At 39.8% G+C, this 69,651-nt stretch overlaps 1 long non-coding RNA gene across 1 annotated transcript; it reads left to right on the top strand.

The window, feature by feature from the left end:
• The first annotated feature begins 29,733 nt into the window (after window positions 1-29,733).
• Window positions 29,734-57,984, top strand: LOC133653087 (uncharacterized). Its single transcript, XR_009826656.1, has 3 exons — window positions 29,734-29,801; window positions 30,957-31,049; window positions 57,708-57,984. It is a non-coding gene; the product is annotated as an uncharacterized LOC133653087 (long non-coding RNA).
• The last annotated feature ends 11,667 nt before the right edge of the window (window positions 57,985-69,651 follow it).

Below are 69,651 nucleotides of genomic sequence, written 5' to 3' on the forward strand. Positions count from 1 at the left end.
GGAAAGAGCATCATACGCAAATACAAATAGACGGAGTAGACATCGAAAGGGTAAAAGAAACCAGATTTTTGGGAGTATTAATATATGATAAAATGAACTGGAAATCTCATATACAAAACATACAACATAAGGTAGCAAAAAACATTTCAATAATGAATAAAACAAAACACGTCCTGGGCCAAAAATCACTTCATATTCTTTACTGCTCACTAGTGTTACCATATCTGACTTATTGTGCAGAAATATGGGGAAATAACTACAAATGTGCGCTACATTCGTTAACCATGTTACAAAAAAGATCAGTTAGAATAATACATAATGTGGGATATAGAGAACATACAAACCCTTTATTTATTAAGTCAAAAATATTAAAGTTTGGTGATTTGGTAAAATTGCAAACAGGTAAAATGATGTACAAAGCAATCTATAACCTGCTACCAAAGAATGTACAACATTTCTTCTCAACTAAAGAGGAGAAATATAACCTTAGAGGAAAACATAATTTAAAACATTTATATGCACGTACAACACTTAAAACTTTTAGCATAACAGTATGTGGAATTAAATTATGGAATGGATTAAGTAAAGAAGTTAAAAATTGTACTGACATGATCCAGTTTAAGAGGTTGTTTAAATTAATAGTGCTTACAAAGTACAAAGAAGAAGAATTATGAGAAAAACTTCCAACCTTATTGAAAATATTCTTCATCTCAGTATGTTAATAATGACTGAATTAATTAATTACATATTACAAACTGTTGTATATACTAATTCATAGATGTTATTTTATTATATAAAAAGGTCAGTAAATGATTTTATATAATTGTAAATGCTTTGAAGTGGGAAAGGGGTAGGATTAAATAAGCTTTGCTTCTTCCTACTCCTTTTCGGGCATGATGTAAATGAAATGATATGAAATTGTGTGATGTATTATGATGTAAATGTGTTCATGTTCGAAATAAAATAAAAGAAAGAAAGAAAGAAAGAAGCAATCGCTCGACATACATCGCGGACAATAACTGACAGTCTGGTTTGCCAGTCCAAATGCATTCGCTGTTTTCCGTAGTACTCCCTCGTCCATGGGAGCCCGCATTCTCGTTGTCTCCCCTTCGACAAATGGACAAAGTTTTTTGCTGAGTAGACTCACAGCTGACCTGGACATTCAAAAGTTCTCTTGCCGTTCCTGTGGCACAACACACTCGTTGACAAACATATCCCACCAGGCTGCCGGTCTTCCGGTCTTCCAGGCCTTATCCAAAACAGTCGCTCAACATTGCTATGTTGCCATCTGAGATGTGTTGTATCCGAAATAGCTGCAATCTGTCCACAATCTGTGGCACGTTTTTTCTGACGTCACTTCCTGTGTGGGGGCGCGGTCTTTGTGGCGTCACTTCTTCTCCAAACTCAGTTTGTAAACGATCGATGAATCCATACAAAGCTAAGAGCCGGAGATTCAAAAAATACACCGCGCACTTACCCGTGTAAAAAATTATCCAAGGAGGGGCACCTTAAACGATGATTTAGTGCGGCTGAAACGGGGCTTAGGCTAAATAATTTTTCGTTTAGGGATTTATCCGGCTTAATGTAGACAGGGCCTTAGTGGAGTGTTTATCAACCTTTTCTGAGCCAAAGCACATTTTTTTCATTGAAAAAATGTTGAGGAACATCACCAGCAGAAAATATAAAAACATTAAACTCAGCAGCTGATATTGACAATACAAAGTTGTTCTCGCAATTGTTGGATATGAATTCAAACCATAACCAACCATGCATCACTATAGCTCTTGTCTCAAAGTAGGTGTACTGTCACGACCTGTCACATCACACCATGACTTAATTGGAGTTTGTTGGTATTTTCCTGTGTGTAGTGTTTTAATTCTTGTCTTGCACTCCTATTTTGTTGTTGATTGTCATGTCCACTTTGTGGACGCCGTCTGCTGCTCCACACGCTGTAAGTCTTTGCTGTCGTCCAGCATTCTGTTTTTGTTTACTTTGCAGCCAGTTCAGTTTTAGCTTCGTTTAGCATAGCCATCCCTTTTTTTTTTTTTTTTTTTTTTTCTTTTTTTTTTCTTTTATTTTTATTTATTTTATTTTTTTTAAATGTCCTGCCCAGATTCTCAGGCAAATCATATAGCAGATGTAGATGCCCATATCGGCTGTTCAGATTTACTTTACAAAAGAGAAGTGTAGGATACTTCTCTTGTTGCCTTACTTGTATTTTGACTTTATTAAATGTATTTATATTATCATTTGGTGCAGCCGGGCCGGAGCAGGAGGGGATAGAAAGAGAGAAAAAGGAAGACAGAGGGGGTAATTGTGGGGACAAGAGGGGGATTAGACAGAGAGACAAAAACAACAACAGCAAACACAACAACAACAACAACAACAACAACAGAGCAACATCAGCAAATACGACATGTACAAATATGATGGTAAAAGTAATAGCAAATAAGCAGTTAGCGAAAATTTAAAAAATAAAAAATAAAAAAAAATACAGAAATGACAATGAGCATTATTACACTAAAAATGGAGCAATATGAATACCAATAGAAATAGTGCTATTGATAATACACAATACCAGTACTTTACCTTTATTATCAACAATACAATTGTTCAAATGCAACAATACATATACGTAATGATAACTTGAGATACGAAATAATGCAGAAAAATGGAGGGGAAGAAAGAGAAGCAACCTTAACCTTGTAGATTGTTATAGTAACAATAGGTTAAGCTTTGTCAGTGTGCCATGTGTTATACCCAGCATAGCCATCCCTAAGCTTCAATGCCTTTTCTTAGCGGCACTTGCCTTTTGTTTATTTTTGGTTTAAGCATTAGATACATTTTTACCTGCATGCTGTCGTCTGCATATTGTGATCACGACAAACCTTGTTTCCGACATCTACAAAGCAATTAGCTACCTGCTGCCACCTACTGATATGGAAGAGTATTACACGGTTACTCTGCCGAGCTCTAGACAGTACAGACAGTCAACAACGGCACATTTGCGGATTATGATTACTGGTTTGCAAAAAATAATTTTAACCCATCCTTCCATCCATCCATACATACATTTTCTACCTCTCAGCTGCATTCGGGCAGAAGGCGGGGTGCACCTTGGACAAGTCACCACCTCAATTAGGTGAAATTACATACTCTCCACGGCAAACAAGACAATATCTCACGGTACACTAGTATGCCGCGGCACAGTGGTTGAAAAACACTGCCTTAGTGCAGTGGTCCCCAACCACCGGGCCGCGGCCCAGTACCGGTCCGCGCAAGAAATTAAAAAAAATAAATAAAAAAAATAATTTTATTTTTATTTTTATTTTTTTCATTAAAACAACATAAAAACACAACATATACATATTGTGTATGTGTATGTCAATATAGATCAATACAGTCTGCAGGGATACAGTCCGTAAGCACACATGATTAAAATAAAAAATAAAAAATCCCCCCCGGTCCGTGGGACAAATTTTCAAGCGTTGACCGGTCCCCAGCGAAAAAAAGGTTGGGGACCACTGCCTTAGTGTATACATCCACTCCATCACATTCACATATTTTTTTGTGATATCTGGTTTGTATACAGTATTTGCTGCTAAAACTATTATCACATCTGCGCTGTTGAAGATAAATAAACAATAGCCATATTGAACAATTGCCTCCTATCTGAGAACCTGAAGAAAGGGGGACGGCCTTGAGGTCATGTGGTTGCAACCCAGCAATACGTCTCCTGTGCTGGACCAGCCCATGGTCTCCCACACCCTCCCCCAGTGTTATGGTTAAATAAACAGCCGGTGTCGGCCCTGCTATGGGAACATTTGGTGAGATGTCAGACTGTGTGAGTATTGCTCGGCACACACCTCTGCACGAATGTTGGTCACAGTGTCAGTGTCATGGTCTTGGAGCTGCATGTCTTCTTTGTGGGATGACCCACACAGACTGACAGAGTCAGAGGAGGAGACACGGTAGTGCCATTAACTGTTTGAGTCCCAGGTTCATATCTGAAACAGAAGTGTGTAAAGAGGTAAGCACTTCTTAGGGTTGACCAAACCTAAAACGGTTGAAAGAACTGTACACCCTGTTGAATGCTGCAAGTTCTTTATAACTTGGTAGTGTGGGAATAGTCCAGCATGTTTTACATGAGGCAGCATGCCTAGTTTTGACTGCAGCTCTTTGTCTCAACAAGTTTGTTCCGGTAATGATGATGATGTAAAATTTCTGGCCTACTAACAAAAGGTGGATTTACACTGCAGGTGTGTGTGCGCCCAAATCTGATTTAATACTTTTTTAGTAATTTCAAGTGACCTATATTTGATAATGAGCACCCAGAACAGCCTGCAAGCACACACGATGCAAGTTGCCACAGATGTCAAAAAATGCACCAAAAGTAACCTGCTACAAAGATATTTATTTTTCAGTTATTATGAACATTATGAACGAGATCTTTTAACATTTTCATAACATGTTTCTTGAGAACATGCAAAAACAACCTGTTCTTACTACTTAATAAAAGGCCTTGACAACATAAAGATGGGTGTTTTTTTTAAACATACTGTGGAAGTCGTGGAAGTAGTGGGCCTCATCCGTGACAACAATGACATGGACTACAGCAGGGGTGGGCAATTAATTTTTACCGGGGGCCGCATGAGCTACCCGAGCACTGCTGGAGGGCCACATCGACAATATTTCAATTAAATTTTGCTCAATATTATTTTTGATATATACCGTAAGATAAATAATAATAATAATAATAATAATAGTAATACTTCAACATAGTGTGTGTAACAGCATTCCATGACTAATATATATAAATTAACATTAATAATAAATGACAGTAAAATAAGCACACGTATGACTGAGGAGTCATAGTGTAACTTTGTGTGGTGTTTGAGTTGTCCGACTTTTTGTGTGGCCATAAACGCACCAGTGGTTTAGTGCTATGCGTGTTGGTGACAGATGACAAGTTGGTTTTGGCCTGGTTTGTACGGCAGAAAATGACTAGTTTTTCGAGATAGAAGTGTGAAAACTCATGTTTTTGGTGTGGTTATGTCCGAATATAAACAGTTTTGTTCAATAAAGTGATCGATATAATTCCTGTCCTCGAAGCATCTCGATAGACGTTACAATAATTGAACGGTGTTCAATTGAACGGTGTTGACAAACACCGTTAGGGCCGCTTGTTGTCACTGTCACTCAAAGTTGCATTGCAAAATTACATAGAATAAATATGTTTATTTTTTTTAGAATTCAGATGGGATTTGATTTGGTGCGCGGCATATATACTTGCTGCGCGCAGCAGACGCTTGAGCAGTGCGCAATTGCGCAGGCACGCACCTTAGAGGGGACGTTGCTTTGCAGTTCATGTGTTGTTGAAAACACGCCATTCTTCATCAACTTTTCTCTTTTTAGCGTCTCGGGTGTAAACCGTGCATCACTTGTCGCTGCATGTGCACCTTCACTCGCAGGTTACACACGGACACACGCCCATAAATAATACTTTTCAAAATAAAAGCAGCACAGTTGTATTGCGCGCACGACATAGATGTTTTTTCAACTTTATTTTGTAATTGCAGTTGTTCACATTCACTCACAATCACGCATACGTCCACACGGAAGTAATACAAATAACGATTTTCAAAACAAAAGCAGCACCGTTGTATTGCACACTCAACATAGATACTTTTTAAAATTTATTTTGTAATTTATAATTGGCCTCACGCGGGCCGGACAGGGACGCACAAAGGGCCGGATGCGGCCCGCGGGCCGCAGAATGCCCAGGTCTGGACTACAGGGAGGAGGTGAAACATCTGGTTGACTGGTGCAGAACCAACAACCTGGTCCTGAATGTCAACAAGACCAAGGAGATCATCGTTGACTTCAGGAAGCACCAGTCCAGCCACGCTCCACTCTACATCAACGGCACAGCGGTGGAGATAGTAAGCAGCACCAAGTTCCTGGGGGTGCAGATAACTGACAATATAACCTGGTCCCTACACACCGGAGCTCTTGTAAAAAGGGCTCAGCAGCGCATGCACTTTTTGCGTAAGATGAAAAGAGCACAGCTCCCTCCCCCCATTTTCACCACATTCTACAGAGGCACTATAGCGAGCCTGCTGACCAACAGCATCACTGTTTGGACTGGAGCCTGCAATGCCTCCGACTGGAAGTCTCTCCGGAGAGTGGTGAGGACGGCGGAAAAGATCATCAGGACTCCTCTTCCTCCTATCCAGGAGATCGCAAAAAGCCGCTGCCTGACCAGGGCTCAGAAAATCTGCAAAGACTCCTCCCACCCCCACCAATGACTGTTTTCACTGCTGGACTCTAGAAAGAGGTTCCACAGCCTCCGAAGCAGAACCTCCAGGTTCTGTAACAACTTCTTCCCTCAAGCCGTAAGACTCTTGAACGCATCATAATTAAATAATCATTCCCCCCCAAATGGATTAACTCGCTGGAATAAAAAAGACAATATAACATATATCCATAAACGTAGACGCATGTGAAAAAGTGCAATATAAATATCTGTACAGTAATCTATATATTTATTTATATATATTTATATATATTTATTTATTTTATATATATATTTATATATTATCTATATATATGTATTTATTTATATATGCACCTTATTGCTTTTTTATCCTGCACTACCATGAGCTTATGTAACGAAATTTCGTTCTTATCTGTGCTGTAAAGTTCAAATTTGAATGACAATATAAAAGGAAGTCTAAGTCTAAGTCTAAAGTTGCTGGCCACACCTCCCTCCACACATACTATAATTAATGAATTGTTATTATTTTATTATAATAGATAATTATTATTGTTATAAATAAATTATCATCATAATTATTATTAGTAGTTTTGTATATAACTGTGGCTTTGTCCACGCAACTTAAATATTTTTTTTAGATTCAAATGATGTTCTTAGTACCACAATTTCACCATTGGTGTGCCGTCAGGGCCAGCAAGGCCTTCTCTGCTGGCCTAAAAGAACCAGAAATCCTGATCATAATTAAAGATAACATTATTTTTTAATTTGCTTTCCCTAAATATCTAAAAGTATTAATTTCTCTTCATGTCATATGATGCTCCTTCCAGTGCTGTTGTTTTTAGTTTTAGTTTGTATCCAATCAGAATTCAGCTTGCTTATGTTGCCATGCTGTATGAAATCTGCCCGAGGCCTTCAAAATCAACAATGCGGGCGTCCGGGCACTGTAAGTGAACGGGGACATACAGTTGATATACAATTGCGATAGCCAATCAGATCACGCGTTGTTGTCAGTAAGGCCTTCTAGATGGCCTCACGTTGAACGTGACATTTACGCGTCCTGTGATTGGATACTCATCGGGACCGTTGGCGGATGAACTTGAGAACACATACAGTTGAGAGACAGTTGCGATAGCCAATCAGATCACAAGTTGTTGACAGCAGCCTATCCAAGTAGCCTGATGTTAACGAGACTGTGATTGTCATTCCAAAGTGAGTATCCATTCACAAGTTTCAATTTAGCAGGAAGCGGGAAGTGTTGCACCGTAGCCATACCAGGATAGCACAGAAGGAGAACGAAACGTTGATTAGGTGGCAGATATATATTTGCAAGGCCATTTTCAAGAAGGATATTTAAAGTGAAACTACATCTTGGGAGATGATGTCGGCCAACCCGGAAGCTAGCTCAGCTGTTCTGGCGATGAAATGCTCGCCATTTTCACTCTAATATGCCGACGACGAGGAGGCCCACTGGCTTATACTGCGACGAATAGGTCCTATTAATTGTGAGTTCAAATGTTTTATTTTTTCACTTTTAATGTGTTTTGCAATTTGAACTTTGACAGTACCACATAAGAAATGTTTTAATTGTTGATGCGTTTTTTATTTTTTTAATTGCAGCAGAAAATAACCTGTTTTGTACACTGTTGATGTGCTTAAATGAAACGTTGGGGTGTAAATGTGTTCCTGTATAGTATTTATCCAGCAATGGCCATGTGGGGACATAAATTATGGTATTTTGAGAGGTAATCATTGAAGTTGGACATCACTGAAGGCCTAGGTGGGAAACGCACGGCCCGCCACTGAATTTCACAATGATGTTTATTCGTTGACTTATTTACTGACCTTATGTCACACATACATTGTAAAAATGTTGAATTAGAATCAAAATCCATCAAATGTATGAAAAATACATTTGTTTTTTTCCGAAATAAATGGTTTGGAGGTGCTTTTCCTATGTTTGAAAAGTGCACCTTAGAGACTGTGAAAGTGGAAAGTGAGAGGATGGGGCAAGAGAGAGAAGTAGGCCATGAGTCTGAATGGTGGCAGTGTCATGTGTTTGATGTCTGTTGGTGGCCCTATCGCACACGCCTGATTGGTCAGTTACAAACAAACCAACGGTAACCCAGTTCGACATTTTGATCACGCAACGACAGAAAGACCAAAAAAAAAAAAACACATGCACACTTGCTGGGTTCTGTATTTACTTTCTCAGCTTTTAGCTTGAGGGAAGGCACAACACACTGTTGATCTATCTCTACACCATGCACATGCATTACTTGTACAGAAAAACAAACTGAATAAAAGTTCCTCCCGAGATTTCTTGCTCAAATGTGTGAAGACAAATACACACTCGCACACATACGCATGCAAACACACGCACACACTTAAAGACACACACGATGTAGGCCTCTTCAGGCATGATGTTTACAAATGTCCCCAGTGGCGGAGCGTGCTGGGCTAATAAACAGCTGTCCATGGGGATATCCCCCCAATACATACATATTTAAAATGCAGTGTGTGGGAATAAAAGAAGGGTGAAAAGAGAAAGTGAAAATTGAAGGTGTCCAATGAAGGTGTGAGTCCAGCACATCCAATTCAATACAACTCACCAGGTTTATGCAAGTCAATCAACGGGATGAACCATTTCCTTCCAAAGCAAATGTGTTGCTAATAATGTTTAATCTACTAATCAAAATACATCACTGACAGGAGAGGGCACTTGCAGGTGGTCAGTATATATAAAGGTGTGTACAATTTGATCCAAATGAATGCAGCCTGCACTCTATTGAATGCCATATTATACCAATAGGTTTCAATTTTCACATACAAAGGGTTGTTTTTTCGCTTGCTTCAGACTATTTGTATGGCACACTCATGCAGCATCCCCACACAACCACACCACCATGGTCGCCACAAGCAAAATTCGAGCATTAAGCAGAATGTTATCGGAGTCCCCACCCCGTCCCGCCGCTTCCCATTATAAAAAATGTTCACATATGTTTTTTATGTGAAATTATTTTTAGATTTTTTGTTAATCAAAATTAATTTAATAATATTGTACAATACTAATTAGAAAAAAAAAGCAAAACCCCCCAAAACATTTTAGAATTATTAAAATATACAATTATAGACCTTCAAAAATCATCTCCGACTGGGTGTCAAATTCAGCACCTCTGTCTATTAAGAAAAACAATATTGCTGTATGCCACACGAACCTATGTGAATGTGTGGGGTATGGTGCCATTTTATTACTCACAGCAACAAATCAGCAACAAATTTGGAAGCGTTTAGGTATACATTTGAGGTAACATTTAATTTAAGGCACCCTAATGATTTGTATGCCCTTCTTCACACAAAACGGGGGCCCCTGCAAATTGCTGGATCCTACTCACATCACGTTCTGCCTATAGGACGGCTGGACCCCGGCACACCACTACAAAACTCCTTATGTCAGTTTTAATACCTTTGCATCAAGACTAAGATGAGGATTATGACGATGGATGATCCATTTTGGATTTTTGTAAGATTATGTCAAATTGAACACATGTTTCTTTGGGGAAAAAAATGAAAGAACATCTATTCTTACATATTATGTTTCATGTCTTCTGTCCGCCACTTACTATATTACCTCCATTTTTCATGAGTGGATTAATATTGGCCTGTGGATTAACCGTTGGTAAAACGCGATCTTGACTCGTCGTGAGTAAGCTGCGTTCACTTCAAACTGACACAGCAAGCGTGACTTTGAGGAACTTTTTAGTAGGAAATATTGTTGTGTTAGAAACCTTTGTGTAGTGTTTCTCCCTTATTTGTCATTATTCAAAGCTGATTTTAATGTGTTGCATTCAATCAATCAATGTTTATTTATATAGCCCTAAATCACAAGTGTCTCAAAGGGCTGTACAAGCCACAACGACATCCTCGGTACAGAGCCCACATACGGGCAAGGAAAACTCACCCCAGTGGGACGTCATTGTGAATGACTATGAGAAACCTTGGAGAGGACCGCATATGTGGGTAACCCCCCCCCCCCCCTCTAGGGGAGACCGAAAGCAATGGATGTCGAGTGGGTCTGACATAATATTGTGAAAGTCCAACACATCAGCGAAAGTCCAGTCCATGGTGGGGCCAGCAGAACCCATCCCGAGTGGAGACGGGTCAGCAGCGTAGAGATGTCCCCATCCGATGAACAGGCTAGCGGTCCACCCCGGAGCAGAGTAGAAAAGAAAAGAAAAGAAACGGCAGAACAACTGGTCTAAAAAGGGAGTCTATTTAAAGGCTAGAGTATACAAATGGGTTTTAAGATGAGACTTAAATGCTTCTACTGAGGTAGCATCTCTAACTTTTACCGGAAGGGCATTCCATAATATTGGAGCCCGAATAGAAAACGCTCTATAGCCCGCAGACTTTTTTTGGGCTCTGGGAATCACTAATAAGCCGGAGTTCTTTGAACACAGATTTCTTGCCGGGACATATGGTACAATACAATCGGCAAGATAGGCAGGAGCTTGACCGTGTAGTATTTTATACGTAAGTAGTAAAACCTCAAAGTCGCATCTTAGGTGCACAGGAAGCCAGTGCAAGTGAGCCAGTATAGGCGTAATATGATCAAACTTTCTTGTTTTTGTCAAAAGTCTAGCAGCCGCATTTTGTACCAACTGTAATCTTTTAATGCTAGACATAGGGAGGCCCGAAAATAAAACGTTACAGTAATCGAGACGAGATGTAACGAACGCATGGATAATGATCTCAGCATCGCTTGTGGACAAAATGGAACGAATTTTAGCGATATTACGGAGATGAAAGAAGGCCGTTTTAGTAACACTCTTAATGTGTGACTCAAACGAGAGAGTTGGATCGAAGATAATACCCAGATTCTTTACCGAGTCGCCTTGTTTAATTGTTTGGTTGTCAAATGTTAAGGTGGTATTATTAAATAGATGTCGGTGTTGAGCAGGACCGATAATCAGCATTTCCGTTTTCTTAGCGTTGAGTTGCAAAAAGTTAGCGGACAACCATTGTTTAATTTCATTAAGACACGCCTCCAGCAGACTACAATCCGGCGTGTTGGTCAACTTTAGGGGCATGTAGAGTTGGGTGTCATCCGCATAACAGTGAAAGCTAACACCGTATTTGCGTATGATGTCACCTAGCGGCAGCATGTAAATACTAAGGAGTGCAGGGCCAAGAACCGAACCCTGGGGAACTCCGCACGTTACCTTAACATAGTCCGAGGTCACATTGTTATGGGAGACACACTGCATCCTGTCAGTAAGATAAGAGTTAAACCAAGACAAGGCTAAGTCTGACATCCCAATACGCGTTTTGATACGCTCTAATAAAATATTATGATCAACAGTATCGAAAGCGGCGCTAAGATCAAGAAGCAGCAACATAGATGAAGCATCAGAATCCATCGTTAGCAATAGATCATTAGTCATTTTTGCGAGGGCTGTTTCCGTAGAGTGATTTGCCCTGAAACCGGATTGAAAAGGTTCACAGAGATTGTTAGACGCTAAGTGTTCATTTAGCTGCTGTGCGACAATTTTTTCGAGAATTTTTGAGATAAACGGAAGGTGGGACACCGGCCGGTAGTTTACCAGGAGATCAGGATCGAGGTTAGGTCTTTTGAGTAGAGGATGAATAACCGCTTTTTTGAATGCTAGGGGAACAGTACCAGAGGAAAGTGATAAGTTTATAATATTTAACACTGATGGACCTAATAAAACAAAAAGCTCCTTGATAAGTTTCCCAGGAATTGGGTCAAGTAAACATGTTGTTTGTTTTGTCCCATTTACACATTTTAACAATTCCTCCAATGTTATTTCATCAAAGAGGGAGAAACTATTTTGGAGGGCAGTGTCCGTCGTATATACAGTCGTATCTGTGTTAATAGAACCCAGTTGTAGCTGAGATGCATTGTCTTTAATCTCTTTTCTAATGACTTCAATTTTCTTATTAAAGAAATTCATAAAGTCATCTGCTGAGTGGGTGGAGCTACTGGGAGAAGTCCCTTGTTGGGTTAGCGATGCTACTGTACTAAACAAAAATTTAGGATAATATTTGTTGAGGTGGATGAGATTTGAGTAATATTTAGCTTTAGCTGAGGTAAGCATGCGTTTATAAGTTATTAAACTATCACTCCATGCTTGATGGAAAACCTCAAGTTTAGTCGCACGCCATTTGCGTTCCAGCTTTCTACAATATAATTTCTGGGCTTTAGTTTCTTCTGTAAACCATGGGGTACGCCTTTTAGGGGCCCTTTTTAGCTTTAGCGGTGCTACACTATCAATGGTGTCGCGCAGGGCATCGTTAAAGCTGTTAGTGAGGTTATCAATAGAGCCCACATAATTTGGGAATGGTGCCATTACCGAAGGCAGTAGGTCAGTAAGAGTCGTCGTTGTGGCAGCATTAATGTTGCGGCTGCTATAGTAGTTATTATTATTATTATTAGTTTGTTGACAATGAGTCAGAACTTCGAATTTTATAAGGTAATGATCGGACATTACTTTAGTGTACGGGAGTATCGTAACTTTAGAGGTGGTGACACCCCTGACAAGCACTAGATCTATCGTATTACCGTTGCGATGCATGGGTTCATTTATTATTTGTGTAAGACCACAGCTATCAATTATAGTCTGGAGCGCCACGCATGGAGGGTCCGATGGGGTATTCATATGGATGTTAAAGTCTCCCATTATGATTATATTGCCGGCGTGCGTCACTAGATCAGCAACAAACTCTGAAAATTCATTGATAAAGTCCGAATAGGGCCCTGGGGGGGCGGTAGATGACAGCCAGTTGCAGAGGCAGCGGTGTGACAAACCTCACAGTAAGCACCTCAAACGAGTTATATTTATTATTTAGGTCCGAGGTAAGGCTAAAGTTTTTGTTGTATATTAGTGCAACACCCCCACCCCTTTTAATGGGACGGGCAATATGCGTTCCCGTATAGCCAGGAGGAGACGCCTCACCCACCGCAAAAAAATTGTCTGGTTTGAGCCAGGTCTCGGCTAGACCAACGACATCAAGATTGTTGTCTCTAATGACTTCATTAACTAATAACGTTTTGGAAGACAATGACCTTATGTTTAAAAAGCCCATATTATAGGTAGTGGGCTGTTTTGAGGAGTTTTTGTTGAAAGTATCCGTAGTAGCAATATTAATAATGTTACGTTTATTATGCGTAGTGCACTTTAAATAATTTCGACCATATCTAGGAATTGGTATGACAGGAATTTTTAGATTGTTTGCCACCTCAATAAAATGCATGTCCACCTCTGACGCAGAAAAAACATTATGTGAGTTGTATATTATTCTAAGAGAATTGCTATGTGTGCAGGGATTATCCAGCCTGGCGCTGGCTAGTTCTAGCTTAACAGACTCCTTATTAGCGCTTCTTTGTGGATTAGCATTTAGCTTTTTCGTTAGCCCCGCTAACAACAACGCATTTAGCTTTGTTGTTAGCCCCGCCCGACACCCCCGCTTCTGCTTCCGAGCGCATCACTTACGTCTCTTTCGTTGACGGTCTCCGCTGGTAGTGGACGCCGCTGCTTCAAAGGCCACTGCTGGATGTAGCTCGCAAAGAATTCCCAAGCTAGCGAGTAGGTCCACCGTACACGCATCTTTCAGCCCAAAATGGCCCGATCTCTCCACATCCAGAATCGTAAGTCGGTCGTAAGTGATCACGGAGTGAACACGCTGTGAGCCAGCCATGAAATTGACTGAATTGATGGGTGTTTTTGCCAAATCGGTCTACACTTCCAGGAGCGCTCGCAAGAAGCTGCTGCCTTGAAGCGCCGCCATCTTGGAATTGGCAGTTGAACTGAATGTGACAGCGTGTCATAATATTGTCGTCAGCTGTAATAAAAAAAAAAACAGACAGCACTATCGTTAGTCCAGAATCTTCACAGTCTTCATGGACCGACCTAATTAGGAACCGGTACTGGGGCTCGGTATACATCCCTATTGATGAGTGCTTCTGCGTGTGAATTTTTTGGCCGGCACATACACACATTTAAAGGTACTACCTTTACAGGTTGGAGGTCGACTTTAAAAAATACTATTGTGGAGGGTGCTTATGCAGCACAACACAGCACATTTTCTATGTCAGTGCTGTGGTGAACATGGGGTTTATGGACGGGTGTGGAACAACAAGGTGAGGCTCAGAACAACCATTGTTTGTTGTTTTATTGGCAGTCATAATGGCTCATAATTGCCCGCCCTCCTGTTAAGGATGCATGTAGGCAGACACGTGCACACACTTACAAGACCAACAAAAATATGTGCTAACACACGCATACACACACACACACACACACACACACACACACACACACACACACACACACACACACACACACACACACACACACACACACACACACACACACACACACACACACACACACACTCACACACACACACACACACACACACACTCACCCTCACACACGCACACACAGACACACACACACACGCAAAGGAACAGATCCTATAGTTAAATGAAAATATTCACATTTGTGCTTTTAGGGACATGCAACTGAAAGTGTGACCTGCTGTGAGACATGATGTGTGTTTTAGATATGTTGGATATGAGAGGATTTTCTCATTTGACCATCATGCATTTAATGACAAAGAATCAATTTTGTTCTCTCATTAGAGACAGTGGCCTGCTGTGGGTTGGGCCACCAGGTGTTTGAAACCTCTAACCCAGGGGTAGGGAACCTATGGCTCTAGAGCCAGATGTGGTTCTTTTGATGACTGCATCTGGCTCTCAGATAAATCTTAGCTGACATTGCTTAACACGATAAGTAATTAATAATTCCGCTGGTAATCACAGTGTTAAAAATAACGTTCAAATTATAACCATTCTCATACATTTTAATCCATCCATCTGTTTTCTATCGCACCTGTTCAAGAAGTCGAATTAATGGTAAGAAGTATTTTATTTATTATTATTCAGAATAACAATGTTATTAAAAAGAATAAAAGACTAAACAATTAGTTGTTTTCAGTGTTAAAAAATATTATATGGCTCTCACAGAAATACATTTTAAAATATTTGGCTTTCATGGCTCTCTCAGCCAAAAAGGTTCCCGACCCCTGCTCTAACCTGTGGGAAAGTAGGCCACGGCCGATAAACAATATTGTTGTCAGCAATATTTTGAGACCAAATTAAGCACTAGTGTAGCCTTATAATAATACTAATGCAAATAACTCTTTCAAAGGCTTTAAACGTGTATTTCTCATTACTGTAGTTCTGTTGTTTACCATTATAATTGGAAGGTCAACAACTTTTAATTATCTTACATAAGTAAACAAACTCTCATGTAGCAAAAAATCCACTTAAAAAAATACTGAACATCTTAAAGTGCAATTTTGTTCCCCAGTTAGAAAAACTGGATCGGTCGTTGTTGTTTGTTTTTTTTTTCTTTCATGGCATTACTTTGCAAGAAATTCGGCACACTGCCTTGTTCATACGCTCTTTTTTGATTATTCAACTTGAAGCTGAAATATTCCCACACATGGACATTTGGCTTTGCCAAAAAAAGCATACAATCAATATTTTGTTACTTTGCGGTGCCGCTCACTGGCAAGTTGTGACTAGCAAGGCTTTGTCCGTGCATGCTGTGTGTGTAAGATAGCGGTCCTGCCTCCGCCCACTGAGATAAATATTGTGCAGGGTTGACAAGAGGCTTTACTTCATTACTTTATTTTCCGTTATAGAATAAACCTGCTCAAGCGCTGTAAGCAATGCGCAGAGCGAACGCTCTTGCACCCTGCTTGCACCCCGTTTGAAAGCAACGGACGAACAAAACATGACAATTTATCGATGGCAGCAAAGTTATTGTGTTCATTTTCAAGCCTACAGTCTGGCATTCAGCTTTTAGACACTTTTTGGATACCATGCCTTAGGGTTGTTCAGTATACCGGTATTAGTATTGTACCGCGATACTAATGAATGATATTCGGTACGATACCGCCTCTGAAAAGGTCCCGCGCCGTCGTCACGTCGTGTCATTGCTGGTTTTACGAGCAGACGAGCATGTTCCGCAACGCACAATCACGGAGTACTTACAAGCAGACACAATGTGTAGACAGAAAAAAGAGAACGGATGCATTTTGGCTTAAAAACTAACGATAAAGGTGAAGTTATAACACTGAAACGCCCTCAGGAAGAGGTGCTTTAAGACATGGCTAGCTAGCTAGCGGCTCACGTCCATCCGCCATCGGCAGTGTTTTAGCTACTTCTAAATCACTAATCCTCGCCTCCATGGCGACAAATAAAGTACGTTTCTTAAAAGTATCATCCCTGCAGGACGAGGAATAGCTAAACATGCTTCACTACACACAAACGCCATTGGTGGATCGACACATGACATCCACTGTGATGATACCAAGTACAATAGCGTATCTAGTCGATACTACTATGATTTAGTCGATATTTTTTGGCATCACATCTTCTTTCGTATTTTTAAAATGTGTATTATGTTTATAAACTCCGGAAATATGTCCCTGGACACATGAGGACTTTGAATATGACCAATGTATGATCCTGTAACTACTTGGTATCAGATTGATACCCAAATTTGTGGTATCATCCAAAACTAATTTAAAGTATCCAAACAACAGACGAATAAGTGATTATTACATTTTAACAGAAGTGTAGATAGTTACAGTTAAAAAGTTAAAGTACCAATGATTGTCACACACACAATAGGTGTGGCGAAATTATTCTCTACATTTGACCCATCACCCTTGATCACCCCTTGGGAGGTGAGGGGAGCAGTGAGCAGCAGCGATGGCTGCGCCCGGGAATCATTTTTGGTGATTCAGCCCCCAATTCCAACCCTTGATGCTGAGTGCCAAGCAGGGAGGTAATGGGTACCATTTTTATAGTCTTTGGTATGACTCGGCCGGGGTTTGAACTCACAACCTACCGATCTCAAGGCGGACACTGAGTGGCCTAGTGGTTAAAATATGTTAAAAGAGAAACATGTTAAAAGCGAAAATAAGCAGATATTAACAGTAAATGAACAAGTAGATTAATAATTAAGGTTCTACCACTTGTCCTTAATCATTTTGACAACATAATAAAATGGAAAATGACAATAAGTTAATGCATACGTCAGGAGCTAAATGAGGAGCCTTTGTTTGCTTACTTACTAATAAAAGACAAGTTGTCTTGTATGTTCACTATTTTATTTAAAGACTAAATTGCAATAATAAACATATGTTTAATGTACCCTAAGATTTTTTTTTAAATAAAGCCAAAAATTATATTTTTTTGTGGTCCTCTTTATTTATTATTTATTTATTAAAAGTACCGAAAAGTATCGAAATAATTTTGGTACCGGTACCGGTACCAAAATCTTGCTATCGGGACAACACTACCATGCCTCAGGTTCATGTTTTAATAAAATTTAAGGTAAGCCAAAAATATCAGAGTTGCCAATAAACCTTAACTACTTTTATCATCTTACCAATACAGCAAACTCATTTTTTTCTTCATTCATACTTTTGTATCCAGCAAAACTGTGGACCAGTGAATAAGATACATATTAAAGGCCTACTGAAATGAATTGTTTTTATTTAAACGGGAATAGCAGATCCATTCTATGTGTCATACTTGATCATTTCGCGATATTGCCATATTTTTGCTGAAAGGATTTAGTAGAGAAAATCGACGATAAAGTTCGCAACTTTTGCTTGCTGATAAAAAAAGCTTTGCCTGTACCGGAAGTAGCGTGACGTCACAGGAGCTAGTATTCCTCACAATTCCCCATTGTTTACAATGGAGCGAGAGAGATTCGGACCGAGAAAGTGACGATTACCCCATTAATTTGAGCGAGGATGAAAGATTCGTAGATGAGGAACGTTACAGTGAAGGACTAGAGAGGCAGTGATGGACGTATCTTTTTTCGCTCTGACCGTAACTTAGGTACAAGCTGGCTCATGGGATTCCACACTCTCTCCTTTTTGTATTGTAGATCACAGATTTGTATTTTAAACCACCTCAGATACTATATCCTCTTGAAAATGAGAGTCGAGCACACGAAATGGACATTTAAAGTGACTTTTATCTCCAAGACAATACATCGGTGACACACTTAGCTACTGAGCTAACGTGCTAGCATCGTTCTCAAATGAAGATTGAAACAAAATAAATAAACCCCTGACTGGAAGGATAGACAGAAGAGCAAAAATACTATTAAACCATGTACATGTAAGTACACGGTTAAAAATTCTCAGTCTGGTAAGGCTTAACAATGCTGTTGCTAACGACACTAAGGCTAATTTAGCAACTTAGCAACCGGAACTCACAGAACTATGTACTCTCTCCTTTTTCTATTGTGTATCACGGATTTGTATTTTAAACCACCTCGGATACTATATCCTCTTGAAAATGAGAGTCGAGCACGCGAAATGGACATTTAAAGTGACTTTTATCTCCAAGACAATACATCGGTGACACACTTAGCTACTGAGCTAACGTGCTAGCATCGTTCTCAAATGAAGATTGAAACAAAATAAATAAACCCCTGACTGGAAGGATAGACAGAAGAGCAAAAATACTATTAAACCATGTACATGTAAGTACACGGTTAAAAATTCTCAGTCTGGTAAGGCTTAACAATGCTGTTGCTAACGACACTAAGGCTAATTTAGCAACTTAGCAACCGGAACTCACAGAACTATGTACTCTCTCCTTTTTCTATTGTGTATCACGGATTTGTATTTTAAACCACCTCGGATACTATATCCTCTTGAAAATGAGAGTCGAGCACGCGAAATGGACATTTAAAGTGACTTTTATCTCCAAGACAATACATCGGTGACACACTTAGCTACTGAGCTAACGTGCTAGCATCGTTCTCAAATGAAGATAGAAACAAAATAAATAAACCCCTGACTGGAAGGATAGACAGAAGAGCAAAAATACTATTAAACCATGTACATGTAACTACACGGTTAAACATTCTCAGCCTGGTAAGGCTTAACAATGTTGTTGCTAACGACGCTAAGGCTAATTTAGCAACTTAGCAACCGGAACTCACAGAACTATGATAAAACATTAGCGCTCCACCTACGCCAGCCAGCCCTCATCTTCCCATCAACAGCCGTGCTCACCTGCGTTCCAGCGATCAACGGCGCGACGAAGGACTTCATCCGTGGGTTTGGCTGCAAGCATCAGCTAGGCGTCTTCTATCAGGGTAAGTAGTCCTTGTTGTGTTGCTGTAAGTGTTGTACTTAGCCGCTAAGACACCGATCGATCCCACCTACAACGTTCTTCTTTGCAGCCTCCATTGTTCATTAAACAAATTGCAAAAGATTCACCAACACAGATGTCCAGAATACTGTGGAATTTTGTCGAAGAAAACAGAGCTTTGTGTATTGTGTCCAATAGGGCCCAAACACTTCCGTGCATTTTATGACGTCACGCGCATAAATCATATCCAGAGGAGATTTTCAACCGGAAGTGTGGCGGGAATTTTAAAATTGCACTTTATAAGTTAACCCGGCCATATTGGGATGTGTTTCAATGTTAAGATTTCATCATTGATATATAAACTATCAGACTGCGTGGTCGGTAGTAGTGGGTTTCAGTAGGCCTTTAAGTGGATCCATGCAAAATAGTTTCATAGTTTTACAGTCATTCTCCCAGTTGTCAGCACACAAACAAATGGTAGGAGGCAAAAGAAAAGACAGACAGGCTCCACAGCATAAGAGAACATGTAGCTGCACCACCACATGGAGTTGGCAGGCGACGGGGTAGAAGACTTAGCTCCAAGGGAAGAGTCTGGACGACAAGCAGGCCACACACTGACCCCATGCTGCCTCTCTGCCCTCAAGCTTTCAAGACACCTTTTACTTTCTATCTTCGAAACAAGACTTGTGACTGTATTTGCAACACTTATCAGTACTTTGTCTCAAAGAAGTATATTTTCCTTGGCCCTTTTCAGCCAAATGTGCTACTGTCTTGTCCTGTCTTGTTTTAGAAAGATTAAAGCAGTTTCAAGCAATAAACGCTTAACTTTCACTTCTGACACACACGCATATGAACCAGCATGCACACATGCCGTGGCTGCTATGCAAAAATAAATATGTACAGAATGTATTGGCATGCTTTTCCCTGTCAAGCTGTGGTCAGTAGGCAAGGAAAAAAGAGGGTAAATCTAATTTTGAATACAGTATTTAACCCGAAGAGCAAGTCAAACAGAATCAGGTTTATGCCGGAACACTCATGAGTGCAAGCATGGAGCAGCAAACAACACAAATCCTTGTTCTCTCAGGCCGTATGTTAATATGTGAAATATCTACATGTATATTTGTTCGATTTTGTGCAAGCGGCATGTTAGAGATGTATGGTGTGAGCATGTGTTATGCTAACACCCGCTTGGTATTTACACATCCTTTCCCCGTACAGTACGCTCTTTCACTGGCTCACTTTGAAGAGGCTTACCTAAACAAGCCTCTGTGGCATGGACCCAACTTAACCCCGGGCCTGACCACACTAGAGGGCTGAGGGCTGAGAGGGAAAGTGTGATTACTCAAATGTGAGCGCATGACGGTGACGTTTCTGCTTGTTTTCTGTTTTGCACAGAATCAGAGCAGGATGAAACCATATTGTCACATGTGGAAACTGCCTTTACAAAATGAAGAGATCATTTGCAAAAGCAGATATCTCTGTTTCTGTGAATTCTCAATAAATGAGTACTTCTATTACACATTTTAGGTAATATCTGTGAAACTACAGTTCAGTGGATTTCACTAAGTAGGAATGACTTGACAAAATAGAAGTTAAGTATTTAAAAAAATATAACTTTATTGAAAATAAATATTTTTTTCAATTACTTTTTTTGTTGTTGTTGACAAAAGCAGATATATCCAACTCGTGTTTTGGTGCAGAAACAGTTAACTCCACTTCATGTATTAAATACAATTTGTAACAGGCAATAACTCAAAGTGCTCAAATATTGTATTCAAAAATCCTTCAAAATTCATGTTAATAATCAAGAGAGTTCTAAACTGAAAAGAAAACATCACAATAAAATGTCCCACTGGAAAAACTCACAGATTAATCACATATCAATGCCAGCAGAAAAAAAATGACATGCCGTCGCTCATTGAAAACCTGGAAACATATGAACTATTTTAACATGAAATAGTTGAAATAGATCCTTGCCCGTATGTGGGCTCTGTACCGAGGATGTCGTTGTGGCTTGTACAGCCCTTTGAGACACTTGTGATTTAGGGCTATATAAATAAACATTGATTGATTGATTGATAGAGCACAGCTCCCTCCTCCCATTCTCACCACATTCTACAGAGGCACTATATAGAGCCTGCTGACCAACAGCATCTCTGTCTGGACTGGAGCCTGCAGTGCCTCAGACTGGAAGTCTCTGCAGAGAGTGGTGAGGACGGCGGAAAATATCATCAGGATTCCTCTTCTTCTATCCGGGAGATTGCAAAAACCCGCTGCCTGACCAGGGCTCAGAAAATCTGTAGAGACTCCTACCACCCGCACAAGGACTGTTTTCACTGCGGGACTCTAGAAATAGGTTCCGCAGCCTCCGTAGCAGAAACTCCAGGTTCTGTAACAGCTTCTTCCCTCAGGCCATAAGACTCTTGAATGCATCAAAATAATCCCCTAGATTCCCCCCAAAAACGGATTAACTCGCTGGAATATAAAGACAATATACATCCATGAATGTGGATGCATATGCAAAAGTGCAATATATTTATCCGTACAGCAAATCTATGTATTTATATCTGCACCTTATTGCTCTTTTATACTGCACTACAACGAGCTAATGCAAAGAAATGTCGTTCTTATCTGTACTTACCATGAATTGATTAATGTGGACCCCAACTTAAACAAGTTGAAAAACTTATTCGGGTGTTACCATTTAGTGGTCAAATTGTACGGAATATGTACTGTACTGTGCAATCTACTAATAAAAGTCTCAATCAATCAATCAATCAAACTGTAAAGTTCAAATTTGAATGACAATAACACGAAGTCTAAGTCTAAGTCTAAGTCTAACATTTCCCCCCAAATTGTAAGATTATTAACACACACGCACACACACACACACATTAATTTTTACAATATTACAAACAGTGTAATAAAGTTCATTGCAACAAGACAGAACAGCTTTACTATTCAAATTCTTCAAACATTCATACCCAATAATTTCTCAATACAACAGAAATTTAGATAATTACATTTTCACAATATTTAATATTGTATCAACTTCTGCAACCTGAAGTTGTAGTCCTTACATCCTCCCTTCTCTGATTGTTTCCATTGGTGTACAATTTCAGCCTCAGTCCTGCAAGACTGCATAATGAAGCCCAGACTGTAATTGGGCCAGCTGTGTTATTTCAGGGCTCCAGCGCGGAGTAATTACTGGGACTGTACAGAACTCATAGCATGAAGTGCATCTACTTTGGAAAGAAGTACAAACATGCATTAAACATTCATTACACCTGTAGTTAGGGGGAAATACTCATGGCCTCGACCCAGGGAGAGAAATAATACAGATTGAAGTACTGCATCTTATAATTTGTACTTTGGTTAAAAACGGGAAAAGGTCAGTGTAAAGGCAACAACGCTGTCTAGATGATTCACATGTTGTGCAAAAATTACATAGTAATATGCATGCCAAGCAAGTAGTTGGCAATTACCCTTTGCAAACCAACACATAACCGCTTGTTTCTCCGGGACATATCCAAATGATTATTTTTAATACCCATCATTGACGTATATCTGATCTACAAATAACCCAAATGACAAACGCTAAATAGCATGCACAACTATAAAATGGCATCCCTTATTAGTGGGTGTGCACTTGATCTACCCAGACTGTGTGTACAATTAATAACAAGTGGAAAAAGTGGCACAGACAGGGGTCCTATTATGAGAAGCAAACTTTTCTTACCTGTTTTTGTGTATTTGGGATGCCCATAATTTCAGAAAATTTGAAATCAACCCATGGAGAAATGGCGGAGATATTTATAAAACAATCTTGCCTTCTTACGAACTTCAACTCGTTTGGAATTCGAAACTTTAGTGACGTATTTTGCCTTAAAGTTAAAGTTAAAAAGTTAAAGTACCAATGATTGTCACACACACACTCGGTGTGGTGAGATTGTCATCTGCATTTGACCCATCACCCTCAACCCCTGGGAGGTGAGGGGAGCAGTGAGCAGCAGCGGTGGCCGCGCCCGGGAACCATTTTTGGTGATTCAGTTACTTAGGTCAGCGGATATCTTCATATATGGTAGCGGTTTACCCAAAGAGCTTTGCATGAGTCCACCATTTTAATTTAGTTGTAGTCCAAAGTTGTAGTCAATAAGTTCCTTATTTTTCTCCATCCTCTTGTTGTGGGACAGACTGGCTAGTCCACGCCCATGCATGCACTGTTACAATTTCTAATGAAAAGTAGCGTTCAGTTTTAAAAGACTCGATATGGAAGCACTAAAAACTACAACATTGTTGATGGAGTGGAGACGCAGTCGAAGGGGGCTTGGCCTGGAGGAGGGCTTTGGTAAATAAAGACTGCCTTGGAGAGGCAGTCAGAAAGTGGCTTGAAGATGGTCTGTGAAACAAAATCTATGCAAAATTTTGACCAAAAAAACATCATTACATGTTATGCAGACCACAACCAACGAACGAGATTTCTCTATAGAATCTCCTCTCTGGTCAACAAAAGCACCATGAGGATTCTAGCGGGAACACTCGTTCAACCCTTTTTCGATTACGCATGCACCTCCTGGTACCCTAGCACCTCCAAAACCCTCAAATCTAAACTCCAGACATCCCAGAACAAGCTAGTCAGATTACTTTTAGACCTCCACCCCAGATCATAGCCTCACTCCTAGCCACTTCTCCAAAGTGAATTGGCTCAGGGTGGAGGACAGAGTAAAACAACTTGCACTGAGCCTAGTCTATAAAATCTGCTACACCTCCCTGGTACCGAAGTACATGTAAAACTACTTCCTTAAAGGCCTACTGAAACCCACTACTACCGACCACGCAGTCTGATAGTTTATATATCAATGATGAAATCTTAACATTGCAAAACATGCCAATACGGCCGGGTTAACATATTAAGTGAAATTTTAAATTTCCCGCTAAACTTCCGGTTGAAAACGTCTATGTATGATGACGTATGCGCATGACGTCAATGGTTGAAACGGAAGTATTCGGACACCACTGTATCCAATACAAAAAGCTCTGTTTTCATCGCAAAATTCCACAGTATTCTGGACTTCTGTGTTGGTGAATCTTTTGCAATTTGTTTAATGAACAATGAAGACTGCAAAGAAGAAAGTTGTAGGTGAGATCGGTGTATTAGCGGCTGGCTACAGCAACACAACCAGGAGGACTTTGACTAGGATAGCAGACGCGCTATCCGACGCTAGCCGCCGACCGCATCGATGATCGGGTGAAGTCCTTCGTCGCTCCGCCGATCGCTGGAACGCAGGTGAGCATGGGTGTTGATGAGCAGATGAGGGCTGGCTGGCGAAAGGTGGATAGCTAATGTTTTTAGCATAGCTCTGTAAGGTCCCGTAGCTAAGTTAGCTTCAATGGCGTCGTTAGCAACAGCATTGTTAAGCTTCGCCAGGCTGGAAAGCATTAACCGTGTAGTTACAGGTCCATGGTTTAATAGTATTGTTGATTTTCTGTCTATCCTTCCAGTCAAGGGTTTATTTATTTTGTTTCTATCTGCATTTAAGCCCGATGCTATCACGTTAGCTCCGTAGCTAAAGTGCTTCGGCTATGTATTGTCGTGGAGATAAAAGTCACTGTGAATGTCCATTTCGCGTTCTCGACTCTCATTTTCAGGAGGATATAGTATCCGAGGTGGTTTAAAATACAAATCCGTGATCCACAATAGAAAAAGGAGAAAGTGTGGAATCCAATGAGCCCTTGTACCTAAGTTACGGTCAGAGCGAAAAAAAGATGCGTCCTGCACTGCACTCTAGTCCTTCACTCTCACGTTCCTCATCCACAAATATTTCATCCTCGCTCAAATTAATGGGGTAATCGTCGCTTTCTCGGTCCGAATCGCTCTCGCTGCTGGTGTAAACAATGGGGAAATGTGAGGAGCCTTTCGCTAAATGATCAAGTACGACACATAGAATGGATCTGCTATCCCCGTTTAAATAAAAACATTTAATTTCAGTAGGCCTTTAACGTAAATGACCGCCATAACCACAACACCAGGGGGAGCTCCACTAACCACGTTAAACCCAGTTTCCGATCTAACAAAGGTCTTAACTCATTCTCTTTCTATGCCACATCAATGTGGAATGCGCTCCCAACAGGTGCAAAAGAAAGGGCATCTCTATCCTCCTTCAAAACCGCAATAAAAGTACACCTCCAGGCAACTTCAACCCTAAACTAACACCCTCCCCGGATTGTAAATGATCAAATGTAAATAATCAAATGTAGATACTTTTTCTTATGCTTTCTGATCTCTCTCTCTCTATGTCCACTACTTGCTGTACATAACCTACCAAGTCAGACCTACACTCTTTCAATGTCCATTTCTCTGATGATGCAATATATATATATATATATATATATATATATATATATATATATATATATATATATATATATATATATATATATATATATATACACACACACATAAATACATATTACATACATACATGTGTTTATTTATAGGTACATGTGCGGGACTTAACAGCTAATTACTCCAAAGTAATTTATTGTTTGTCTCATGATTATAAAACTTTAAAGAGGAAGGTATCTACAGAATATGCATTTATGATAGATTTCTTCGAGAGCATTTTGATCATAGAGCAGAGATGAAAAACTGGCGGACCGCGGCCCGAATCCGGACCTACATGCGATCTTACACAAACCTGGATGTGTAGTCAATAAGTGATTAGACTATTCAAGTTTTTACAGAGCTCTTCTATTTTGACTGTCACAGATCTTATATAACTTACGGTAGTGCTTGATCAGACCAGGAAATCCCCCCCATGAGTAGCTTACAGGTTCAAAAAGCCTACAAAAGCGAAACTAATGTCTTTAGATAGATAGATAGATAGTACTTTATTGATTCCTTCAAGAGAGTTTACCACGTCTGCAGACCGCAAAAAGCCTAGTTGGTTTAGCGTTACTGCAGCTCAACATTGAAGACCTTACAACCGCTAAACTCAACGTCATCGAACAGATCGCCATTACCGAATGGCAAACAAGGTCTGATTGACCTGGACGATGACACGTTGACCTGGCTCGCCTCAAAAGAGCTGCAAGTCTAAAGACACACTACAGAAGAAAAAGAAGACCAGGAAATCCATAGACCAGGGGTCACCAACCTTTTTGAAACCAAGAGCTACTTCTTGGGTACTGATTAATGCGAAGGGCTACCAGTTTGATACACACTTAAATAAATTGCCAGAAATAGCCAATTTGCTCAATTTACCTTTAACTCTATGTTATTATTAATAATTAATGATATTTATCTTTGTGGAAACACTGATCATCTTAATGATTTCTCACAATAAATATATATAGAAACAGATAAATATCAATATGCAACACTTTATTTTTATATTTTCTCTAAGTGCACATTTTTCAAATTGAACATTTTCAAATGATCACTTCTAAGACAGTCTTGTGAAATCACAATATCCCATTTTAACTAGCTAGCCACTAACAGTTTTGAACAAATCATGAATTTCTTTGCACCATGTTTGTACAAATAACTTGTAAAATAAAAAGAATAATTTATGGAACATCATTAGTAATTTTTCCTGATTAAGATTAATTTTAGAATTTTGATGACATGTTTTAAATAGGTTAAAATCCAATCTGCACTTTGTTAGAATATATAACAAATTGGACCAAGCTATGTTTCTAACAAAGACAAATCATTATTTCTTCTAGATTTTCCAAAACAAAAATTTTAAAAGAAATTCAAAAGACTTTGAAATAAGATTTACATTTGATTCTACAGATTTTCTGGATTTGCCAGAATATTTTTTTTGAATTTTAATCATAATAAGTTTGAAGAAATATTTCACAAATATTCGTTGTCGAAAAAACAGAAGCTAAAATGAATAATTAAATTAAAATGTATTTATTATTCTTTACAATAAAACAAATTAATTTACTTGAACATTGATTTAAATTGTCAGGAAAGAAGAGGAAGGAATTTAAAAGGTAAAAAGGTATATGTGTTTAAAAATCCTAAAATCATTTTTAAGGTTGTATTTTTTCTCTAAAATTGTCTTTCTGAAAGTTATAAGAAGCAAAGTAAAAAAATTATGAATTTATTTAAACAAGTGAAGACAAAGTCTTTAAAATATTTTCTTGGATTTTCAAATTCTATTTGAGTTTTGTCTCTCTTAGAATTAAAAATGTCGAGCAAAGCGAGACCAGCTTGCTAGTTGTGGGGAGGCGGGGCCGGCGGACCGACGGCGCCCGCTCCAAGATGGCGGCGAGGAGGCGTGGACGAGCGAGCGGCAAGGCGGGGCGCGCTGGGAGCGACGCGGCAATCAGCATAAGGTGCGTGGAGCGTGCAGCTGTGGACAGTGCAATCACCCTCTCGGACCGTATAAAAGGGCGAGAGACGTGAACATCAAGGGAGGAGACGGAGAAAGACGGCGGACGGGAGGAAACCATCCTCTGCTGCCACGCAAATGACGGCGACGTGCTGCTGAAAACCAGACGGCGGACGGGAGGAAACCATTCGTGTGCTCACGTGAGAAAAAAGGCAGCTGCTGAAAAGCACGCAAAAGACTCTGTGATTGAAATAATAAAGAAGTCTAAACCGTCTCACGACAATGTCTTCCCTGGATGGTCCTGAGAACCCGCACGACAGTTAGGACTGTCACACTAGTAAATAAATACAATTTAAAAAATAGAGGCAGCTCACTGGTAAGTGCTGCTATTTGAGCTATTTTTAGAACAGGCCAGCGGGCGACTCATCTGTTCCTTACGGGCGACCTGGTGCCCGCGGGCACCACGTTGGTGACTCCTGCCATAGACCAATTGCATGCAGTTAAAGCCATTGCACATGACACTACTGAGCCAATCAAATCTGTGCATTCCAAACTTTAAATAAAGGGACAGATGGAAGCGAAGCAAGCGAGTGACACGGAAGAACAAGTACTTCAAAAGAAGAGGTAAATGAGCGTGACGTACAGAGAGCGAGGACAGAGACAAGTCAGCTATGGACAAGGGCAGAAGAACAATACGTCCATGTTTGGTTCACCAGCCCTCCCTCGCCTTCTTTTGGCGTGGAGTGGAGAGAGAGAACAGACAAGCCAGCGACAAGGGCAAAATAAATATACATGGCACTTTTAAAGAAGAGGAAAGTGGAGCGAAAATAGAGCTTTCAACCCAGAATGGACTAACTGATTTATCTTCATTCTTTCCTGTGCAAGCACACAATCAGGATGTTTCATATGTTCAAAGACCGTGGAACTCATAAAAAGTGTCAATATGAAATGCCATTATCAGAATCAGAATCAGCAATACTTTATTAATCCCTGAGGAGAAATTAAGATTTTCAGCATAATCCCATTCAAGAGCAGACAAATGTTACAGGGAGACAGAACCGGGTCGCTGACGGGTCTGCCAACTTCGGGCGCCCCTTACAAAAAAGGTGAGAAACAGATAAATGCTTGGTAGGGGGGGCGAGAGAAAAAAAAATCAGTCTCAGCCTGGGCTCCTGGAGAGGGGGTCCAGACTGAGGCGAAGGGAAAAAAACCTCATAGCCATAGCACACATTAAACATGTGTGTAAGAGGGAAACATCAAAGAACACAAAGGACATTAAAGACATTAAAAGAGCATAGCTGATGCAACCAGCCATTTCTACATACAGCTACAACAACAAAAAAAAAAACAAAAAAAAAAAAAAAAAAAAAAAAATTATAATTAAAATTCCAAAAAATATCCTTTCACTCTGGTGGCCTCTGCGGTGTTCAATGCTTTTTCGGGGGTGGGCTGTGCTGTTGAACGCTGATTGGTTGAACACAGTTTAGGGCGTTCCTAAACCATATTTTTCGAACACAGCGCTGCCTTTTACGAAATGCAAGATGACTTGTTCGTTTCCTATTTCTTGTGTATTTCTATTACAACAAACTTGACAACAGAGAGAAAGAAGAATGAAAAGAGCTTTCGACAGGCAGGAACTTTTGTGGGGCATCTATGTGCCGAAGAACGCTGATCAGGGAAACTATCTTGGAGTGTTTTTACTCAGCCGTAATCTTTAAACTATGTGAAGTTTATTTTTGTTTATTATTTTTTCAAATTCAATTTGTGTAGTTTTTAGCCTCAATGAATGAACAGAATGCTAGTGCTAACAAGCGAAAGTGACGTGTCTGTGTTGTGGGCGTGAGATAAACACTGACATTTATCATTTATATATTGTTATTTACAGTTGAAATGGACCAAAAGGAATCGCCTTGTCGAGGGTGTGAAACACAGAGGAGGTAGATTCCAAAGATGTGGAGGCGAAGCGGTAAGTTATAAATAATGAAAAATGGGTTATACTTGTATAGCGCATTTCTACCTTCAAGGTACTCAAAGCGCTTTGACAGTATTTCCACATTCACCCATTCACACACACACATTCACACACTGATGGGGGGAGCTGCCATGCAAGGCGCTAACCAGCAGCCATCAGGAGCAAGGGTGAAGTGTCTTGCCCAAGGACACAACGGACGTGACTAGGATGGTAGAAGGTGGGGATTGAACCCTAGTAACCAGCAACCCTCCGATTGCTGGCACGGCCACTCTACCAACTTCGCCACGCTGCCAAGTTGACAGTCTTTAATAACAAAAACTCACAGCAGAGCTGCCAGTAACAAAGACATATGGTGCCACAACCAACTGGAGAGGGCACCACGAAAAAAGAAAGAGCAACAAGTAACAAACCAAAATGCTGAGGTCGAGGAAGCGGGACCAGGAGGTGGGATCTTGATGACAGACGTACCTTAAGGCTGCCTCCAGGTCCTGGTTGGCTTACTCAGTCTGGCCATTTGACTTTAGATGGTACCCTGAAGACAGGCTCACCGTGGCTCCCAGGGACTTGCAGAAGGCCTTCCGGGAGAAATGCAGACCCTTGTCTGAGAACACATTGAGGGGGATCCGATGGAGATGGACCACATTTGACCAGGAGCTTGGCGGTCTCCATCGCGGAGGGCAGCTTGCGAAGGGGGAAACAAATGGCCAGACTTTGAATATCTATCCACGATGGTCATGAAACCTATAGTCCGACAGTCCTGTGACACAATCCAGTGGATATGCGACCAAGGCGGGACAGGACGAGGAGGGGTTGCAAGAGTCCTGCAGGGGACTGGTGGGAAGACTTGTCCCTGGCACAGACGACGCATGCCGCCACAAAGCTCCTTTTGTCGTTATCGAGGAAAGCCAACATTGTTGAGCAAGCAGGAAGGCTGTGCTTTTGGCTCATGGGTGACACTCCAACTTGGAGGAGTGAGCCCACACCAGAACCTCAGAGCATAGCGACTCTGGCACAAACAGGCGACCCAGAGGTCATCCTTTCCTGAGGGAACTCTCCTGAAGGAACCAATAAAGTACTATCCATCTATCTATCTATCTATCTAATTCTTTGATGGCATTCTTCACACATTTCTCGATTTCCCGCCTGTAGGGCTACTGGGACTGGAGAGCGATGGTCTCAGGAGAATATTCCTCCAAACATCCTGAAGAAGGCAACAGGGTTCCTGTGAAGTGAACCAGGACGGTAGGTAATGCAGAGGTCAAACCTTGTGAGGAAGAGTGCCCACCGTGCCTGGCGGGGATTAAGGCGCGTAGCGGAGCGAATAAGAGAGAGGTTCTGATGGTCTATGTAGATAAAGAATAGATGTGTGGCACCCTCCAGTCAGTGCCTCTACTATTAAAGAGTGATTATCAACGCCAGGAGCTCGCCATTGCCGATGTTGTAATTTCTCTCTTCACGCCTGGAGAAGAAGGCATAAGGGTGCAGTTTTTGATCAGAGCTGGCGCGTTGGGAGAGCATGGCCCCTACCCCCGTGTCAGAAGTGTCCACCTCCACAAAAAATAGGAGACACCTGATGGATCAAGAAAGGAACAAATGTAATCCCCGACTTAAGGACAAAAAAAAGGATCTTGGACGATGTCAGTCTATTGAGAGGTTTAGCTACTTTACTGAAGTTCTGTATGTAACGTCGAGCGATAATAAGCGAACCCTAAAAACCTCTGTAACTAGCCTATAGTTTAACAGGAGGTCAAAATCGAGGTTAGGTCTTTTAAGCAGATTGTAGTGGGGCACTAAGTGTTCTCATCACTAGATTGGGGATGGGCGCATAGGCTGGATGTGACCACATATATGGGGACACACTTCCGGGTGGAAGTTGTTTTAACGGAAGTCGGATAATAAACTCACCGGCCCGTGGTCCTAACCAACATGCTCGCTGTGGGAGATTTTTAGCAACGGCTTCTTACTGAGTTTTCGGAACTGACTTTGCCAACGTTTTTGGCAACAGTCGCAAAGCACGGGGTGTAGCACTTCATTCCTACAGTGGGCCTGCCTGTTTCTGTGGCAGCTTGACTCTGCTAAACTGGCCCTGACATGGCAAGAGTTTGACTGGGAATTGTATGTCGTTCAAACAGTCCTTGGGCTTTGCCTCTACATATGGTACCGAATGAAGCCTGGTGGGCTGTGGCGTCCTTGTGGTGACTTTCCCCAACTGAATAACGTCACCACGCCAGACCGTTATGCCATATCACACTTCCAGGACTTTTTCAAAGGTAGATTTTGTGCACGGCTACCACCAAATACCAGTACATGAGTTGGACATACAGTACCTAAAACCACCATATTAACTCCTTTTGGATTATTTGGGTTTTTGAGGATGTTATTTGGCCTGCAGGAGGCAGCACATATCTTTCAGAGGCTCATGGACTTTGCTTTATGGTATTCACCAATTTTGGTTGCTTATTTGGATGATATTCTGGTGGCTATAATGTCTGCCGGCGAATATTTGAAACATTTACGGCTGCCGTTTAGCCGGTTGCACAGTACCAGTTTGGAGAAACATACATTGACTTTCTTCGTCACAGGGTGTCCTCGCAAGGTGCTGTTCCCCTACCTACACCGGTGGAGGCAATTTCCAAGTTTCTACGCCCACTCACTCTCAAGCTGCTTCAGGAGTTTCGCGGAATGGTCAATTATTATAACCGTCTCATCCCATGTGCAGCCCATCTCATGCACCCCCTCTATGAGGTGTCACAGGGGGAGGAAATGTTCACAGGCGCTGTTTTGAATGCTTAGGAAACAGTACCGGGGGAGAGTGATACGTTAATAATATTTCGCACTGATGGTGATAATATTACAAACAGCTTCTTGATGAGTTTCCCAGAAAATGGGTCAAGTAAACATATAGTTGGTTTTGTCTGTTTAATGAGTCGCGAGAGTTGTTCTAATGTTACTTCTTCAAAACGAGAGAGATTATTTTGGAAAGCAATTGCCGTAATGCATACATTCATATCTATGTTTATAGAAACCAGTTGGAGCTGGTATGTGGTGATTTTAATCTCCTTTATCAACAAATTCCCAGAATTCATTGACAAAGTCTGAATAAGGCCCAGGATGGCGATAGATAATAGCCAGGTGGAGTGTTGAGGGTGTAACCGACCTTATAGTAAGAACCTGAAATGACTAGGGCTGGGGCTAAGATTAAGGTTTACACTAGGGATTAGTGCGACTCCTACACATCTTTTAAGTGGATAAGCTACATGTGAACTCGTATAGTTAGAAGGAGATTTTTAAAAATCATCATGATTTTAACCATTTCTCGCTGACACCGATGACGCAAAGATTGCTGTCTCTGATGATCTCATTAACTAATAACGCGCTGGGAAACAATGATCACATCATCAAAAAGCCCATATTAGGGTGGTGGGCAGTTTGGAGATATTTTTATTAAAGGTATCCATACTAGTAGCATTAATAGATTATGCCTCACGTGTATAAAATAACTTGGAGCACAATTAGGAATTGATACAGATGGAATCTGGAAATTACTTGCTAGGTGCTGCGGTTGATTTGTAACAACATAATTTGCCACCTGAGTAGATTGCATATCCACCTCTGGTACAGTCTCTGGAGAAAAAAACAACATTATCCGATTGTAGCTGAGATAGGCTCCAGCACCCCCCGCGACCCCAAAGGGAATAAGCGGTAGAAATGGATGGATGGATGTATTATTCTACGATAAATGTTTTGTGTGCAGGAATTTTCAAGCCTGATGCTGGTTAGTTCCAGTGTTGGGCAGTAGCTCGCTGCATGTAGCAAAGCTACGTAGCTTAACTACATTGCCCAGTAGCTTGGCAGGAGCTTCACTACTTTTTAAACGGGTAGCGATTTCCGTAGTTTTGCTATTTTTAGACCCATGTAGCGGGTTGCTTAGCTACAAAGCTACAAGCTACAGAAGAAGAGAAAGGGAGAAGAGAAAGAGATAAATTGACTAGTGCAACTCCATAGGCAGGAGACAAAAATGCATGGGAAAAATCCATGATGATTGGTTGGTTTACTATGATGAGTCACGATTGGTTACGATTAGGGCACAACATTACGGACAGACCAATCAGAGGCAAGATAGGGCGGGTCATCATATCAGGAAGGGAAATCACAACAGACACGCACATCCCAAATGATGATGAGGGAGTCAGAGAAGAGAAGAGGGAATATTCAATTTTTATTTAAAAAAACCCAAAAAAAACAAACATAGTTGAAGATGGCAGAGGGATTCTCTTCCTTAGATTTTTCTTTTATCGATGTAAACGATGTCCAGGAAACCCACAATGCATCTACTTGACCACATTTGGACACATGTATGCGTTTGGATAAAACAATGCCCAAAACATTAATTTTGTTGTTTACCTTGTAAGCCCAAATCAAAACTGCTCTCGACATGCAAGACGTGGAACACACATTTAAGAACACACAACTAATATCAACTGTTCCCAAACAACACACAAGTCATTGTGTTTATGTCAAGCTATAGATAGACACTGTTTTTAATTTCTGTAGGCAGAGAAAATGAATAACATTATAGGAGTGGGCCAAAGAAAAGGCACACTAAAATAAACTTCCAAAGAGCAGGGAAGCGAGGAAGCAGCTGACGACTCGATGATGTAAACATAGCAGCATAAACTCGTGACCATGTCAGCGCTATAAATAGTTTGTCTGCGTTAGTACTTATAATAAAATTACATGTCCCTGGCTTAATAGTATTGTTGATCTTCTGTATATCCTTCCAGTCAGGGATTTATTTATTTTGTTTCTATATGCAGTTAAGCACGATGCTATCACATTAGCTCCGTAGCTAAAGTGTTCCGTCGATGTATTGTCGTGGAGATAAAAGTCACTGTGAATGTCCATTTCGCGTTCTCGACTCTCATTTTCAAGAGGACATAGTATCCGAGGTGGTTGAAAATACAAATCCGTGATCCACAATAGAAAAAGGAGAGAGTGTGGAATACAATGAGCCAGCTTGTACCTAAGTTACGGTCAGAGTGAAAAATATATGTCTTGCACTGCATTACTATGACACATAGAATGGATCTGCTATCCTTATCTCTAACGTTCCTCATCCACGAATCTTTCATCCTCGCTCAAATTAATGGGGTAATCGTCGCTTTCTCGGTCCGAATCGCTCTAGCTGCATTGAAAACAATAGGAAAATATGAGGAGGCTATCAACTGACTACGTCACGCTACTTCCGGTAGGGGCAAGGCTTTTACCATACCAAAAGTTGCGATCTTTATCGTCGTTGTTCTCTACTAAATCCTTTCAGCAAAAATATGGCAATATCGCGAAATGGTCAAGTATGACACATAGAATGGATCTGCTATCCCCGTTTAAATTAAAAGAAAAATCATTTCAGTAGGCCTTTAACTTGCACTTACAGGTGTAGCGACCAATTGTAGTTACTGACAGTGGGTTTCTGAAGTAATCCTGAGCCCATGTGGTGATATCCTTTACACACTAATGTCGCTTGTTGATGCAGTACAGCCTGAGGGATCGAAGGTCACGGGCTTAGCTGCTTACGTGCAGTGATTTCTCCAGATTCTCTGAACCCTTTGATGATATTACGGACCGTAGATGGTGAAATCCCTAAATTCCTTGCAATAGCTGGTTGAGAAAGGTTTTTCTTGAACTGTTCAACAATTTGCTCACACATTTGTTGACAAAGTGGTGACCCTTGCCCCATCGTTGTTTGTAAATGACTGAGCATTTCATGGAATCTACTTTTATACCCAATCATGGCACCCACCTGTTCCCAATTTACCTGTTCACCTGTGAGATGTTCCAAATAAGTGTTTGATGAGCATTCCTCAACTTTATCAGTATTTATTGCCACCTTTCCCAACTTATTTGTCACGTGTAGCTGGCATCAAATTCTAAAGTTAATGATTATTTGTAAAAAAAAAAAGTTTATCAGTTTGAACATCAAATATGTTGTCTTTGTAGCATATTCAACTGAATATGGGTTGAACATGATTTGCAAATCATTGTATTCCGTTTATATTTACATCTAACACAATTTCCCAACTCATATGGAAACGGGGTTTGTACTTGTTCTTATGCTTTCTGAGCTCACTATGTTCATTGCTCGCTGTACATATCTTACGAGGTCAGACCTACACTGTTACAATGTCCATTTATCAGATGATATAATTGTTGATGACTGAAGTGCTGATAGCAACCAAACCTAACCCTCCTGCCCCAACCCCCTCCACATCTGTTGCGTTGACCCTCCTGCCCCACCCACCGGATTGTAAAAAATTTAAATAATTCGATGTATATACTCTGATGATTAACTTGTGTGATGACTGTACTATGCTGATAGTATATATTTGTACCATGAATTGATTAACGTGGACAAGTTGAAAAACTTATTTGGGTGTTACCATTTAGTGGTCAATTGTACGGAATATGTACTGTGCAATCTACTAATAAAAGTTTCAATCAATCAATCAAACAAACATCATGTACAACAGAGTTAGGCTGTTGACTTGTAAGAAGCAGCAGATGCCTAGTGTCTCTTAGGTCAACCGGAAAATAATGTAATTTTTCCACTCTAAAAAGAAACAAGTGCCTTCCCAATGTACGGGAGGCACACGGCGTATGACCAATAGTGCATATAAACGTAGTCGGCGTCTCTACCTGTGCGGTTTTGGACAGCCTTAATATGAATCACCATAGCTACGTAGCCTAATTTAGAGTAGTGTAGTTACACTGACTTTACTGTGCAAGTGCGTGTTGGCCAACATAAGCAAGTTGAGCAGCTCAGCTGCTGTCTGTTGCCATTATTGTTCTGCACTTAGTTTTATGACAAGACTGTGCAAACTGTTAACACCCTGTTATGCTGCTATTTAGCATTAGCGTGTGTACACTGGTGCAGCCAAAACGGCAGCGATTGCACTGACAAACTCCAAGTTGGCTTTGACATATAAAATGCAAGTTGAGGCGGCCGCCGGGAAGATAATGATTAAAATCATGCCGTTTTCGCGTCATGCATTGACATTGCCTGCCCTATCATACGCTGGGAGAGCAATGGGAGGAGAATGTCCGAAACAAATCAGCATTCAGCATCTGCCAAGCCGCGAGAGCGCTGTGTTTGTGAGACTTTATCTGAACATTTGTCTTGCACTCAGATGGGAAGTAGCCCAGCCGCTCCAACAATCTGGAGGATTGTGAAACACTGCTCCTTTTTGACTTCTGCATTGGCCGCATCCTGTTGATGAGGCTACCCAAACAACGTGACTATGACTTGAGCTTAGTTAACCTCTAAAAAAGAGAAAAAAAGGGGAAAAGCTGGAAGTGCAACTCTTAACATTGGATGGATTCAGCACATCGACATTGTTACAGAGTTGAAAAGCTACTGTACACGTGCGTTCACTCAGGTCGTGACTCAGCTAAAATCCAGGAGACTGCTGAGCTCCAGATCAGCACAATGCAATGCTTGTATTTGCTGACCTCCTCGTACAATTTAGGAAAGAGAGTTGATTTAAAAAATAATAAAAATTAAAACTGCCAAGTAGCTCCATGCATAGGCGCTGATCTACATTTCTGCCAGTGGGTGCTCGATGTGTGTGTATATTAGTGTTGTCCCGATACCAATATTTTGGTACCGGTACCAAAAGTATTTCGGTACTTTTCAAGGACCACAAAAAATGTAATTATTAGCTTTATTTTAACAAAAACAATCTTAGGGTACATTAAACATATGTTTCTTATTGCAATGTTGTCCTTAAATAAAATAGTGAACATACAAAACAATTTGTCTTTTAGTAGTAAGTAAACAAACAAAGGCTCCTAATTAGTCTGCTAATGATGTGCAGTAACATATTGTGTCATTTATCATTCTATTATTTCGTCAAAATGATTATGGACAAGTGATAGAAAATGAATTATTAATCTACTTGTCCATTTCCTGTCATATTCAAAGTCCTCATGTGTCCAGGGACATATTTCCTGAGTTTATAAACATAATATACATTTAAAAAAAGCAAAAGAAGACTTTGTGATGTTAAAAAATGTTGATGTAATCATACTAGTATCAAGTAGATATGCTAATGTATGTGGTATCATTACAGTGGATGTTAGGTGTAGATCCACCAATGGCGTTTGTTTATATTGTAGTGTCCCGGAAGAGTTGGTGCTGCAGGGAATTCTGGGAATTTGTTCTGTAGTGTTTATGTTGTGTTGCGGTGCAAATATTCTTCCAAAATGTGTTTGTCGTTGTTTAGTGTGGTTTCACTATATGGCACATGTTTATGACAGTGTTGGCATTGACCATACTGCCACCCTTAGTGTGACATGTATGGCTGTTGAGTAATTATGCCCTTCATTTGCTCATGTTCAGCGTGTCCTATGTCAATGTGTTTCTGTCGTTAAGTTCATTTTTGGGCACAATTATAACTTGGTTGGTCGTTGTTAATTAAAGACTGTATGAATTGTGACCTTGTAGTTATGTAAAATGGACCCAACTCCCCACTAAATCAACAATGATAAGATTGATTATTCAAAAATTAATCTAAAGCATGATTGTTGCCATCAATACCACGTGGGTGCTCGGGCCCCGAAGCACCCACTGGATCGGTGCCTACAGCTCCATGAACTATATTAATTTACTTAAAGTGTTTAGTGTCCCCTTGTATGCTTAATTGTTTGTATACATTGTCTTGTCCCCTCAGATTAGACATACAGTATGTATATATGACATACATATGACGCAATTGTAAAATAATATGGGCCTGATTTACCAAGATCCAAACACCCCGTGCTAAACAGTGCGTGCAATCTTTAAAATAGCGTGTACTATTAGTGGCCGTGTTGCATGCGACTTATTAAGACTGCGTGTGCAATTGAAGTGGTGCATACCGCCTTATTTAAATGGGGATTTTGTGTGTATTATGTGGGGAATCACCAGGGAGACACTCACATTTACTGCACATTCATGTCATCATGCTCCTACTTGTGGTGTTTTGCTATGTCTTCAAACTTGCAGAGGACATGTACTACGTTTGTACTTGTTATGGGCATTTTAGAAGCAGTCCTGTGGTGCATCTACATTGACACCACTTTTCTTTTTTACAGCTGAAAGTGTGCTCATTGGTGAAAGGCTGCATTCACTCCGCTAAAGATGCAAAAAAATGCATACATAAAGACTTTTTTATCATATAAAAAATACTTTAATAATATATATTCTATGTAAAAAAACAAAAAAAAAACACTATTAAAAAGAACACTAAAGGACACCAAAACGCATCAATTTAATTTGTTTTAACAAGATCTCAAGTCCTTTAGCAGCTTTGAGGATTTCTAATTATGTTTTAAATGATGGCCGTCCAAAATGTTGAGACACACACACACACGTTAGGAGGATTCTCTAAATAATATAGATCTTTAATATATATATAAATGTAAACACGTCTTGTAACATGCTTCAAAAATGGGTGCAATTTAAATGTAAAGGAGGTCATGATTTACTCAAGATTTACTGTCCAGGAACTTCTTTTGATCGGAAAAATATCCCAGATTACGATCAAACAGTGCAATACATTTTTTGAAGTAGTTGTATATGATAAGATTAAAGGGCTAGAGATTCATTGTCACGCAAACATGGAAAACAGATGTGAATAGAGACACTAAGTCTGATCTGTAATGCATACAATATTAGCGTATGCTTCTTGTCTTCGTTTCAGGAAAAGTTAGACTTATTAAAAGATAGACTATTATCATTACAGTAAAAAATAACATTTACAGCCTTAAAGGGGGAGCTGAACTTTTGGGGGGAAATGTGCCTATCATTCACAATCCCTATGTAAGACAAAAACACATTTATTTGTTTAATGCATTCTAATTTTAAATATACAGCAAATACGAAGTGGTTAACAATGCAGCTAATGGAAGACATTTATTGCACTTGTGAAGCCCTCCAAAACACATTCTAAAACTGCCAACAATATTCCTGCTTATTAACCAAGTGTTAGCGATATTGTTATTATATGCACAACTGCAGAGGAACTACTTCTAGCAGTGCCATGATCAGAGAGAGATAAGTAGCTTATGCAGCTATTGACACACTGAAGTTAATTCTAGATTATAAATCATGCCTTTCACTTGTATAGTAGAAGGTTGTTGCCATAATCTAAGATGTTGGTCAAAATTGACATTCAACTCATCACAAGATGAGTGAGAGCTGACATTGTCCAGTTAGTGGACATTTCAGTATGTTCGTAGTTTGTATTTCTTGTTTAGCACTTAGCAATAGTGCTACTTGCTGGATCTGCTTATCACTCGGCTTCAAAAACTTATAGCTCAACCTACTTATATTCAGGCTCACAAATATAATGTTCTAAATCAATATTTGTCTCAAAGTAGTTGTTGTTGGCTTTTATTAAGTCTGCCATGATAAGTACTTGTTTAAATATTTTTTTTATTAATCAATCCAACAAAATAATACACAATAATACCATAATAATACAATTCCAATTCCAAACATGCACCATTCAGAATATCAATCAACAGAGCAATTGAGAGGAAACACAAACATGACAAAAAACAATCCAAAAGTAGTCAAACAAAAATGAATAATATCAACAACAGTATCAATATTAATAACAATTCCAACATAGCAGTGGTTAGAAATCCCTCATTGACATTATCATTACAGCCATTTATTTAAAAAAATAATAGTGTCACAGCGGCTTACACTTGCATCACATCTCATAAGCTTGACAACACATTGTGTCAAATATTTTCCACGAAGATAAAATAAGTCATATTTTAGTAGTTATTGTTAAAAGGAAATATCAAACGTTTTGATACGTTAATGCATTGCTGTATGCTAAAAATGACCAAAATACATAAATATTACATGTTATTATGAATGTGCCATTGCCATTACATACATACTTACAGCATGTACTGTATATAAAACATTGATGGAGGTTTTTAGATGCGGAATAGATCAAATCCCAGTACTTCCATTTTTAGTGTCCTCTTGCTTGCATCCATTTACGAGTTAGAATGCATAAAACAGAATGTCTCACATAACGATTGTGAACGGTAGGCAAAATTTCCAAAAAAGTGCAGTTCCCTTTAAAGTCTGTCTAAACTAACTTAGCTCAGGTAACTGAATAAACAACTTGTGTGTAAGTATTTTGTACATGTTAATGTTAAGAAGTTAATGAATGTTTTTTCTAGTAGATATGCGTTACATGATTTTAATATGTTTTTTTTTTCCCAGAAGTCCTCTTCATCTTACTTTGCATGCCTCCACTAACCTCTTCCTCATTCTGAACCTGAGTCACTTAGAAACCGTCAGTTAACGAAGCTTACGACATCGCAACTCGATGCTGGTGGCCCTCACATTCGAGTTTCGGTGGAAAATTTTGAGATTTTCACGCAGCAACCGGCTCACACCAGACAGAGTCACGTTGTTAGAACCAGAACAGGAAAGGAGTGTGAACGAGTGGAAACAATGACAACGCATTAAACGTTTTGATGAGCAAAGGAGAGACAATGTAAGGGGATAGGTCAACAAAGATTAGAGATTGGAGTAATCTGGCTACAACTAGTTTTAAAGAGCCTAAGATAGTTTTTCTTTTTTACATGAAAACACCCTCAGCAGTCGACATACTGTATACACAGTGCTGTAAATCATTACAAGGAACTTTGCTGATGCAAATGTTCAAAATAAACTAATGGGGATCCATATGCAGATAAGCCACTTTAGGAACTCTAAAATAGCTCCAGAAAATTAGCTGACCAATGCGACCGCTATATTATTCCCCCATGCATCACATTGTTGTCCTGCGTCACTGCAGTTTAGTACTCCCAGCTACTGTGTAGCGCCCAACTGTACTGTACATATAGTTGTTTTATTTAAAAGACATACGGTGAATTTTACATTTGCAAATATACACTCATCCTTCAGGTACACCTGCATAATATATCAAGGGCCAATTCATTAGCAGTGCACTTTTTTTATAATTATAGTTGTGTAGAGCAGCATCACAGAGGAATACATACAGTTGTGGTCAAAAGTTTACATATACTTGTTAAAGAACATAATGTCATTGGCAGCAAAACAGGCCCAGAGCAAATAATACCACCACCATGCTTGACAGTAGGTTGGTATTCCTGGATTAAAGGCCTCACCTTTTTTCCTCCAAACATCCATCCATCCATCCATTCTCTACCGCTTGTCCCTTTCAAGGTCGCCGGGGGGTCATTAGAGCCTATCTCAGCTGCATTCGGGCGTAAGCCGGGGTACACCCTGGACAAGTCGCCACCTCATCACAGGGCCAACACAGATAGACAGACAACATTCACACTCACATTCACACTCTAGGGCAGGAGTGGGCAATTAATTTTTACCGGGGGCCGCATGAGCAACCCGAGCACTGCTGGAGGGCCACACCGACAATATTTCAATTAAATTTTGCTTAATTATTTTTGATATACCGTAAGATAAAAAATAATAATATTTTCATTTAACCTAACTTATCTTTATTCAAAAGCAGATGGCTTTTGATAGTTTTATTTTTAACACTTTCTTACACAACGCTTCCTGATGTGTAATACCATGCAAAAATTTAAATTTCTGTCACTTTATCCTGCATCCTCTTTGTTGTGAACGTAGCACGCCTGCAAGGTGATTGGCGAAGAAGGAGGAAGCGTTGCTGTTGCGGAAATGAGGAGTGAGGATAGCTGTGCGTGTGGACAGAGCGAGATAAGTTGAGCTGTGTTAGTACAGGTTGCTCAATAAAAGTTTAAAAAGAGCTTCAGACTTGGTGTGCACTTCTTCTGGACGCTACAATTGATGTCAGAAGTGGGATGAAATGCCTCGCAGTTCGCCTTGCCATCAAACCTGGGAGTCTTCATTGAGGGCGGAATTCCCCATGGCACCTGTAGACACTGCCTCTCTCCTCTCTCTCTCTCTCTCTCTCTCTCTCTCTCTCTCTCTCTCTCTCTCTCATCTCTCTCTCTCTCTCTCTCTCTCTCTCTCTCTCTCTCTCTCTCCTCTCTCTCTCTCTCTCTCTCTTCTCTCTCTCTCATCCTCTCTCTCTCTCTCTCTGCTGCGAGCTCCTCACGTGGCAGGTACCTCTCGATGAGTAGCAGGCTGCGCACACAATTAAGCAGCGCAGTATGCGCAAAGTTTTACTTCTGCCACCAATTGTAGCGTCCAGAAGAAGTGCACACCAAGTCTGAAGCTCTTTTTAAACTTCTATTGAGCAAGCTATACTAACACAGCTCAACTTATCTCGTTCCTTCCACACGCACATATCCTCACTCCTCATTTACGCAAATCAAGACAACATCAATTTCAGCAGGTCGTTACAATATATTCTTCAAACACAGCAACATGTGTACTACAAATTAAGCACACGGCTTTACCTTTACTTGGCAGTCCATGTTTTGTTGAAAACACGCCATTCGTCATCACCTTTTCTTTTTTTAGCGTCTCGGGGATAACCGGCATCACTTGTCGCTGTGCGCCTTCCCTCACAGGACATACACGCCCATAAATGACACTTTTCAAAATAAAAGCAGCACAGTTGTATTGCAAAAATGTATTTTGTAATTTGTGATTGCCGCTGCGCGCACGAGCATAGGTCCACACGGAAGTCATACAAATAACGCTTTTCAAAACAAAAGCAGCAACCGTTGTATTGCACACTCAAGATAGATACTTTTTTAAATGTATTTTGTAATTTATGATTGGCCTCACGCGGGCCGGACAGGGACGCACAAAGGGCTGGATGCGGCCCGTGGGCTGCAGAATGCCCAGGTCTGCTCTAGGGCATACTTGCAAACCTTGAGACCTCCGAATTCGGGAGATGGGGGAGGGGGGGGGGGGGGGGGGGGCGGCGGGCGGCGGCGGGGTTGAGGTGGGGGTGGGGGTAGGGGGGTGGTGTTTGGTGGTAGCGGGGGGTGTATATTGTAGCGTCCCGGAAGAGTTAGTGCTGCAAGGGGTTCTGGGTATTTGTTCTGTTGTGTTTGTTGTGTTTGTTGTGTTACGGTGCGGATGTTCTCCCGAAATGTGCTTGTCATTCTTGTTTGGTGTGGGTTCACAGTGTGGCGCATATTTGTAACAGTGTTAAAGTTGTTTATGCGGTCACCCTCAGTGTGACCTGTATGGCTGTTGATCATTGCATTCACTTATGTGTGTGTAAAGGCCGCATATATTATGTGACCGGGCCGGCACGCTGTTTGTATGGAGGGAAAAGCGGACGTGACGACTGGTTGTAGAGGACGCTAAAGGCAGTGCCTTTAAGGCACGCCCCAGTATTGTTGTCCGGGTGGAAATCGGGAGAAATTAGGGAGAGTGGTTTCCCCGGGAGACTTTTGGGAGGGGCACTGAAATTCGGGAGTCTCCCGGGAAAATCGGGAGGGTTGACAAGTATGCAATAAGGCCAATTTAGTGTTGCCAATCAGCCAATCCCCAGGTGCATGTCTTTAGAGGTGGGATGAAGCCGGAGTACCCGGAGGGAACCCACGCAGTCACGGGGAGAACATGCAAACTCCACACAGAAAGATCCGGAGCGCAATATTGAACTCAGGACCTTCGTATTATGAGGCAGCGCACTAACCCCTCTAGCATCGTGCTGCCCTCCTCCAAACATATTACTGGGTATTGTGGCCGAACAGCCCAAATTGGAACTGGTGCTTTACAGAGAGTAAATGGGACAATGAAAAAGGAGGATTACCTCCAAATCTTTCAGGACAACCTAAAATCATCAGCCTGGAGGTTGGGTCTTGGGCGCTGTTGAGTGTTCCAACAGGACAATGACCCCAAACACACGTCAAAAGTGGTAAAGGAATGGCTAAATCAGGCTATAATTAAGGTTTTAGAATGGCCTTCCCTAAGTCCTGACTTAAAAACGTGTGGACAATGCTGAAGAAACAAATCCATGTCAGCAAACCAACAAATTTAGCTGAACTGCACCAATTTTGTCAAGAGGAATGTTCAAAAATTCAACCAGAAGCTTGTGGATGGCTACCAAAAGTGCCTTATTGCAGTAAAACTTGCCAAGGGACATGTAACCAAATATTAACATTGCTGTATGTATACTTTTGACCCAGCAGATTTGGTCACATTTTCAGTAGACCCATAATAAATTCATAAAAGAACCAAACTTCATGAATGTTTTTTTAACCAACAAGTCTGTGCTCCAATCACTCTATCACAAAAAATTAAGAGTTGTAGAAATTATTGGAAACTCAAGACAGCCATGACATTATGTTCTTTACAAGTGTATGTAAACTTTTGACCACAACTGTGTGTATATATATATATATATATATATATATATATATATATATATATATATATATATATATATGTATATATATATATATATATATATATATATGTATATATATATATATATATATATATATATGTATATATATATATATACATATATATATATATATATATATATATATACATATATATATATATATATATATATATACATATATATATATATATATATATATATATATATATATATATACATATATATATATATATATATATATATATATACATATATATATATATATATATACATATATATATATATATATATATACATATATATATATATATATATATATACATATATATATATATATATATACATATATATATATATATATATATATATATATATATATATATATATATATATATATATATATATATATATATATTAGGGCTGTCAAAGTTAACACAATAATAATGTGTTAACTATAAATGTCAATAACGGCACACATTTTTTTAACGGGCGATTAACGCACACAAGTCCATTTTGACCCTCGGGGGGTGCCGTAGGGGGAGAACTTGGCTGCAGTTCACTTGTTATTCATGAGCCACAAGTGAGCAGAAACAGACAAAGGAAATTCTACTTTGTGGAAATATCAGGTTCAAAACCATGGCAAGTTGTTCTCCCGACAAGAATGGACTATTTGTTGCCGTGAAAAGAGGCGACATCCCTGCAGCAAACACGCGTCATTCAGAGATGGGTGGTGCTTCACTTCCGTGTTCAGACTACGGTTAAGGTTCAGTAATTACATAACATTTGGATTGTTACTGTGACTGATTTATTAGTAAGTAAGATGACATAAAAGTTCAACATTATTGAAAGACGGTCAACAGGAGGTCGAAAAGAGACTTTTGTATTGCAAACAGTTGGTCCAAGACCAAAACATGTCAAGACACTTTCTCGAACCAATCACACATTTTTCCGGCTTCAAAATGAAAGCGCTATGCTATACATCCGGTTTAACTGCATTTACAAAATGAAAATATCTTACATTACGATCATGCTTTGTCAATAGGGGTGGGCATCGGATCAGGTACCTTTTTGGCACCGACCGAAACCGATTTACGCAAGATCCAGCGGTGCCATGTTTTGATGCCTGGGTTGTCTGTTTGAATTAGCACTTGCGAGTGGCGAGTACTTGCGAGTGGCGAGTACTTGCGAGTGGCGAGTACTTGCGAGTGGCGAGTACTTGCGAGTGGCGAGTACTTGCTCGCACTTGAGAGGAAAACAGGGGATTTCGAAGCGGACATTATCTTAGTAATCTTGAAACCATCAATGTTTCATGACAAAAACACAACCATGCGAAATAGAAAGTGTGGCTCGTCTTTTCCAAATACGGTGCAGATTATGTTCGCGCTTTTGTGACGCCAAAATAAAGGCAAGTGGCAGGAATACTTCCAATCAGAGAAAGCACCTGGTTAAACACATTTTTTTCATGGCTAAAGAGTGCAGCCAAGTTAGATGTACGGCTACAAGGCCAGCATTTGGCACCTTTAGCGACTCGGCTGCAGCCAACAACACGGGGAAGAAATAGCGTTAACATTTGGTGACGATAAAAATAGGTTAGCTTTGCATTTTAACTATCAATAGTTATCATAATCAGATCGGTTCGTACTGCACTTTGTAATGTTAATGTAAAGTTTTTGCTTCACTCTCATGTGTAGTTTAATACTGTTGAAAAAAACAAAATTCTAACTGGCTGAAATATTGTGTGAATTATTTTATAACATGTTCTGGTTGAGTCCTCAATTACAAAATGTCATGATCCGTTGCCCGGATCATGTTTTGTTTAGTTTTTGACTCCCTCAGTTCCCGTTTTGAGCACCCCTTGGTTTGTGTTTTGGTTGCCTTGGGTGCAGACTGGTTTCACTTGACTCTGATTAGTGTTTGGCACGCTCACCTGCTGCCGGGCACTAATTAGAGAGCTACTTATTCACCTTGTGCGCCACACTCAGTGTGGTTTCCTTGTTTGCTTTAGCGTTACGTTCTTGCTTCCTGTTTACATGCTGAGCTTTCGCGCTACCTAGTTCCTTTGCACCCCGTGCGATCGGCACGCGTCTCTTTGTTTGTATCCTGTATTTTTGTATTTGATATGATTTATGAGGAATAAATCATATTCTTACCTACACACTTCGCCCGGAGTTCCGTCTGCATCCTAGGAGAACGACCCATGCAGTAATATGCGACCCCGACGTGACACAAAATGGTTGGCAGGTTGAATATTACAACTTATTAATTGATAGAAAAGGTTAAAACATTGACATGCAGTAATATGAAGACCATTAACTTGTACAACCTGCAATGTACAGAATCCATCCATCTATCCATTTTCTACCGCTTGTCCCTTTTGGGGTCGCGGGGGGTCGCTGGAGCCTATCTCAGCTACAATCGGGCGGAAGGCGAGGTACACCCTGGACAAGTCGCCACCTCATCACAGCAATGTACAGAAGGTCAAAAGCATTTATTCAGGCGGATGTATCACAAATTACAGCTGGGATAGGCTCCAGCCCCCCGTGACCCCCAAAAGGGACAAGCGGTGAAAAATGGAAGGATATTACCAAACATCTTTGACAATCAGAGCATTATCATAACAATTCACATTTTGTGTTAATGCGTGAAACTGCTATCTAAACAAGGAATGCAAGTGGTCCTAAAACAGGAATAGAAATTCTGTATTTCTACAAAAAAAAAAATCTTGCAAGACGGCATTTTTTTAAATTGTCATTAAATCATGTTTCTCCTTTTTATGTTTGGCTGTGTAAAAATTAATTTTGAAAATTATCTGTCTAGGGTACACTTAATAATGATTAAAAAAATGATATATACAAAACTGCAAATAACCGCGATTAATTTTGAGTTAACTATGAAAAATGCGATTACATTTTTTAATCGTTTGACAACCCTAATTACACACACATATATATATATATATATATATATATATATATATATATATATATATATATATATATATATATATATATATATATATATATATATATATATATATATATACATATGTTACACATACGGCATATGTGCGAAATTAGGAATATAGAAGCTATGTGTATGTGTTGCGAAGGTTTTCGAACTGCACAGCAGTTCTGGAGCCGTGATGCAGCAGAGTTGCAGGCGTTACGCATCCAGTGGAAATTGTGGGTAACTCTATAACCTATTGTATGTTTGCAAGATCTCGTATTCGATATATTTCAATGGTGCAGCTCTACTTAAAGAAATGTCCCATGAGTCTCTACACTAAGTCAAGTATTAAAGTTTGTTTTAAGTGCTCAACGTTATTCTACTCAGACTTTGGAAGCATGAAAATAAAATAAAATAGCATTCTAAATTAAAAGAAAGGGTTTGAGGTCCAATACAAGCAGACAAGCTTGGGTTCAAGGTTCCTTCTACTGCAAGAAAGAAAAGATGAGGAAGGCCTTCTTTCAGTTCCTTCAAATAAACAAGAGCTTTCCAGTGTCTGCACGTCTGCTTGAGTGTGTACAAGGACAAGCTCGTCTGTGAGGGTTTATTAGGGCGGGGTGAGTAAATGGTGAGGCCTGTGGTTTTCAAAGGAATTTGAGATCGTGCCTTGCCGCAAGTGAAGTTTTATGTGCATATGTGAACATCTCCAAGAGGCAGAGGGGCAGCGTGTGAGAGGGACACTGTATGATGTTCCATGATTCACGGTTCCTCTAAGACGTCAGCCGCAGTTGATGTTGCAAGATCTCGTCACAGCAACCGTGTGAGGGTGACAGAGAATAGAAGTGGCTCCAGATCCTGGTTGGTTACAGGCTGTGACCTTATGACTGAAAGCAGAAGTCAAGTCAAGAAATGTAGACACATTGTTTTAGAGACCCCTGACCCTCTAAATGGCTTATGAAAGGGTCAGGTGAAATTCTTTACTCGGAGGCTCCAGGGGCAAACGCCTCAGTGGCTCTACTTTCTTAAGGGCTTTAAGTTCTTTGCTGTCATTTAGCTCCTCTTCACTTGACCATTCATCCACTTATCTTCCACGACCAACAGGTCGGAGCGGTCAAAGACTTTGTTTATCTTGGATACAAATTTGATAGATGTTGCTCGTCGGATCCTAAAGCAGCCTGAAATGCCAGTGTCAGATTTGAAGCAACTGAAGCAGATTTGTATAACAAAAGCTGTTCTGTTGCTCTTGAACCCTAAGATGCAGAGATCGCAGGTATAAGCATGACTTTAATGTCAAAAACAAAGTAGCTAAAGTGCAGTTTGGAAGTGCACAAAGTACATGAAAATCACAACAAGAAACAATGATCGAGCACTGTGTGCAAGGCAGGCTGTTTTATAAAGTAGCCTGACTGGCAACCTGGAACAGGTGTGCTCAGACTGCCAATCAGCAGATTGGCAACCTGGAACAGGTGTGCTCAGACTGCCAATCAGGGACAGATGTGGGAGACAGCACTTGGGCCAGAGTAGTGAGGCAAACTGGAAGTAGCTCTGAAAATAAGAGCACTGGAAATGAAACAATACCAAACACTATTAAGAAAATAAACAAAGTCCAAACCTGTCGTCATGACATTCATGACAAAAGTTCTGCAGAAATGTGTATCAGTGTATCAGTATCAGTATAAGTGTCAGATTGTAGGTGTTTTGTACCCTTTGCGTTCATATTTCACCTTGTTTGCTGCATTTGTGTAGCATTTCGCTTGATTGTAAAATATTTTGATCGAGGAGGTGGTCTGATATGTAAAAGATGTTCATATGTTGTTAATATTCAGTATTCTATTGTTCAGTGTTAATATTGTAAATCCCACATTCTATATTTTCATGAACATTATGGGTGTCTCATACAGAAAAAAAAGTCTGTAGGAGGATCGACGTAGTTCCAGATTGAGACCTGGTTGGTTACAGGCTGCGACCTTATAACTGCAAGCAAAAGTCAAGTTGTTTTAGAGACAACTGTAAAATAATACAGATTTGGAATCTGTATACAATCCACAAAACATGTGCAAACAAGATAGCACATGCAAAGCTGGTCTACTAAGTTGGTGCACTGAAGATTGTGTCTCTTAAATGAGCAAAATAGCTTTCACAACTAATTTAGAGTTTGAATTACTAAAAGTTTGGGTGTATTAAAACATGTGAAAACTTGATAACACACACAAAGCTGATCGACTAAACATGTGCAAAGTGGATTGCGTCTGTCAAGTGAGCAGAATAAGGTGTGCAATCCATTTTGCGTCTCTGTCTTCATTAATATGCAAAATATACGCTGATCATAAAAACACCCACAATACTGGGAGGAGAAAATGCAAATATAATAATTTAGCACGCGGAATTTATCAACACTCGTCACTGTTTTGCAAGCACTATTTTGATAGGTTGATTGGCAACACTAAATTGGCCCTAGCGTGTGAATGTGAGTGTGAATGTTGTCTGCCTATCTGTGTTGGCCCTGCGATGAGGTGGCGACTTGTCCAGGGTGTACCCCGCCTTCTGCCCGATTGTAGCTGAGCTAGGCTCCAGTGCCCCCCGCGACCCCGAAGGGAATAAGCGGTAGAAAATGGATGGATTGATTTATGGGCAGGATGTGCAAACTGACAGTTCCACATACAACTGCAGGATCAGTGCTCGAGCTGCACAGACAGATGGACAGAATCCTCTGTGATACGTGTGTGTCAACATTTTTGGAAGGTCAAAAATAAAAATATATTAGACATATCGTCAATTAAGCAATATCCTCTTATAATTGTATAGTTGCTAGAGAACTTAAAGGACCAGTAGAGTGGAAAAACAAATTCACTTTATATATTTAATTATATTTCATCGTATTCATTAAACCATATCCAATAATATTTACAACCCGCATAGTATGTGAAAATACCATCTTAAAATCACAAAATGCCACATATTCAGTCGGCCATTTTGAATATTCTGTTCTGAATATATTCGGCAATTTTCCGTAGATTCTACATCAATGTAGTAACGCTTGTGCACTCCATATTATCAGATCAGTCATACTGGAAATATGCAAACATTGGAAAGAGATGCGCTGTTTATCATTCACAATCCTTATGTAAGACAAGAACACATACGTTTTTTTTTTTTTACACATTCGAAGTTAGCTGGGATAGGCTCCAGCCTACACATGACCCTAATGAGGATAAGCGGGATAGAAAATGGATGGGTGGCTCTACACCACTTTTGCACTTGTTATCAATAGCACTTGCAGTTTTAATTGATCATCCGCAACGCGTTCATTAACAGTATGTGCAATTGTATAGTTTGCACATGCTATTTAGCACTTGTCATTTAAAATCTTAGTAAATCAGGCTGAGTGTCCTAAATTCAATCAGTTTAATGTACAAAAGTATAAACATTTTATTGATCCAGAGCTTTACTGATCCACTCGGACAGCACATACAAGCCTCAAGAACCAATTAAAAAACATTGAAAAAATCCAGACAGATGACAACCTTGCAATACTAAAATGAAGACTTACGTATAAGAAAACATCACTGAGAGGAAATTTGTTCTGTTACTTAGTAACTGGTATGGTTTTGGGGGTTACTTAAAAAATAATATTTTTTATATGATAAAATGTTATTAAAATAATATGTCTTAAGCCTAACCACTTAGAAATGATGGTAGAATATAACCATTTGGAGTTTGAATGCAATGTTGTCTGTTCTGCATTCAAGCCATATTTGTGGAGTCTGCTGCGGCAAGACTTGTCATCTTTTTGGCGTCTGTCACTTGGCGGGCACAGTAATGTGCTGGTTGGTGGAAAATAGTTCAGTTTAAATATATTATTGTGGTTATTGTTCATGCTATACATTTTCATGCACAATGAACAATAGTATTTAAGATCATTTTGGAAAAAATAAAAACTGTCATGATAGCTAGTATGGGACCCAGATCCTGGAGCCAGGTTCTTTTACACTCTGGGGTTGGGCCAACACCAATAATATGAGAGCAACACGGAAGATCCTCAATAGCATTATTAAAAAGGGCACTAAGAGGGAGTAGCCCCAATACTTCTCTGACGAAAATGTAAATAATGACAAAAAAGAAGTATATAGTTCAAAGGTTCAATAAATACTTTGTAAATATTGGACAAAAATTGGAGGAAAGGATTCCACACCTAGTTTCAACTGAGGAATTCAATGACACTATAGATAGAAATCCCAACTCAATGTTCCTCACGAAAGTGACACAAGAGGAAATAGTTAAAATAGTGAAAACATGCTAATTTAAGACTTCAATCGATTTTAATGGAATTGATATTGAAATTATAAAAAAGTTTATTGAAGAGATCCCAGGACCATTAATGTATATTAGTAACTTATCATTTCAAACAGGCAAATTCCCAAACAAAATGAAAATAGCTAAAGTTGTACCAATTTATAAGACTGGAGACAAACACCCATTTACAAATTATAGACCTGTTTTTTTACTTCCGCAATTTTCTAAAAACATTGAAAAACTGTCCAATAATCGATTAGAGAGTTTCATAAAAAAAATATAATACTCGCAGGGAATCAATATGGATACAAAGCTAATATTTCAACTTCAATGGCTTTAATTGAAAGAACAGCAAACAATACCAATGCAATAGTAAAAAATGTGCAGCTGCAGTGTTTATGGATCTAACTACAGCATTTGACACAATTAGTCACAATAATTTAATCCAAAAATTAGAACGGTATGGCATCAGAGGGTTGGTCTTAAACTGGATATAGAAGCTACTTAACCAACAGGAAACAATACGTGAAGCTAGGCGAACACACATCTACAACGCTAAATATATCCTGTGGCATACCACAGGGATCAATCCTGGGACCAACAAAGTTCAATCTTTATATAAATCCCATTTGTTAAGTTACGGAAGATTTAAAGTTAGTATTATTCGCCGACAATACAACAGTATTTTGTTCAGGAGTAAACACACCTAATACAAATAATAACAGAACAAATGAACAAATTAAAACAATGGTTTGACAAAAACAGACTATCTTTAAACCTCAGTAAAACTAAAATAATGCTATTCGGTAACAGTAGAAGGGAAAGTCAAACACAAATACAAATAGACGGAATATCAATTGAAAGAGTAAATGTCACCAAATTTCTAGGTACAATGATTGATGATAAAATGAACTGGAAATCTCATATAAAAATATACAACATAAGATGGCAAGAAACACGTCAAAAATGAACAAAGCTAATTATGCATTGGACCAAACATCACTTTATATTATCTACTGCTCGCTAGTGTTACCATATCTAAGTTATTGTGCAGAAATTTGCGGAAATAACTACAAAAGTACACTTCATTCATTAATCATGTTACAAAAAAGATCAATTAGAATAATACATTATGTTGGATAAAGAGAACATTATACCATGAACCTTTATTCATTGAATCGCAAATGTCACAAAATTCCACAACATAGTGAATTTGCAAAAAGCTAAAAAATATGCACAAAATAAACTACAACCTGCTACCAAAAAACGTACAACAATTGTTTTCAACAAAAGAGGAGAAATATAACCGTATATATTTTTTTAATTTAAAACATTTGTATGCACAACACTTAAACCATTTAGTATATCTGTATGTGTAATTAAATTATAGAATGGATTAAGCAAAGAAATCTCACAATGTACTAATATGATCCAATTCAAGAAACTCTTCAAACTTAAAGAGTTTACAAAGTACAAAGAAGAAGAACTTATTGATAATCCTATTTATCTCACCAAATGAAATACAACTTACTTCATTCATTATTTAACTTTTAATGTTATTACTAAGGGAGTATATTGTGAACAAATTGAGAACAGGAACTGAACAAAAGTGTTGGCAACTGCTATGTAAAGGAAAAGGGGTAGGATTAATTAAGCTCTGCTTCTTCCTACTCTTTTTCGAACAAGTTGAACAAAAAAAACTGGAAATTGTGATGTATCATGTTGTATACATCAGTGTTCCCCAACCTTTTTGTAGCTGCGGACCGGTCAACGCTTGAAAATTTGTCCCACGGACCGGTGTTTTTTTTTTTTTTTTTTTTTTTACATAAATAAATACAATCATGTGTGCTTACGGACTGTATCCCTGCAGGCTGTATTGATCTATATTGATATAGAATGTATACATTGTGTTTTTTATGTTGATTTCATAAAAAAAAAAAAAAAAAAAAAAAAAAAAATTTTAAACTCTTGTGCGGCCAATCGGTACCGGGCCGCAGCCCGGTGGTTGTATACTATACATGCATGTTCGAAATAAACTCAAACTCAACTCAACTCAACAACACCTTTGCCAAAGTTAATTTCCGCCTTTGTGATGACCACAATGATTAGAATTATAGAGATTTTGGTGAAACATATGCTGTCTTCAAGGTTATTGACTTCCATTCATGTTTCCATATCAAACTGCAATTTTGTTAAGATTATGCACTGACTAGACTGGAACTTGTAACGTATTCTAAAGAAAAATCAGAGATGCTATAAAAACAAGCTTCATCACCTCAGTATTTCATATTGTGTTTCAAGAAGAAAATACATACACTTTGCTGTCTCAGTGTTGCAATGTGGTTTTTTTGCATTTTTCAAAGAATACAAAGACAATTTTGGCCTTCTTTTTATTTGTATTTTTTTACAAATGGGGCCGAACTGTGCAACTTTGGGCCGTCTCTTGACTAAGTGTGGTAGTTTATCTTTGCTGGACTTGAGCCTAGTTTGTGTGGAGCTGCAGCATACGTAGACATTAATAGAACATGGTGATAGTCACACAGATGCATGAGCATGGCATAAGTAATGCGTGAAGGGATGACAAATAAAGACACTAAAAGTCAGTGGGAGATAATTTCCTTTCATCCAATACTTGCTATAAATTGATAATGTTGCCGTCTATGAGAAAAAATTATTTGAAATAACAGAAAGCGTGACACATTGAGCCGCAGTGGGTCTGTGTAGATTTTTGTGTATCAGCATTTACAATGGGAGACCAGTCTTTACGTCTCCTCTTTAATCCGTGAGTGGGTGAAGTAGACGAAGAGTGGAGGGCTTTCTCGTGCCGAGTTCCTCAATGCGAGCGTTTAAGAGCACAGGAAGCAGAGATGATGCAGACAGCAAATGCACAGAGCCAGACGGCGAGGGGGGCACGCAAAGTGTGTTTAGAGGAGACAGACCCTTGTGTGGCAATAACAAAGTCATGGGTCAGTGACACAACCAATGACAGGTCACAAAGGATGTCTGTGACTAGGCGGCTGAGTGCTTAAAAACATTAACACTTATTTTCAGCTATTAAATGAATGTTGTCTATCTGTGTTGGCCTTGCAATGAGGTGGCGACTTTCCCCGGTTTTACCTTGCCTTCTGCCCGAGTGCAGCTGGGATTGGCTCCAGCACCCCCCCCCCCCCCCCCACCTCGAGAGAGAGAGAGAGTTATTTTCATTTTTAAAAAGTTCTGGCAATACAATTTCGGTGGTTAGACGGTTAATTTTGCCACACTGGATCTAGGGTGCTAAGCCCTACTATATTGACATACAGTAAGTTCTGAAATATACCTCTTGAAATACACTATATTGCCAAAAGTATTCGGCCACCCATCCAAATGATCAGAATCAGGTGTCCTAATCACTTGGCCCGGCCACAGGTGTATAAAATCAAGCACTTAGGCATGGAGACTGTTTCTGCAGATATTTGTGACAGAATGGGCCGCTCTCAGGAGCTCAGTGATTTCCAGCGTGGAACTGTCATAGGATGCCACCTGTGCAACAAATCCAGTCGTGAAATGTCCTCGCTCCTTAATATTCCAAAGTCAACTGTGGGCTTTATTATAAGAACATGGAAGAGTTTGGGAACAACAGCAACTCAGCCACGAAGTGGTAGGCCACGTAAAGAGGTTGCCGACTTTCTGCACAGTCAGTTGCTACAGAGCTCCAAACTTTATGTGACCTTCCAATTAGCCCACGTAGAGTACACAGAGAGCTTCATGGAATGGGTTTCCATGGCCGACCAGCTGCATCTAATCCATACATCACCAAGTCCTATGCAATGCATTGGATGCAGTGGTGTAAAGCACGTCGCCACTGGACTCTAGAGCAGTGGAGACGCGTTCTTTGGAGTGATGAATCACGCTTTTCCATCTGGCAATATGATGGACAAGTCTGGGTTTGGAGGTTGCCGGGAGAACGGTACATTTCGGACTACATTGTGCCGAGTGTGAAATTTGGTGGAGGAGGAATTATGGTGTGTTTTTTTTTTTTCAGGGGTTGAGTTTTTCCCCTTAGTTCCAGTGAAAGGAACTTTGAATGCTCCAGGATACCAAAACATTTTGGACAATTCCATGCTCCCAACCTTGTGGAAACAGTTTGGAGCGGGCCCCTTCCTCTTCCAACATTACTGTGCACCAGTGCACAAAGCAAGGGCCATAAATACATGGATGACAGAGTCTGGTGTGCATGAACTTGACTGGCCTGCACCTGATAGAACACCTTTGGGATGAATTAGAACGGAGACTGAGAGCCAGGCCTTCTCGGCCAACATCAGTGTGTGACCTCACCAATGCGCTTTTGGAAGAATGGTAGAGAATTCCTATAAACACACTCCGCAACCTTGTGGACAGTCTTCCCAGAAGAGTTGAAGCTGTAATAGCTGCAAAAGGTGGACCGACATCATATTGAACCCTGTGGGTTAGGAATGGGATGGCACTTGAAGTTCATATGTGAGTCAATGCAGGTGGCCAAATACTTTTGGCAATATAGTGTATCAATAAATCAGGACATGGTCGGACATTTTGGACATGGCTGTGCTTCCACCTTTGTGGAAAGGTGTTTTTTGTATTATTAAAACATACTGGGGCAGCCTGGCGCAGTTGATAGAGCGGCCCGTGCCAGCAACTTGAAGGTTCCATGTTTGATTCCAGCTTCCGCCATCCTAGTCACTGCCGTTTTTGTCCTTGGGCAAGACACTTAGCTTGCTCTCAGTGCCACCCACACTAGTTTAAATGTAACTTAAATGTGAGAATGGCTTTCACTATGTAAAGTGCTTGAGTCTCGAGAGAAAAAATATAAATATAATTCACTTTACTTCACTTGGTGCACATATATATATACTTAAATAAAATTGGTGTGGAAGAACCCTGACCTTAAACCGCCCACAATACTTTAGGGCACGGGTGTTAAACATACGGCCCGTGGGCCGGATCAGTCCCGCGAACAGGTTTATCCGACCTGTGTGATGAGTTTGCTAAGAAAAGATTAGCTATTTTTTGATGAAAGAAACTGCTGTTTTTAAATGTGTCCAATGGATGCCGCAATAGCTATTCTGTTAGGCAAGCAAATGGTTTATACCAAGGCCAAGCAAGAGGTACACAGTAAAGCGTGGCTGCGGTTCTTCCCCCTTGTTTAAAATGAAACGTAAAACCTTCCTGTGGGGGGGAGGGCGTGGCTTGCGGACCTGCAGCAAAGCGGGGTGTGCCAGGATCGGCTTCGAGATTAGCGGCAGGTGAGTAGATGACAGAGCTGAGAGTGTTTGTCTGATCACCTGTCCCTCGGTCAAAGGCAGCAGTCAGGAAGGAGAGAGCTGTGGATGGTGGAACACGAGTCGAAGCAGAGCAGAGAGACCATTGAAATGGTCAATCGAGGAAAAAGACAATTGCTGAAAAGCACAAAGACTTTTGCACCATCCAACAAGATTATTGTAAAATAAACTGTGTTGTAAACTATGAAAAGGAGTGGTGATGTCGGTGATTGGTGGTCCAACGAACCCGGAGGAGCAAGACCTCCACACTGCCGTTTTACGCCTTCTGCTTTGAACGTGTCGTTTTTTGGCACCCAATTGCCCCAAAATGTTTCTGTTGAAAAAGAGAAAAGTGAACAAAGAGTGTAACTCAAACCTCTAGAATAGTTTCTACCTCCGTTTGTAGGGTTTGTTGAACTAGCACAGGATTAATAGGTGGATATGACAAATGAGGTATTTAAGACCTAGAAGAGTTTGTATCTCTTTATTATTTAATATTTTCAATTCCAAACAGGCTGTGACTTAGTTTGATGGCTTTGTACATACACTGAGACAAAGTGTACATTTATTGTGTTCTTCATTGTGTTTTTGAAACTAAATCTTTTTTTTTCTTCGGAATTTTCAACTCACTTGAAGTGTTTTGTCAAGAGGAGTATTTGTGATTTGTACATTTTCAGAATGTGCTTGTTCTATTTTTTTGCCACAGTAAAACAAAGAAAACAATGTGAAATTGTCTTTATTTTTAAGTTATCTTGCCATGATTTTACAAGTCCGGCCCACTTGGGAATAGATTTTCCTCCATGTGGACCCTGAGCTAAAATGAGTTTGACACCCATGCTTTAGACTTAGAGTGACCTATAGAACAGTCTTTGTGATTAGGGTCCAAATAAGGTCAGTGACTTCTGACGCCACAAATGCCCACCTCGTGTCTTCATACTTATACACAAATACTATGTTTCAGATGTTTTGTCAGAAAGTTTACTAAAATAGGATACATTTGAATGTTCACATGCACAAGTCTAAAGTGTTGTGACATGAACACATGCAAGGGTAGGCAGCAAAGTGAGGAAGTGAGAGTGGTTGAGTGGGACTGCTTGGCCCGGCACGATTGTCCCTGCAACGGCTGCCATTTAGCAGGGCTGCGTGAGGAGGACTGTCCGGTATGACATCAGCCAATTGGCAGAGGAGGTGTCGGAGCAGGTGCTGCATGGGAACAAGGGATGGACGGAGACATGCGGGGAGAGGGTGGACTGAGGGAAGGACAGGATGAGGGTGGTGTGAGGGGAATGGAAGTGTGGGATGGCAGAGCAAAGGGAGGAGCAAAAGGGTGAAGCAAAAGCCAAGATGAGGGTTCTATTTTTAGCTCTCCATCACAGGCTACTCTACCAAGCCCTGATCATGACCGGTATTAGCCCTTTATTTCCCCTGATCGGCTGATGTCCAGAGAGAGGTAAATGCACATTTGGATGGGAGGTATGGAACTGTAGTCTTTTTTTTTTTTGGACAGCGACAATATATGTTTGATGTCTGGGAAATATAATCAATGATACAACTCTTCTAACCTCTCTTTATCATGTTCTAATGTCAGCCATTGAAGGCAAGTCTGTATTGTGATGGAACACTTGACCTGACCACGCAACATTTTAAAGACCAGCCAGAAGAGGCCTGCTACTGCCCATTGCTGTGTGGGGTTGTCATAGAAACACAAGTACAAAAAACACGTTTTACAAATGTAGCCATCAGGTGGAACTACCCAAACAAACCAGTGATGCAATTCAAGAAAAATCTCAGAATATAACATGCCTGAGGCAACAAATCACAAAACTTTATGATAAAGACAATGGAAATGACAACAGATTGGGAACAAAACAGGTTCTTACACAAAGGCCGATGTCTACCAAAAGTAAGCCACATTATCCTTCTAATAGTCTTCTATTGAAGTGCCAGTGGTGTTAAGAGAATAAAAACGTGAGAAGAGATTGGGAGCCACCAAAACACTTCAAAATAAACAAAAATATTTGATTCTTCACGTCACTTATCTGCAAATGTTGAATGGAGGCAACTGGACTCTTCTTGTTTGTTGAAGATGGACAAAAGCTTAAACTTCTTCAACAAACAAGAAGAGTCCATTTTCCGCCATTCAACTTTTGTGTAGCTATTACATGACCTGATTACTGAGAATCTACTAACTTTACTTATGATGAAAGACACAATTATAATTGTTTTAGTTCATAAAGTAACGGAGCAGAGTTTGGGGTGAGCAGAAAACTTGAACTCTCAATACTAACTTACAAACTCTTCAAAATACAAGCAGTTTTGTCACAGCTGAATTATTTGTTGTGATAAAACCTTTTTATGATGTTCTGACCTGAATCAGAATAGGGTGCCGAATGTTAAAATTTGATTACACTTTTGAATCTAACTCACTATTCTCACATTTAGATTACTTTTCACACATTCCGCTTAATTTCCTCATATTTAGCTCAGGGTGAATAGAAATTTCACATTTAAATATTAAATCTAAAAGTGTAATCAAAAGATTAAATATAATTGTTAAATATAAATGTAATATTTAAATGTTAAATCTAAATATTGAATACAAATTGTAACCATAAATCCTAAATATAACTATTAAATGTAAATATCAAATCCAAACATTAAATATATATATATATATATATATATATATATATATATATATATATATATATATATATATATATATATATATATATATATATATATGTATGCATATATATATAGTATATATATGTTAAATATAAATCTGAATGTTAAATATATGTATATGTTTAATATAAATTTATATGTTAAATCCATCCATCCATCCATCCATCCATCCATTTTCTTCCGCTTATCCGAGGTCGGGTCGCGGGGGCAGCAGCCTAAGCAGAGAAGCCCAGACTTCGTTCTCCCCAGCCACTTGGTCCAGTTCTCCCGGAGGATCCCGAGGCGTTCCCAGGCCAGCCGGGAGACATAGTCTTCCCAACGTGTCCTGCGTCTTCCCCGTGGCCTCCTACCGGTCGGATGTGCCCTTAACACCTCCCTAGGGAGACGTTCGGGTGGCATCCTGTGCAGATGCCCGAACCACCTCATCTGGCTCCTCTCAATGTGGAGAAGCAGCGGCTTTACTCTGAGCTCCTCCCGGATGACAGAGCTCCTCACCCTATCTCTAAGGGAGAGCCCCGCCACCCGGTGGAGGAAACTAATTTTGGCCGCTTCTACCCGTGATCTTGTCCTTTTGGTCATAACCCAAAGCTCATGACCATAGGTGACGATGAGAACGTAGATCGACCGGTAAATTGAGAGCTTTGCCTTCCGGCTCAGCTCCTTCTTCACCACAACGGATTGATACAGCGTCCCCATTACTGAAGACGCCACACCGATCCGCCTGTCGAACTCACGATCCACTCTTCCCTCACTCGTGAACAAGATTCCTAGGTACTTGAACTCCTCCACTTGGGGCAAGATCTCCTCTCCAACCTGGAGATGGCACTCCACCCTTTCCCGGGCGAGAACCATGGACTCAAATATATATGTTAAATGTGAATGTTAAATATAAATGTTATTGTAAAACCTAAATGTTCAATTTTAATATTACCTGTAAATATTGTACACTATTAAAGAGGAACTGAACATTTTATGGAAGGAATGAAAGACATGACGACGGACATATCTTTTTTTAATGCAATCTAAATAGTAAATAAATGCGATCAAAAAAGAAGTCTGCTTACAATGGAGCTTATGAGAGTCACTCTATTCTGCCTATAAAGCCCTTAACAAACATCCCAACACCTCCATTGAGGTTAATTAATAATAACATTTAATATTTACATATTTTTATCAATGTAAGCATACGCAGCACTTTCATTTCAAAAACACATCACGACGCATCCTTTTTTTTTAAACAACATCACTGATTACTGCTCACTGCTGTCATTAGGGTGCCGACTGCTCGGATGTTCATATATTACCATTTAGATGAAGACTGACTCATAATTCTCGCGAAGATAAAGGAGGTGAAACCAAACGTATTTTCATGTCATTCTTGCCATGTCCAGGTCTAAATTGGCTGTCAAAGTGTACCAACTTTCTCCTTTATGAAATGCTTGATTTATGATCAACAATAAGGTTTGTGTTACGGTACAGGGAGAAGAAGACGGCACAGAATGCAGGACGTAGTTTTAGCTCTATTTATTCTATATAATATTATGACGTGTGTAAAATAATCCAAAATGTGTGTGTGTGCGACTATGTAAAGTGAGTAAATGTAGAGTGTTACCGGAAGTGTTGAACAAGGTGCAGAAGTCCAAAGGGGCAAGGCAGGCTCGAAAGTCCAAAGACAGGCTGGAGGTCCGTGGGGCTGGAGTGAGAGGCGTCAAAATCCGTGTCCAGGCGGGACGTCGAGAGCCAAAGATGCAGCCAGGGGCAGGGGTGCCACTAGGGATTTTGGGCCCCATGAAAATAATCTTTACAGGGCCCCCAACACAGCGGCAACATTATAATTTCATCATCCTTAGGGGCCTCTCTGGGCCCCCCTCCATCATGGGTCCCTAGAATCCATCTCCTTTACCCCCCCTTTTCGGCACCCCTGGCCAGGGGAACCAGAGGGAATACAGGGAGACGAGACACACAGTTTGTGATGAGGAAACGGAGGAATGCTGCTGGATGAAGACAAGGAACACGAGACAAATGAACACGGAGGGGGAGAAACACAGAGAGAGCGAGTGTGCATAGAGCTGCAGATTGGCTTACTGTATTGAAACAGGTCGCTACGTTCTGGCCTGGAACGCAGGTTTGAACTGACTTAAGAAGCCCAGGGAGCTCATCAGTGGTGTTGTGTTGAGTGCTGACTGATTGGCGATTGAATGTAGCTGCCTGCTGCAGCTGGAGTGACGTGCGCAGCGCACAGATGAATGCACACTGGAGTGCGCCCGGGCCGTGACAGTTCGATGAGCAAGGATATGAGGAAGCAGCTGATCCATCGATCATGTCAACATTGGCACACAAGCTCGAGATCACGGCGCTGCAATAAATAGTTTGTCTGAGTTAGCACTTATAATAACAATATCACTATTACTTGGTTAATATTCAAGTCACAACATGTGAGTATTGTCGGCAGTTTTTGGATGGTTATTTATTGGGTTTTATGGACAATATCGAGGACCTCCCACAGGCTGCGCTGTGAGTTGACTTTTATTTGTGTTTATGTATGAGTTAGAATGCATTAAAAAAATAAATACATTCGTCGTTATGTCTCTCATAATGATTGTGAACAATATGCAAAATTCCCAAAAAGTGCAGTTCCCCTTTAATGTAAATGTACACTGTTTAATGTAAAGATGAAATCTAAATGTCAAATTTAAATGTTATATGTAAATGTTTAATCTAAATCTAAACAATAAATGTTAAATCTAAATATACATTTTAAATTTAAATATATATATATATATATATATATATATATATATATATATATATATATATATATATATATATCATCTAAATCCAAATGTTAAATCTAATGTTAACTGTAAAATATAAATGGTATGTTCAAATCTAAATATTAAATCTAAATGTTAAATTTAAATGTTGAATCTGAATCTAAATGTTAAATTTAAATATCCCACCAAAATTAAGCCAAATACTTGGCAAGATATGCAAATATCCCACCGTTAGCACGCTTCTCTGCATGCACAAAGCTCAACATCTCTGACAGCCAGCGCTTTGAATGAAGGTTTACATTTACTGTTTAGATTTTGATTAATCATTTACATTTATATTTGACATTTAGCATTCAATTTAGATTCAAGATTTATATTTAACATTCAATATTTAGATTGAATGGACATTTTATATTTAGATATAGCACTTAGATTTAGATTCAACATTTAGATTTAGATTTAAATTTACCATTTAGATTCACCATTTGATTTTTTCACCTCAAATGTAAAGAAAATGAGCTAAATATTCAAAATATATAGCAGCTTGAAAAGCATCATAGAATATTTACCATCGGCACCCCATAAGAGTTGTAATGTGTCTGGGCCACATGCTGCTCAGGCTGCAGGCCACTGTTTCACCACAACTACCGGTATGTACCAGAACCTAAGGACAAAATCCTGGTCTGTGTGAGGACCTATTGTCAAACACTCTGCACAGACACAATAATTGTCTGAGCTGGGACACGTAGATTGTTACACGCCCACACAGAGGGCTCTGCATGAATCGATTTGGCTATGTTTAGGTAGTGTTCCACTGAATGTGTACAAATACATTTTCCCGACTGCAGACATGGCAGATAAGATACAAATATCCACCACTGAAGAACTTGCACACCTATTTGTAAGCAGACATTAACATCTTACTGACTGTATAAATCATACATATCTTAAAATAGAATAAAAAAAACAGTAGTCACATGACCAGGCATGGAATTGCATGGTGTCCAGTGCCCATTTAGGATATGTCCTTGGATTTTTTTTTTTTTTTTTTCACGGAAAATCCCAGAGTCCACCCACACAGGCAAGTCCTGCAGAGACCTTCTGTTCCTCAACCTAGGACACACACATGCACACACACACACACACACACACACACACACACACACACACACACACACACACACACACACACACACACACACACACACACACACACACACACACACACACACACACACACACACACACACACACACACACACACACACACACAGAGTCAGACTGCAAAAAGTAATCAAAACCTAGCATTCATTTGTTATTTTGTGGTTTGCTTTAAGTTACAATCTGGTTGACTAGATAATGCACAGATGGTAAATTCTATCAGAGGTTCTGAAATCACATGAATTATATCAAAAATGATTCCAAAAACTGAAAACTAGATAAAGTACTTAGTCACATTCAGTAAGTGGTAACATCTGCGGGTTTTATGCCTTTTCTAACTTGGACATGATACTTGATTCCGATTTACACAGTGAAATGAGGTGAGGGGGAGAAACAGAGTAACATTTGATTCAATAGTGCACACCGACACCAGCGAAAACAGTTGGGCTTGTGTGTTTTATGGAGCCAGCAGACAGAGGAGTGCATATGGACGCCTCACATTATGGCACGGAGCACTATAATGTGATGTGGTAATGGCCGTGAAACCACATGTCACTGCGGATGGAAGAGAGACTCCAGAGAAGAGACGAGGCCCAGAGCCATGGAGTGCTGCAGTTCACCTTCAACCACTCTTTGTCTTTGTTCTGTTCTGTCTGTTACTGTCATCTCACTATTAACTCCTTCACAGCTTGTATCATTTTCTTTGTGCTTTTCCATTTATTTGTCCAGAGTTCTCTACTTGGAGAGTCTCCGCTTCCGAAAGAATGTCCTGTACTCGCCAAGCCAATATTGTGGTTATTCTTTGAAAGAGTCTATTTTGTGCTACTCTATATAATCAGATCATGTTTGAAAAAATGTTCCTGCGAGGCAGGACTTCTGTTTTTGTTCTTGATGTCATTACGCAACAAATCATCTTCGCTGTAACAGTCATTTATATGCTTTAATCTTTGTCGTTAGTCGCCTGCATGAATCAGCCTGAACAGCTTGGCTCATGTTCACTTGCCATACTGTTTGATGCTACACTGCCTTTAAGGTATAATAGGGAACATGTCCATACTAAAATGTCGAAAAAAACAACAACACATCTGTTATTTATTTTCTTGCGGCGCAAGCCTTTTTCCAATTCTACAAAAAGTAAGCCACATTATCCGACAAGGTAACAGATCATCCATGTCATCAAGGTCATGGCAAGGTCAAATTGAACCCTTTAGGGGGTCCCTGTTAGGCTCAGGCCTTGTGGGAGGAGCTTAGTGTTCCTGCCTGCCTTGCCGTCTCCTCTCTCATTGTTGCAAACAGGGGCTCTGTGCTTGCTTGCCCTATTTCCTCTCTGTTTGCAGGTTCCACACCTGCACCTCATTGAGCTAATCAGCTGGAGTGGATATCAGCTGGGAGCCCCAGGACCTCTGCTCAGTCCTGCTTGGCTGTTGCTCCATTCTTGTTTTCCACATTCATGTTAGCTTTGTCTTTTGTTTAGCGTCCTTTTTTTGGGGTTGTATGTTATACTCCTTTTTCCATCCATTCATTTTCTACCGCTTGTCTCTCTTTGTTATATTAACGCCATGTCTACACTAAGTCATTTAACCCCTAAAATGAATAATTATTTAGCCTAAGCTCCGTTTCAGCCACACTAAACCAACGTTTAAGGTGCCCCTCCTCGGACAAATTTTTCCACGGCTAAGTGCGCCATGTATTTCTTGATTTTTTTTTTAGCTTTTTATGGACTAATGGATCGTTTTCAAACTGAGTTCAGAGAGGAAATGACGCCAGAAAGACCGCACCCAACACAGGAAGAGACGTCAGAAAGAACACGCCACAGCCAGCTTCATACTAAAGCGGTTTCATAACTCGTAGCTAACCACTTGAAATATGAAGGCGAGTCATCCAGACATGCCCGTGTTTCTCCTTCTTCTACATCAGGGGTCACCAACCTTTTTGAAACCAAGAGCTACTTCTTGGGTACTGATTAATGCGAAGGGCTACCAGTTTGATACACACTTAAATAAATTGCCAGAAATAGCCATTTGCTCAATTTACCTTTAACTCTATGTTATTATCAATAATTAATGATATTTATCTTTGTGGAAACACTGATCATCTTAATGATTTCTCACAATAAATATATATAGAAACAGATAAATATCAATATGCAACACTTTATTTTTATATTTTCTCTAAGTGCACATTTTTCAAATTGAACATTTTCAAATGATCACTTCTAAGACAGTCTTGTGAAATCACAATATCACATTTTAACTAGCTAGCCACTAACATTTTTGAACAAATCATGAATTTCTTTGCACCATGTTTGTACAAATAACTCATGTAAAATAAAAAGAATAATTTATGGAACATCATTAGTAATTTTTCCTGATTAAGATTAATTTTAGAATTTTGATGACATGTTTTAAATAGGTTAAAATCCAATCTGCACTTTGTTAGAATATATAACAAATTGGACCAAGCTATATTTCTAACAAAGACAAATAATTATTTCTTCTACATTTTCCAGAACAAAAATTTTAAAAGAAATTCAAAAGACTTTGAAATAAGATTTAAATTTCATTCTACAGATTTTCTAGATTTGCCAGAATATTTTTTTTAAATTTTAATCATAATAAGTTTGAAGAAATATTTCACAAATATTCGTTGTCGAAAAAACAGAAGCTAAAATGAATAATTAAATTAAAATGTATTTATTATTCTTTACAATAAAACAAATTAATTTACTTGAACATTGATTTAAATTGTCAGGAAAGAAGAGGAAGGAATTTAAAAGGTAAAACGGTATATGTGTTTAAAAATCCTAAAATCATTTTTAAGGTTGTATTTTTTCTCTAAAATTGTCTTTCTGAAAGTTATAAGAAGCAAAGTAAAAAAAATAATGAATTTATTTAAACAAGTGAAGACCAAGTCTTTAAAATATTTTCTTGGATTTTCAAATTCTATTTGAGTTTTGTCTCTCTTAGAATTAAAAATGTCGAGCAAAGCGAGACCAGCTTGCTAGTTGTGGGGAGGCGGGGCCGGCGGGGCCGGCGGACCGACGGCGCCCGCTCCAAGATGGCGGCGAGGAGGCGTGGACGAGCGAGCGGCAAGGCGGGGCGCGCTGGGAGCGACGCGGCAATCAGCATAAGGTGCGTGGAGCGCGCAGCTGTGGACAGTGCAATCACCCTCTCGGACCGTATAAAAGGGCGAGAAACGTGAACATCAAGGGAGGAGACGGGGAAAGACGGCGGACGGGAGGAAACCATCCTCTGCTGCCACGCAAACGACGGCGACGTGCTGCTGAAAACCAGACGGCGGACGGGAGGAAACCATTCTTGTGCTCACGTGAGAAAAAAGGCAGCTGCTGAAAAGCACGCAAAAGACTCTGTGATTGAAATAATAAAGAAGTCTAAACCGTCTCACGACAATGTCTTCCCTGGATGGTCCTGAGAACCCGCACGACAGTTAGGACTGTCACACTAGTAAATAAATACATTTTAAAAAATAGAGGCAGCTCACTGGTAAGTGCTGCTATTTGAGCTATTTTTAGAACAGGCCAGCGGGCGACTCATGTGGTCCTTACGGGCGACCTGGTGCCCGTGGGCACCACGTTGGTGACTCCTGTTCTACATGTACAGACGCTTGTGGAAATCACACATGAATACCTTAAGAGAAAGCGATTGCAACTATTTCAGATACGACACTTCTCAGACAGCAAGAGAACTTCCCAATGTCCAGGTCAGCTGTGATTCTACTTAGCGAAAAACGTTGTCCATTTGTCGAAGGAGAGACAACGAGAATGTGAGCTCCCGTGGATGTGCTAAAAAAGGTAGCATGTGCTTTGTATTACCTGGCCGTCGAGGGAAGACTAACTACGGAAAACAGCTAATTCTTTTGGACTGGCAAAGCAGACTGTATCAGTCTGCTCTGCCATCATACCATATCATACCGCCACTCAACGTCTAGGTCCAGAGTATATAAAGTCACTAAAAACGAATGGACAATGAAGGTGAAGGCAAAAGAGTGAGGAGTCTCCTGACCAGATATCTAGATCCCTAGTTTGATTGATGTCAAATGTTCTTTATCACATTGTTTACATGTTTAATAAAGATTTGATTAATTTATGATGGCTCAGGTGTGATTCACTACAATAAGGACCCACAGCACACTGGATTCCAGTTAATTGAAATACCACAACACTGGATATTGTTCAGATAAGTTACATTTAAGAACTTGCACACAAAGCAACACTGGAGGTGACTATGATGTGTGCATTTTCCGCACATGCGTATTAGGTCGCGTTGCGCCGCGAACGGAGGAGGGAGGGGGTCTTAAACGGTGGCATTGTTGTGTGTGGACACGGATAAGGTTAGGTGTGATTTACCCTGGTTGACCTTATCCGGCTTAGTGTAAACGAAGCTTAAAATATTCTTTGTGCACGTTTGACTTGTCTTCCCTTTGTCGTTGTGGCCCACAGCCAGCCGTAACAGTCTCCAATATTTGTTTGTCTGAGAGTTACTTTTAAAAATTTTAATGGCAGAGAGCTACTCTTTTTAGTATCATTTTCATACTGTATTTCAACCCAAACAAACAGAATAGTTTTGTTTAGTCAGTACATGAACAACACAGCTTACATTTTGTGTTAATAATTTAAAAAATACAATAAAAAATATTGTATTTCAGGATACATTTATTTCTGGTGTACCTCACATTATTAAGTGAAAACATGAAATTGCTCAAAATTTCCCCCAGAGATCAATAAAGTACTCTCTATTCTATTTTATTCTATTCTAAAAAAGGTTAATTATGTATTCTTATTCATATACTCTTTAAAATGTTCTTGTAATCAGACAATATTTTCAGTATATTAGATGGAATCTTTACCTGACATGTTTCGACTGTCACCTGCAGTCTTCTTCAGAAGGGTCACCTGACCACTGTGAAGTGTTGCCTATCAGCTGTTCTTATAGACGTGGCCAACCAGGCAGACCTGTCAAGTCTACCTGGTTGGTAGTAGTGGACCTCTCATATCTGTAATCTAAATAATCAGACAAATCTTCAAAAGACCTAACTCCTTTACCAAAGTTCAGGATTAAGGAAGTTAGGGTAACTTTTGTTACAAGATATTATGCCGTCGTTTTACAATTGACTTGAAAGCTACAAACCTATTTTTCTTATTAGTTATCCCAATTCAATTACATTTTCAAAAGCTGTAGAGTTTATCATTTGGAAAGTGTTAGAACTATTTTTAAATTCCTAATTGACTTGAAATATGTACCATAATTAATGTAGCACATAAATGTTTTAAAGTGGTATGTTCCAATTGTTTTTGTACATATCTTGATGAAAATGTCACATGAGCATTGATAAATAGATAAGT

This window comes from Entelurus aequoreus, linkage group LG07 (assembly GCF_033978785.1).
Source record: "Entelurus aequoreus isolate RoL-2023_Sb linkage group LG07, RoL_Eaeq_v1.1, whole genome shotgun sequence".
Lineage (NCBI taxonomy): Eukaryota > Metazoa > Chordata > Actinopteri > Syngnathiformes > Syngnathidae > Entelurus > Entelurus aequoreus.